General features: G+C 41.9%; 2 protein-coding genes, 1 non-coding gene and 2 pseudogenes across 7 annotated transcripts in view; 3 read left to right on the plus strand and 2 right to left on the minus strand.

Moving 5' to 3' along the window:
- The window catches only part of DNAJC8 (DnaJ heat shock protein family (Hsp40) member C8), a 20,590-nt gene extending 326 nt beyond the window's left edge, over positions 1 to 20,264 (plus strand). Inside the window, exons 2-9 of the mRNA XM_006924346.3 lie at positions 2,321 to 2,422; positions 9,736 to 9,792; positions 12,373 to 12,439; positions 12,950 to 13,044; positions 14,604 to 14,675; positions 17,071 to 17,162; positions 18,285 to 18,360; positions 19,437 to 20,264. Of these exons, the coding sequence (XP_006924408.1) occupies positions 2,321 to 2,422; positions 9,736 to 9,792; positions 12,373 to 12,439; positions 12,950 to 13,044; positions 14,604 to 14,675; positions 17,071 to 17,162; positions 18,285 to 18,360; positions 19,437 to 19,559 (684 nt within the window). The 3' untranslated portion in view covers positions 19,560 to 20,264. The remainder of the gene's footprint in view (positions 1 to 2,320; positions 2,423 to 9,735; positions 9,793 to 12,372; positions 12,440 to 12,949; positions 13,045 to 14,603; positions 14,676 to 17,070; positions 17,163 to 18,284; positions 18,361 to 19,436) is intronic.
- LOC112473045 lies at positions 2,036 to 2,154 on the plus strand. The gene has a single exon (XR_003043882.1). It is a non-coding gene; the product is annotated as a 5S ribosomal RNA (ribosomal RNA).
- Positions 20,265 to 24,422: 4,158 nt separating the features above from the next.
- On the plus strand, positions 24,423 to 57,586 carry PTAFR (platelet activating factor receptor). 5 transcript variants are annotated; one of them, XM_025041490.1, is made up of 3 exons: positions 24,423 to 24,599; positions 48,907 to 48,965; positions 52,917 to 57,586. In XM_025041490.1, exon 3 carries the CDS (start codon positions 52,961 to 52,963, stop codon positions 53,987 to 53,989), a length of 1,029 nt encoding a protein of 342 aa, XP_024897258.1. In that variant the 5' UTR covers positions 24,423 to 24,599; positions 48,907 to 48,965; positions 52,917 to 52,960; the 3' UTR covers positions 53,990 to 57,586. The 5 variants fall into 5 exon arrangements, with proteins under 5 accessions (XP_024897258.1, XP_006924409.1, XP_006924410.1 ...); XM_006924347.3 differs by lacking the exon at positions 48,907 to 48,965 and having other exon boundaries at positions 24,426 to 24,599; XM_006924348.3 differs by lacking the exons at positions 24,423 to 24,599; positions 48,907 to 48,965 and adding an exon at positions 34,964 to 35,446.
- LOC112473019 lies at positions 29,775 to 29,894 on the minus strand (annotated as a pseudogene).
- On the minus strand, positions 30,341 to 30,771 carry LOC112472944 (annotated as a pseudogene).
- Positions 57,587 to 65,990: the final 8,404 nt, after the last annotated feature.

The following is a 65,990-nucleotide window of genomic DNA, read 5'->3' on the forward strand; positions in this document are numbered from 1 at the left end:
AGCCCCTGGGCAACGAAAAGAGGCCGTGTGTGTGTGTGTGTGTGTGTGTGTGTGTATGTGTATGTATGTGTGTGTCTGATAGCTTCTGGGGGTATCCCCTGGGCGACGAAAAAGAGGCCGGGGTCCGACGTCTGCGGGTAGATGGCGAGTGTGGCCAACGAAGTACCTGGGCGCGCGCAGAGTTCCCCAAGTCCGCGGAGTCGAGGGCTGGCTTAGGCCGGCCTTCTTGGGCTCGACTTAACCGTCTTGGCCCCCGTTTATATTCTGAACGGAAGGACTTTCTACTTAGTCCTCTGTGATGAGTTGTATTAGTGGTTATTTCTGCCATTCGCGAATGCCAGGCACTGTGCATTATGCTAGGTAGGCATCATCTCCATATAAAGGTGACAAACCTTTATATGGAGGTTTAGCTGATGAAATAATTTGTTCTGCGTCTTACATCAGGTAATAGCTTGGTATTGTGTTAGGACGGGAATAAATTTGTTCAGAGCCTCGTTTACTATGGCATTTCCAGCTCCTACTACGTAGTGGTTAGTAAGTATTTGTTAAGTACATTAATGAATGAGTAAATGAAAGAAAAGCATGCCATTTGGAATCAGGACCTCAGATTGGATTAGCGCAAGGCAGTTAGTTAACTTGACTTGAATTATTTCAAGGCACTGATTTTGGAGATCTTCAGTTTCTATGTCTGTAAAACGAGAGTTAATAAAACGACTTTTTATGAAGGTTAATGAAGATAATGTATAAGAAAGGGTTTCATAAGCAGAAGCATTTCTCTAAGACGTAAAGCTGAAGATGGAGCTCTTAGGTTGGCATGGATTTGAGGACTGGAGTTGCTCTCCATCAGGCTGTGAGCTACTCAAAGGAAAGCATATCACTTTCATCTCTGGTATTTGTAGTTTCTTGTTACAAGTAGTGCCTGTTACATAGTAGTTTCTCCAAAGTATTGAATTTTAAAACAGAAATTAGCACATCCTTCATAGTATGTCCTTTTCAGATGTCTCACTTGGAAGTGTTGATACACTGGTACCAAAGTTTATTGGCTTCCAATGACTACTCAGCAATTATAGTGGAACTTATTTCACTTACCAACTATTATTAAAAAAAAAAAAAAAGCTATCCTGGTTTGTTTGAATTGGATGGGAAAAAGTACCTAAAGAAGGACTTTTCAATCATCCTTTCACCAATGTTTATTGAGTACCTGACATGTGCTAGTATACTGTTTAGGTGCTGGAGATATGGTAATGAACAGCAAAGAGAAAAATCCTGTCTTCATTTCATAGAGTTTGCATCCTATAGAGAAGGATAAACAATAAACAGATAGATGTACAATATAATATCAGGTAGTGATTTAAATGCTATGAGGAAAAATAAATCTGGTAAAGAAGATAGAAAGTATTGAGGGGGGAGTGGCATGTTATTTTAAAAAAGCAATGAGGGAACATGCTGAAAAGGAATGGCTTTTTCCTGAATGTTACTGAAATTCTTTCCAAACTTGTTTGGTGAGAGGAATAAAGATGGTAAATAACATACCAGGCATTCATTTCAACTAGCATTCCAACTTTGACAGTGGCACTAGGGAAGTCTTTGTGGGACTGCCTGGTGTCTGTTCTCCTTAGCCTTGTCTTCAAGTCTGGAATTTTTCTAACTCTTAGAGTTTGGTAGGCAGTTATTTGTGCCCTCCCACATACTTTTTAAATGCTGCTTTTAGTATATATTTCAGTGCAATTGTATTTTTCCTTAAAAAAAGTTGTAAATAAAATATGAACACACGTAAGTACATTTTAAATCATTAGAGTGGAAGCTCTTTGTAGGTGGTGGCTGTGACTTATTTTTTTTTGAGTCTTCTTGATACCTGCTCTGGAATCAATGTTCAGGTTAAAATTCTGGTTTACAAGTTGGGTAATTGGGAGCAAGTTAGTTAACGTCTCTAAGTCTCACCTTATCTGTGAAATGGGGAAAATAGTAGTATCTACTGTATAGGATCATTGAGGGGAATAAATCTGTGTAAAGTTTTTACAGTATTAAAATTCACGTCTATGGCCACGCCACCCTGAAAATGCCCGATCTCGTCTGATCTCGGAAGCTAAGCAGGGTCGGGCCTGGTTAGTACTTGGATGGGAGACCACCTAGGAAGACCAGGTGCTATAGGCATTAAAAAAATTCACTAAATGAATTTGTTCAAAGTGGTTAGCAAAAAAGCTTGCACACGTAGACTCACAAATGTTTGCCGAACATGTCAGTGAGTAACTTGTTAAAATGACAATTCAGAATTTATATTTGAGCTTTACTAATGAAGTTTCTATCCCTTTTATTTTAGGTGAAACAAATAGAGAAGAGAGATTCAGTTCTAACATCTAAAAATCAGATTGAAAGATTGACCCGTCCTGGTTCCTCCTACTTTAATTTGAACCCATTTGAGGTGAGCTGTCTGACATTGTGGCCTGCTGATGGGGAGTTTTGCATAGTTGAAAGTAGACTTACATCAGAACACACACCTAATTTGTATCATAGTTGGAGTTGAACTTGGGTGGGTTTATTGTGAACAGAGCTTGAGAGGCAGCATGTTATAGAAAGTGAGATGGTCTTTGCCCTATTAATTATTCCATCATCTTTTAGCAACCCAAATATATATGGATATATTTTTCAGATATGAAAGGATAAGCTAGCCTTGATAAATTTAGGCTTTTTAGTATAATTTGCTTGATAAAACTTTTGTATCATCACAATAAAAAATATGAAAAAAACTAACAACCAAAAAATGATCATAAGCTTATAGACAAGCAAATATATTTTTGAGGTTTCCTTAGTTTTATACACTTTTCCTGATTATAGTAAATCATACTATTAAAATTTGAAATATAAAGAAAGCAAGAATAAATAATCATGTATAATTCTACGTAAGAGAAATAACCACGTCTAACTATCTATACTTAGACTGTTTTTTAAAAAAGTTTTATTTAGAAACAGAGAAGATCATATTCTTCATGCTATTTTAAATGCTGCATTGTTATATAAAATATTTTTATACATTTTTTAAAGCCACTGTAATTATTATTTAAATAATTCCTTTATTGTAGGATATTTAAACTAGCTTCTAATTGTTCACAGTTATAGTTTAAAATGAATATTGTTACTGCTTATAAAAATAACATTTATTGAGCACTTATAAAAAACTTTTATTGTGGCATAAAATTAACCATTTAACCCATTGTAGGTGTAGAGTTCAGTAACATTAAGTACGTTCACAGTGTTGTACAACCATCACCACTATCTGTTTTTAGAATTTTTTTCATCATTCTAAATAGAAATTCCAATAACTCCCCATTCCTCTTCCTCGTTTCTCCAGCCCTTGGTAACCTCTATTCTGCTTTCTGTTTATGAATTTGTCTTTTCTAGGTGGTTCATATAAGTGGAATCATACATATTTGTCTTTTTGTGTCTGACTTATTTTACTTAGCCTAATATTTTTAAGGTTTATCTGTTTTTTGAAGAGTAATTTTTTTAAGAATTTTTTTCATTTAAAAATAATCTCAGATTTGTAAAAAGGTTGCAAGTACACTCTGAACACTTACATGAACTATTTGAGACTAAGTTGTCAATAATGATGCCCCATCACCCTGAAATACTCATGTTTTTCCTACAAATAACATTCTCCTACTGAACTATAATATAACCAACAAAATCAGGAAATGAATATCGATACAATATTACCATGTAATCCTCAGACCCCATTCAAATTTGCTAATTGTCTCAATAATAACCTTTATAATAAAAGGATCCAGTCCAGAATCTCCTGTTATATTAGTTTTCATGTCTCTTTAGTCTCCTTCAGTCTGGAACAGTTCCTCAGTCTGTCCTTGACTTTCATGACCTTGAAAACATTTCTGAAGGTTACAGGCTAGTTATTTTGTAGTGTATCTCTCAACTCGAGTTTATCTGATGATTCTTCATGTTAGGATTGGTTTATGCAATGTTGTCATGAATATCACAGAAGTCATATTGCATTGCATTCTTCTCTTTACAACCTATAAAGTGGTATGTGATTTTGATTTATTGCTTTACTAATGTTGTTAACTTGATTGTTTAAATAGGTGCCCGCTAGGTTTGCTCATAAAGTTCCTTTTTTTCCCTTTGTAATTAATAAGTTTTTTATGGGGAGGTACTTTGAGACTTTGTAAATATCTTGTCCTTATCAAAGTTTCAATTAATTCATTTATTTGTCAGTAAGGACTTGGGGTTTCCTAATTTATTCAATGGGTTATATTTAGAAATCATTTATTTTGATGCTCAAATTGTCCCAAATTTGGCCAGTGGGTTACCTTTCAAGCCAGCTCCTATCTTTTTTGATATGTCTTCATCATTCTTTGATTACTAAGCATTTGTGTACTTTTCCTGACCCAGCCTGGAATTAACAATCATCAAGGAGCCCTGGTTCCTTTTAGTGAAGAATGTCAGGGGTGGAGAGGAGAGAGACTATCTGTGTGTGTGCACACACACGCATTTACATTCAATTGTAATCCAACACCATAAGATTTACTCTAGCCCCTCCCCGCCCCCATGTTCATAGTTCTCTTTTCTAGTGAGAAATCTGGCTCCCACTACCTTTAATGTATATTTACTTAATTGATTCTACTGTATCAACTGATCTCTCGTTGCTAGTTCTCTCATTGCTAGTTTTCTCAAATGAATGCCCTTACCCTGCTTTCCTCTGACACCAACACCAGGCTGCCTCACTGTGCAAAAAAACCCTTCTCTCCACACCTGAGTTCAAAATTCCCATGCCAGGCCGCCCTTCCATGTGGGTATGTTTTTCACCTGGCTCTGGTTCCTTCCTTGCACCTGCCCTCCACCTGCTGGAGGCTCTTTTCATTCCTCTTGGGCTCCAGCATCCTCTCCACCAAGCAGGCACCCTTCCTGCCCTGCTGTGGCTTTGACACCCTGTGTCAGGCTACCTTCCTCTGGGAATACCCTCTTCATCTTACTTGGGCTTTGACTGCACACCCCCCTGCATGGAGGCCCTCTTCCCTCTGCTTAGATTTCAACTCTCTGTGCCAGCCATACTTCACACAAATGCTCTCTACACCCTGCTAGGGCTCCAGCACCTTGCATTGAGCTGTCCTTTTACATTGGATGCCTTTCTGCATGGGCACTCACTTCACTGTGCAGAAGCTTCCACTCCTTTTGGTGGAGATGTCCTTGCTTGGGCTCCTGTACCCTGTGTCAGGCCACCTCTCCTTCTGGACACTCTTGCCCTGCTTGGTCTCAAACACCCCATGTTGGGCTATATTTCCATGGAGATGCCTTCCCCATTCCTCTTGGGATCTCATACCCTGCATTGGGATACCCTCCCATGTTGCCAGTCTCACCCTGCATAGGTTCTAACACCTTTGCCAGGTTGCCTGTCTAACGCTCTATGCCAGGATGCCCTCTCAACCCACTTTGGCACTCCGTATTGGGCTACCCTTCTATGTGGATACTCTTCTCACTGTGTGACTGGCCACCATTCCCAGTGTGGTCACCGTCTTCTCTTCTTCATTCCAGGTGGGCTGTGACACCCTGCTCTTGGGTCATCTTGACTCCCCACCCAGAGCAGATGTGTACTTTGTCGGCTCTGCCTAATGTATTTGGATTACATTGCTCAGAAAGGAAAGGGGAAGATGAAAAACTTAAGGGTATTTTTAATAATGATTTGGAGAAGACATAAGGGAGATAATTTGAGAGGTAACAAAGAATTTGATGGTATGTTCTATTTAGTCGTACTTTTAATTGAGCATGAAAGGGGGACAAGTAATCATATAACTTAGCCATTTATTTGTTAAGGTAATTAGTGTTTCTGTGGAGATCTGATTGACAGGTTGTCAATCAGATTTCTGTGGAGATCTGATTGACAGAAGTGACAGATTGTTGGGACCAGTATGAGGGCTAGGATTTTAATGCCCTACTACATACCATGGTTTTGGAAGTGGAACTGCACTTCCATAACTCCTGTTCTGAGTATAGGAAGTATATTTGGATGTATAAAGATAGATGGTGAGGTTGGCACACTCAAGAATGTGTGAGATTGTGTTTGGGTGGGACTCCATGATTGTCCATTAAAATTTTATCTTTTCTGTTTCATACAAATGTGCTGGCCACTTTATAGAGTCGGTGTTATAAAGTTGCTTTTTGACTCGAGTCAGAATTAGGTGTTTCTAGCAATTTAGGAAATCAATGATGACTTTTCATGCAAGAACTACTGAGACATCTAAATGAATCAGATTTTTCTACAGAGGTAGACAGACTGATCTTTTTCTGATGAGTTGAAGTAATGCAGTAATAGTTGTCATCTCAGCTATCACTTGAAATGTGAATAATCTTCCTGTACACCACTTTACTGAGTAGCAGGTAGAAAAGGGAAAAATTAGACGGGGAATCCTTTTCCAGGGAGCAGATTATTTCCTTTCCTGCCATCTCGACAGCTGTCTATTTGGACACATTTCTAATCTTAAGCCGTTTTACAATCATCTTTTTTATGCATTCTACGATTATTTTGGGGTTAAGGGACCTTCCTGCTTCCTTCTATAAGCTTAGATGAACCTGTGCCCCTGATTGTACCCTTTTCATGTTCCTTCTTTTGATTTAACTTTAAGGCCCCAGCAGGCAGTACCACAGACTTTATTTTCTGTTTATCTTATTCAGCACCTTGAGAAAAAAGGTGTTTATCTCACAGGACTCTGAAACTTGCATATTATTACCATTTCAGAGAATTCAAGTGTGATCCAAGACTGGATTCCTCTTTTAAGTAGAAGATCCCGAAAAGAGGAGACTATTATAGTTTATTTGAGTTTGGGAACTTACATAAATACCACAGTCAAGTATTTTTATTGCTGTGATGATTAACTCTTTGTGTTCCAGGGCTGTGGGTTTCTCATTGCAGTATCCCTAAAGTGTGAGACACAGTAGGAATTTTGGAAAAACCTTCCAAGGATATGAATATTCTTTGTGCTTCCTCGGAGCTATATTGATATGGCATTTATAATTTTCATAAGAATTACTTGTTTATTCCTTCCCTGCTGGACCTTAAATTTGATGAAAACAGTAGTGAGCGCAGTTTCTAGCAACCTTTGTGTCCTAAAAGTTGGTACTGAATGTGTAAAGCTGGCTTCAAAGAGCTTTGGGCCTCAGGTGTAGGCCTATTGTCTTCACTGTGTTTCATGGCCATTGCCAACTCTTAAAGATAGAAAAGGAGTTGGATTAGCTTTGAAGGCACTCGGCGAATTTTATTGCTAGCGTACATGATGATATAATTCTTGGAAAAATAACTTTTGGGCGGTGTGTGTATATTTTTGTATGAATACATACCTTCTTTTGCCAAATCATCTGAAAGGAAGCTGCTGACATTGTGATGCTTCATGCCTAAATACTTTAGCATGCAGCTCTTCAAAAGCAAGGACACATTTCTTTTTTATTAATTAATTTTTTAAATGGTGACATTGGTTAACTAAATCCAATAAGTTTCAGCTGTACACTTTAGCAGTAAGGCATATATATATTTACACTGTGTGTTTACCTCCCATAGTTAGATTTCTTTCTGTCACCACATATTTGACCCCCTTTACCTCATCTACTTCCTCCCTCCCCCTTACCCCCCTACCCTTTGGTAACCACTAGTCTATTGTCCATGTCCGTGAGTCTCTGTCCTGTTCGTTTGTTCCTTTTAGGTTTATATCTCACATATAAGTGATATCATGTGATTTTCAACTTTTTCTGTCTGGCTTATTTTGCTTAGCATGATTATCTCGAGGTCCATCCATGTTGTTGCAAATGGCAGCAAGGACACATTTCCTCATAACCACAACACCATTGCCACACTTAAGAAAAACATTAATTCAGTATCATCCAGCATAGAGTCCACATGCAAATGGCCCCAATTGTCCCCGAAAACCTCAATTATAGCTTTTTTTTTTTTTTTAACTTGGGAACCAATCAAGGTTTATAAGTTATATTTAGCATGATTAATTCTAGGCTAGTTTTATTGGAGGCGCGCGCGCGCGTGCGTGCGTGTGTGCGTGAGAAAGAGAGAGGTTTTACAGCAGAGAGAGAGACAGAGCGCGCGCGCTTACACCTGGGGTTTGTTGATTTTGGTTTGCTCTAATACATTCCTTTTCACCAGAACCAAGGTATGTAAGGTTCTTCTCTGAGTATTTATGTACATATAGTTATCTCCCTTTATCTGTAAATCTTATATGGCTGCATTCTTCCTCTCGAGTGACTTTTTCCCAATGCCTTTCTTCCTTGGGAAGGTATGAAGGCGTGCACTGACTCCTGAAAATTTTTTGTTTTGAAGTTCTTCCTTCTCCTACATGCCCAGTTGTGTCCCTAGCATTTGAGAATGGGTATGCTCTCGTCATAACCTTAAAGTCTGTTGAATGCAATGGTGATTCAGCTTCATTGCCTACTGTTATAGGTGGACCGTTTGAATATTTTGAAAGCTTGCTATAAATCTTGACATTACTAAGACCCTGTAAACATCTGACTAAGCTTAGCAAATTACTTTTCAGTTTTAATTTCTCTGATATGCATTTTTCATTTCAAGATTTATTTTCATTTTTTTATCTTTACCCCCCTTAATAACTGATCCTCAGTTCTACTAGCTTCAAAGGCAGTTATTTCTAACTGTAATTATTATTTTGTATCAGTTCTGCTTAAACTTTTCATGTGATTCAAATCAACTGGGGATCTTATTAAAGTGTTGATTTAGGATGTAGTCACACTAAAGGGGGACCTGCTCTTCTGCATTTCTAATAAACCCTTCTAACTCTCTATCCTTTCAACACCTTTCTCTGGCCTTGAATATCAAGTAAACATAATAGGTGCTGTGTTGAGTCCATGGACTACACTGTGAAATCATCTGCTTTAATTGTATATCTTATAACATTCTCCTTCTAAAAAGGCATTTATTTTATGGTAACTAAAAATATGTTTCTCTTGCATGTTTATCTTTACATTTCTAGTATATGTGTGCAGCAGGCAGTAACTACTATGTAAATATTTGAATGAATGTCTGTATTTGTGTTGATAGGGTTAGCATCCTGGATGAGGAATGTCAACACCAGGATACCTAGGCTTGGAGAAGAATGATTAACATTATTTTTTAAGGCAGAGTTGCTCAAAAAAAAAATACAGATGTTTCTGCCATTTGGAATCAGACTTTTCTAGAGAGGGCCCCGGGAGGACGCACTGATCACAGGTTTCCACAGGTGATTCTGATGTTCACTCTGGGCTGAGAACTGTTGGGCCATGTAAATTATAGATGTAAAGTAGAGCCAAGTGGGCATTTTGGATTGAGGTGAAAATTAGGTAGCCAGCGTAACTTTTTCCCTGTTGAGTTCTGTGCTTTCTCCACACTTGCAAAGATAAGTAGGGGTTTAGCGGGTGGGTACTTAATGACTGAGGGAGAAATGCAACATTTTCTCATTGTCTGGAAACATGTCTCTGGGTATAGGGGAAATTATTTTTCTGATGGGGTAAAAGTAACTGCTGTATTAATTGAGAACCCTAAAACAGTATAGTTATTATTTTATTGATTTGCTGATTTATATTTCTTGATCATTTTTTAGAACTGTGCGCTAAGTACTGTTCCAGAATGCTGAGTACTATTATAGATGTTTATAATATGTATAATTATTGGGTACGTGTTAAATTTATAAATTCTTTTAATTTCTATTACAGTTTTGATTTTGATTCTTTCAGGTTCTTCAGATAGATCCTGAGGTGACAGATGAAGAAATAAAAAAGAGGTTTCGGCAGGTATGGTCCTAGTTCCCTGTGATGGATGCAGTTTGAACCTTTTGAAAGTGCGAGCACGTGATGATTCTCTTAGAAGTTGGCATACAATTTTTGGGCCAAAATATAACCTTTTTTTTTTTTTTTTTTTAAACGTAAAGCTATGTAACTTTTAGATAAAAAGCCTCATTGTGACATAAAATATTAAATAATGACCATAGCTTACCTCTGAATTGAATGAATTTTATTCCAAATAGAATCTTTCCAGCCCCTTAATTAAGAGGGAGAAGTGCAAAGTAGAATAGTAGAGCTTCACATGGAGTCATACTTAATCCTCTGGCTTCCAGGAGAGAACGTGTTAAATGATTTGTGCAGTTTTTTAATTCTTAAAACCCCATTCCTCATCAATTTTCTTTTGCAAATTTAAATGAATACCCAAGAGATAACTAGTTTAATATAAGGAGTGCTTTCTGGAAATTCTCTAGGAGAGGAGATCCACAACCTCTGATTCTTGTTCGTTCTAATGTTTAATAACTTGAGCTACAAAGTTTTATGGTAGCCTTTTTAAAGACCCTTCTAGTTTTGACACCTGAATAACTCTCCAGCCTTTCCTTCTGTGAGTTGAATAATCAGAGTTCCTGTAATCTGCCTTTGCAAATTGGGTTTTCTACATATTTCATGTCTTCTTTTTTTTTTGTACTTTCTCCAGTTTCTTTATATCTTTTATGTTCTACATATTCAAAAGGGCTTGATCAATGCTGAATATTCTCAGATCCTGCATGACATACTTGGTTTTATTTTTATTTTTATTTTTATTTTTTTTAAGTTTATTGGGGTAATTTTGGTTAATACAATTATATAATTTTCGGATATACATTATAATTTTACATCTATATATTCTATTTCTATTGTGTAATTACCACCCAGAGCATACTTGTTAACATCCAGTGTTATGCTTGCTTTTTCAATACAGTAATTGCCCCCATGTTGCTGATTCATAATCATCTAATGATGTACTATTAAACCAAGATTTTTTTATCTTTGCCTACTCAATCATTTCCCATTATATAACTATATTTTTTTCTTCCTGAGTTCTACTCTGCACTTATACTCAGCTTTTTTCCTTTTTCTAAAATTTCAAGTTTCCTAATGTTATGTATTAGCAGTCTTTTTCAATTTAATAAGCAAGCAGTCAAATCCATAGTCAAAACAATGTTTTACGTACTTATGCAAATAACTCAATAAGAATTCTTATTTAGCCATTATTATGACCTAATAGTTAACATAACCTGGAGCTATATGACTTGAATTTTGATCTTGGTTGTACCTCTTATAAGCAGCTTGAACTTGGGCTAATTTCTTTCAACCTTTCTGTGCCTCTTACTTCAATTGTGGAATGAACAGAATGATGATGTCTACTCCTGGGGTTGTTATAAGGACTTAAATGAGTTAATACAGAGAAAGCACGTACAATAGGGCTTGGCATATATTATTTCTCTTTATATGCTAACTGTTGTCTGTGTTAGACAGTATGCTAAGTTCTTTACTTGGGTTATTTCATTTTATCCTTAAAACAACCCAGTGAGATGTAGGTACTGAGTATTGTCCACCTTACTGAGGAGGATGCTAAGGCAGAGGCGGGTTAAGTGAATTGCTCAAGGTCTCACAGCTGGTAGTGAGTGAAGTTGGAATTAGACCCTGAGATTCTGTCTTCAGTAATGCAGGATTTAGCCTCCTGTGTTCTAGTTAGTTGGTTTCTGTCTGTTAATGACAGTAGGTCAGTAGTCCTTAACTGTGGCAGTCTGAAAGAATCACCTGTGGAGCTTTTTGTTTTTTAATTTTAACATAAAAAATATTTAGTTATATGCATCTTTAAAAGAAAGAGTAGAGCAGTCAACTCCCATGTACTCACCATCTATATGGAACAGTTTGCTTCGTTAACTATATGTTTTTGGTTGAATTGTTGAAAAATAAATTATAGACGCCACGGTACTTCACCCCTAAATACTTCAGGATGAATCCCCCCAAATAAAAAAGGACATTTTTTTGCATAACTTCTATCACACCTAACAAAATTAACACGAATTTCTTACTATTATCTGATTCCCAGTCTAGTAGAGATTTAACAAGTACAGATGCCAGAGACTGATTCAGAAGTTCTGAGGGTAGAAAGCACTCCTCTGTATTTTTTTTAAAATGTCACAGAATTGGAGCACAACTAGCAGTGAGAACCATGGCTTTATATTAGGAGTTCTTTTCGGAAATAGACTATGTTTCATACCTGTTTCATCCTCTTTAGTGCTCAGAATAAGGAACCTAACAGGAACTCAACTACTTTTAAATGTCCCTCTCAAGTCATCACAATATCTTCATAATTCTAGGCTTACATTTATTCTCTACTTTGTGATTAAAACCCTCAATATTTCCCAGTTGTGCATTTATCTTTTGGTGCTTGAATTTTGTATTTCTGGGCATATTAATTTTTAAAAAATGCCTCTGGCTAACAGTCTTTTTTGCCATAGTACCTTAGAGCTTTTGGTTGTAAAGAGTGCAGACAAAGAATAAATGTTCTTTTTATTGACAAACCTAACCTTTCTCTTATAGTTGTCCATACTGGTGCATCCTGACAAAAATCAAGATGATGCTGACAGAGCACAAAAGGCTTTTGAAGGTATTTGTAGATTTACCTGCTTCTGAATAACATACTGTCAATGTTAGGGACTAACTGTTCCTTGTCCTGGATCAAGAAAAGAATGTTATAGTTTTGTCTTCTGGTCATGAAGAAGTTGTGGTTTTCAGTAGAACAGTTGTCATTCCAAAGCAGAATACTACTGTTTAAGAAATAAACCTTAACTTTGTTAAAACTTATGTGCCAACAAAGACTGTTATTGCATAGGATCATTTTTTTTTTCTTAGAACATAAAAAAATAATTGGCAGTATTTTATCACTGAATTAAATCTAGATGTGGTATATTTAGCCTTGAGTGTATATTTAACTTTTTCCAAGGCTCTCAAGGAAAGTCATTGCTATAGTTGTATATTTTTAAATTAGTTTAACAACAGTAAATAATTTAACAAAGTAGGGAATGCTTTTAGACGGCACAAGTCCATTTACACTGAGTATAGTTCAGACTTGCAGAGGGTGTTTGCAGAAACAGTTAACTTCAATGTTTTGCATTAGCTGTGGACAAAGCTTACAAGTTGCTACTGGATCAGGAACAAAAGAAGAGGGCCCTGGATGTAATTCAGGCAGGAAAAGAATACGTGGAACACACTGTAAGTATTTATAGTGCCGCTGTGTTTATAGGAAGTATTAGCAAGCCTTGGGCACGTCGTAGGAGGGTAAATGCTGACATAGCAATGCCTGCTGGCATGATTGTGACTGCTTATGTGGTCTCCAGCACTTTGTTGTGGTGATCATGAATAGTGTGTGCCTAAAGCTATAATTCACCCCTAAAGCTCAAGATGAGGAGTGGCTAGGATACTGCTCCATCCTCTTTCCTTACCAGTCCTGTGTTGTGGAGAAAGGGCTTTTCTTGTCCTCTCTGTACATGTCACATTACCCCATTATGAGAGTGGAAAAATAGCCGTGGTGACACTTGGCCCTTGATTTTTACCTTGTCCCTGTGAAGGGGTTGGAACATGGGCTTGAAATAGTCTGGCAAGGGGATATGAGTAAGTGTTCTAGAAAAATAGGAGGAGCTACATGTCTGTGATAACAGGGAAGGACTCAATTGAAATAAATTTTAGTTAGAGCTGGTGTTATTTTTTGATTTGCATTACCTAAATCTGAGTGGTGGGAAATGTTAAGGTGGTTTGCTTGAGGTAAGAAAGGTTGTTGCTTTAATTTTTTCCTTGCTGGGGCAAGAATCTTGAGGCCATTTATAAGAGCAATGTTAATTGGAAATGAATATGGATGTGACCTTTCTTTAACTTTGGAATCTGAAACAGATTTTATAACCAATAATAATAATGAGTCCAATTTAGATGAGGAAAATGAGTACAAAGAGGAGATGGATGGCCATAACTGTGACCTGCTGGTCATGTGTTGGAAATGGCACCTGTAGGCCCAATTCTGGTAAAAATCAGAAAGCTACCTGACAATTTGTCCTTGAGTCATTGTGGTCGTGATAGTTACCCTTTCTGTGTATTTCATCTGTAAAGGAGCCATCCATCTTCAGTCTTTCTGACCACAAGGTGGCAGTGGGGCCTTTCTGAGCTTGGAAAGCTCTTGGCTTTTTGCAGCTGTAATACACCAAATGATTATGTAAATGGGTATATTTAATTTTTTTGGATCTCAATGGTTGCCAAAGTGATAAAAAAACCAAAAAACAAAACACCAATTAGCATGATGTGAAAATTATTGGTTTATAGGGGTTTCGCAGTGAAAATGATCAATAATACAGTTGTAGTAATGCCAGAAAAACAATACTTAACATATTCTGTAGCTTTTTCTAAAACATGACAAATGTATTTTCTTTGCTATAAACACGTAACTACAAGCTGTGAAAGATAAATGGCTTATGTGTTGAATTTATCAAAGGCTCTTTCTATCTGGCCTAGGATTTGGTGAGGTGGGGACAGCTTCCTCACTGGTCCCTTTTCATCCTTCCAGATAGACTGGATTTTTAGGTGAGGTTAGAGAAAGAACTCCAGTTCCCTGTTTTCCTTGATTGCATTGCTGTTTTGGATGGGAGGGCAGCGGCTCATCATTTTTCAATGCAGGCTTTTTGTTACACCCATACATAGAGAAAAGTGCACATGTCATGTGTGGTGCTTAATGGATAGTCTCAAAGTACAGGTGCTCATTTTCTGATGAAAAAAATTCTTTTTAGGTGAAAGAGCGAAAAAAGCAATTAAAGAAGGAAGGAAAACCTACAAATGTGGAGGAGGATGATCCAGAGCTGGTGAGTTAAATGTGGTAAAAGTCACCTTATCTTGTGTGTTTGGGTTCACTGATTGGTGGGTTAAAGAGAGGGAAGCCTAAAGAATGATGCATACATGCTACAAACATTTTATTTTAATTTGAAATATTAAATTACACTCATTCATTCTTTTTAAAAATTCATTCTTTTTTGACATAGGGCTGTGGCCTTTTGAGTATGTGTCAGCTGATTGGAGTTTATAGTTGACTTTATTTTATGAAACACACACACAAAGCATTATCCATAGTTTCTAGCACTTTTAACGTATGTTAAAAATTTAGGTACGCATGCAAACCCAGAGTAAAATCCTAGATACTTATAATTTTTTTCTAGTATTTTCCAGATGTCTCACCTGTACCTAATTCAACAGCAGTTAATTTTAGGGACTCAGTGTTCATTGACTCTTTTCTAAAGCATTCTATTTAGTTTTAAAAGAAACAACAAACATTTGTTTTCGTAACCACATTCATCAATTTCTGTGATATTCAGATTATGTAAGTACAGTGGTAATTGCAGCTGCCACCCGACAGCTGTGCGAGTGACCTCAAGTGGCTCTTAAACAGCTGCCTACCAGCATATGTTCTCATCGTGCCCCAGGTGATAATTTACAGAGCTGTGATGGAGAGCATTGGGTAATCTGGTGGGTTATTTAGTGGAGGCAGGTTAGGAGAGAGATTCTACTTCAATGTTTATGTCTGATTGCCTCACTAGCCTGAAAAATTTAAAGTCATAATCTCGCCTCAATTTAGGTAAGTATGTAACTTACCCGTGTGCCTGACTTGTTTTTAAAGATTTATAGGGGAGAGGCCTTCTTGCTAGGGAAACTTCTTGCAACTTCTCTAGCTTCAGTGATTTTGCTAACAGTGACCGATCTCATCTTCCATGTGGTGACATTGCTTAAGAACTGTTAGGCCATATTTTCCACTAGCAACCTGTTTTGGGTTTACTCTGTTTCAGTATTTTAGTTTTTTCTCCTCAGTCTTAATTATTCTCTCTAGTACTACTTTTCTGAAGACTTTCTTATTAATGCTCCTTGGTTCTTTTAAAGTTGTTAAGAATCCTAACTTTTTTTAGTTGGAAAAAGCAGAAAAATAAAACCAGTAAAATGCACCTGAGCCATCAAAAACCCAGAAAACTATAAAAAATTAAAAATCACCAATAACTTTTTATCTAGGAGAGTTTAGAGCTTTTAACGATACTCATTTTTTACTCCTTTGATATTTGTCTTATTAGAGACTGGAGTTTTGTCAGCATCGCTTTCATTGAGCAGTGCCTGGCAGGGTAACAGCATTAAAAGAAGTGAGAAAATTCGAGACTCCTTTACTTTCTTTTATCTTCACACATTATTCTCTGCTCCATTGTGTCTGATTTTAGGATATAGGCCCTATGAAATCTGCATGATGGGTAATTTTCTATATTTCTTTGTATATTTAAAATACTTTGGGGAAAAAGTTTTAAAGACGGAGTTCTGGTTTTTTTTTTATCTAATGTGTTATCTATTTCTGTCAGTGTACTAGTTAGAATATAAATTCAGCTGCATCATCTGAGACCCAAAATGTTGGTGGTTTGAACAAGATAGCAATTTTGTTTTCTCACCTATATAATAGTCTTTGGGAAGATGGCCATTGGTATGGCAGCTGTGGACCATGTATTGTCCAAGGACTCTGTCTTCTCATTCTTGTGACTCTGCCAATACGGATATTGCCTCCAGTCCAGAATAGAGAAAGGGGGCAAGGAGGGATAAGCCTGCTTCTTCTAAGAATATTCCAGGAAGTTGCTACATCACTTTTCCTAATACCCCGTTGGCTAAAACTTAAATTACATGGCCATATCTAGCTACAAGGAAGTCTAGGAAACACAGGCTTTTAAGGTAAGGAATTTTAGATGGAGGGAGAACAGATAATGAGGTGAGGTGGACCAGGCGACAACTAGTAGCCCTGCCAGTCAATAGACCCCTAAGAGTGGTCTGCTTGCTAATATCTTCCTATCTCTAGCACCTATTTCTATGCCTAGCACAGAATAATTATAAAATATTTGTGAAAAGAATGAAGGTTATTTTTGCAAGGTCCTTGGAGGAAAGGGCCCTCCAAAATCTCAAGTGGTTATTGTAAACAGGTAGAACTTTTTCCTTATTGGTGCCTTTTATGTGAGTAAATTTTCTACGTATCATCTGCATGGTGAAAGTGGCAGAAAGATCTCATAGGTGGATCTGTTATTTATCTCCCAAGAGAGCATCATTAAATGGTTCTCTTGAAGACTCTTTTTTCCTTGCTGAGTTCTAATCTGCTTGTATCTTGGGCTCCATCTAAAAGTACTTGATTTAAGTTGCTGGTAAAACATTTACTTTAATTTTCTTTCATTCTTTATTTTCTTGTAGTTTAAGCAAGCAGTATATAAACAGACTATGAAACTCTTTGCTGAGCTGGAAATTAAAAGGAAGGAGAGAGAAGCCAAAGAGATGCATGAAAGGTATATCTCAAATTATTTACTTAAACAATGTCTAAATACAATGTCTAGATACCAACATTGCTCTTTGGGTATTTTGAAGGAATTATGTGATATGTCATGTAAGACAGTGATCCCCAACCTTTTTGGCACCAGGGACCAGTGATCATATGAGAATCTAATGATGATCTGAAGTGGATCTGAGGTGGAGCTGAGGCGGTGATGCTAGCACTGGGAAGCAGCTGCAAATACAGATTAAGTTTTGCTCACTTGTTCACTGCTCATCTCCTGCTGTGTGGCCTGGTTCCTAACAGGCCACAGACTGATACCAGTCTACAGCTCCGGGTTTGGGGACCCCTGACGTAAGAGACTGTCTCACATAGTAATCCGAAACAGCCAAACTTTTGAATCACCAGGTTAAGAAATTCTGACTTTTGGGAAGTATTGACTAGACCTGTCCTTAGGCGATTTCTAATCAAGAGGTCTGTTTGTTTTTTTCCTGATATCCTTGAATGAAATAGGCAGTTATTGAGGCCATTTGTTACTGAGGCCAGACCTTTTTGTGTAACTAGTGGCTGCAGCTTTGGTGATATGTAGTTGTACAGTGTAATCACTTACACGATGTTTATTGTCCTAAAATGTGGTTTCCCTGGCTCATCAGAAGTCTTGAGGTTAATTTAGTTTATATATTTTGTGTTGTTGAGTGGTGTTTAGCAGTAACTAGGTTTTGTTAATTGAGGTTGTGTGACATGTTCTTATTTTGGGGTAGGGTTTTGTGTAGAGATCCTCTTGAGTAAGAACCTCTGCTACTGTAATAGTCATTCTACCGAAGTAAGTGGCTTGGGTTCTCGAGATGGCTTTGCCAGTGGCTGAGCCCAGAACCTCTTATTAGTGTCTACTGGACTTTGATGATTTTATCTGTCTATCTGTGTGACGGGAGTTTATCTCTTGCCCCACAGTCTCATCTGCATGTTTTAGAATGAGACGTTCATGAAAGTAATTTGAGCCCTTTCCAGACAGCCGTCTTTGGAGAACCCTAGGGAACTGGTTTACTTTATATGCTTGCTTGTGTGCGGAGATGCCTTAACTTGTATGGTTAACACAATCTCTTAAGTATAAAATACTATGGTCTCCTTTTCCTCCTAGGAAGCGACAGAGGGAAGAAGAGATTGAAGCTCAAGAAAAAGCCAAACGGGAAAGGGAATGGCAGAAAAACTTTGAGGTAAATTTCTAAGGTGGCTAGGGATTCTTATTCCAGAGTATGAAAACTTCCTAGCATAGAAACTTGGTGCTTGGGGCATTCCCAGGACTCACTGGGGCGGGCAGGGAAATGGGATATGTGGGGAAGAGCCGGAGCTTTGGAGAATGAGTCTGGTTCTGGCTCAGCCACCTCTAAGCTCTGTAGCCATCGCATGAAGATCCCTGAATGGTGTTTTAGAGGTTGTGGTGGGCATAGCTGCCAAGTGTGTTCAAGAAAAATGATTTGTGCATTTAATTTAAGGAGCAAACATGGAGTTGTGCCCTACTTAGAGATCTTTTAGTAGAAACTGAGGTTCTTGTGACCCCAGTGTCCTGCCTCCAGAGAGACTTATGACTTTTGAACTTGATTTTTCTATGACACCCTTGTTACATCCTTCAGGTGCTCAGCTAGTATTCTGAATTAAGTAATATTTGGTCTTTTCTTCTATAACTTTTAGGTCTCAGAGTAGGGATTGGCTACCCAGAGCTGATGACTTTGTTTCTGTCCCACTGCGTGTATGAAAAGAAAAGGAATAGGCCCCACGATAAGGAGGAAGAAATCTTAGTGGCCCTCTCAGCACAACTGCCTAAGCTTTGTGCTGGCTTCGAGCCTCCATCCAGGTTTTGGTGGGGAGAAAGAAAGCTGCAGTGGAAAGGGTGGGGTGCTGCTTACTAGCTGTGTGGCTTCAAGAACATGATTTAACCTCTCTGAACTTGGTGTTGTCATTTGTGACATGCTGTGGCGTGACACACACTGTCAGCTTTTTGCGAGAATGGGAAATGGCAAATGCTAAATGTCTAGCCCAGAAGTCCCATCAAATGGTGGCCTCATTGTTGTGACCGATATTACTCATTTTGTCCCCTTCCAACCTGCGCCTGGCTTATCCTGCCTTCTAGGACACTTTTCCTGGGTCCATGGGCGTGGAAGAAAAACTCTGCTCTGTTGTTCTTAGATTTTTCCATAGGGTTGAGCTGGGCTACAGGGGGAATGGCAGAGCATGTTCAGGCCCTTCCTCTCATTAACTAGTTTCCTACTCCTCAAACTTGTTTTGTGCTTAGGAAAGTCGAGATGGTCGTGTGGACAGCTGGCGAAACTTCCAAGCAAATACAAAGGGGAAGAAAGAGAAGAAAAACCGGACCTTCCTGAGACCACCGAAAGTAAAAATGGAGCAGCGTGAGTGACCACCTCGGGTCACGGCCACAGAACCTTCCCCCAACTGTCTCTCCTCTTGCTTTGAAGGACTCATTCTTTCCTTCCGTTTCCACCCCAACATAGAGTAGTATTTGCTTTTTAGTCCATTTTGTTTTCAATACAATTTAATATCAATCAGAGTAATTCTTTTGTACATTGAAATGAGGGGCTCGGTTTAAAAAGAAACCTTCCCCCACCCCCTACCCCTAGGCCAACCAGGATTGGAAGGTGCCACCATTGGTGCTGCCTTCTCTTCCCATAGCCTGTAACTTAATGTTTTGTACTTCACTGAATTGTGATGATTAGAAACTTCGTGTATAGCTTGTGGAAATCATCCATTTAAACATATTGCTTAAAATGGTGTTGCCGTGACTTCAGAGACAAGCCTGGGCCACCTTAGGAAGCCCCTTTGCTTCAGTGTCTTGCTTCTGGGTGTGGCATCCTTGGAAGCCCCAGATCAGACAGGGAAGGCGGTGGGTGCCAAGCAGTCGCTGGATGCCCTGATATCCTGTGGCGTTTGGCATGTGCTCTCCCATCTGACCAGTCCTTGTGGCATGAAGCTCTGAGCCACCCAAACCTCTTCACTTTCCAAAGAGCTAGCAGTCCTCCATCCCATCCCAGTACCATTGTGTCCTAGCCTGTCTGCGTTCATTAGTGGTAATATTCTGTATGTGTAATAAATTTTTATACCCTAACCATTGATGTAGTTTTCTTTAGATATTATCCCAAGGTAGGGTCCCTTGTCTGGTTGGGTCCCTTGTCTGGCTTTGTCTTACCCTGAAATGCTTTGGAGTTCCGGCTCCCTACCACCTATTTGCTAAACTTTAGTTTCTTTATCTACAAAATGGGAGTATAGGTTACTGTAGCAGTTTTTAGGGAGGAGAAGCCATGACATATATAAGGCAGTTCCACAGTGCTCAGTGGGTGTTGCTAATAATATTTCTGTGTTCAATGAAGATACTGATTATTTTGAAGATTAAACGAAATAATGCTTGAAAGTACACAGCTTATTGTATATACTCAGATGTCCTGCTGGCTGTGAGAGACTGGATTAGCCCTTGAGAGGGACATAAGGTGAGAAATAGAAAGATGACACTTAAAATGTGAAGATATAAGAAACTGGGTGACTTGAAACAAGACTTTTTATAGTGTCTTGTAGACAAGAGGAACAATAATCACATGGCACTATGTCTTTGTAGTATCAAGAGATACTGCAACTTCGATTTGCTTCCCTATGGGAGGGAAGCTTGAGGGTCTTACTGTCCAAGTGCAACTGAGTGTATCCAAACTACAGATGAATTAGAGCACAGCGGGTAGAAGCGGGTTGGCTCTAGTTAAAACTGGAACAAAGCAGAAAGAGGGAACTGTTTTGTTACCTTGCAGAGTGATACATGTCATGAGGTAATACAGACTGTCCTGTGCTGGGAGCAGCAGCTGTCTCTTCTAGCCAGACAGAGTGACACTGCCTCACTCCAGCATGTGTGTGTACACACCCACCTCTTCCTCAGAGGTCCTGTGATGGTTAGAACCCAGAGGTTGATGCATCTGTTAGAAATACCTAGCATAAACAAATAGGGGAGTATTTGCTCACGTAAGAAGTCTGGTGGCAGGTACTCTCCAGCATTGTTCATGGGCTCACTAGTACCACAGGGGAACCAGACTCTTAGTGTGCTGCCCCTCCAACCTCTCCGGAGGACTTGTCATCTCATAGTTGCGTAGTCTCAGAAGGTTGCGGCTGCATCACACTTCATACTGATTGCTAAGTAGAAAGAAGTCATCCAGAAAGTCAAAAATTTCCCCCAAAATGTTATTGGCCAGAAGATGGTTACATGGCCACCTCTAACTATAAATTTGGAAAATAGTGAATAAGAATGGGCAGGCCATAGACCAGGACTTGTCTCACGGAGCTGGGTACCTACTGTTTCCAGTTAAGTTTTGTTGGCAAAAGGAAGGGAATTGATTGCTGGGGATGACTAAGTGGCACAGGTGGGGTAGAACTTGAGGGAAAGATGTTCTAGTCAAAGGAAATAGCATGTACAAAGACTTGAAGATAAAAGCACAGCCCATTCATGGAACTGCACATCCTGTCATGCCTGGAGCATAGGATTGGGTTGAGGTGAAACCAGGGAGGTCAGAAAGTCACATTAAGGAGTTTGGGTTTCAGCCATGACATCCTAATTTCCCAGATGGATCGAAGCCTTCTCATTTCCTTTCCTGGCACATTTTTTAGCCACAGACCGACTCCAGAGATCAGCAGCAGCCCCAGCCCATTCCCAATGCTGCTCAGAGCAATCTTTCAGGGATGACTTGGCCAGAGAGAAGGGTGTGCGCTGGGCTTGGCATTGAGGCAGCATTAGTCAAGATGCCTCCAGGGTGGGGCTGTGGCTGTGTGTGTGGCAGCTTTTCCAGTCCCTTCATTTGTGAACAGGTTAAGAGACTTCCAGCAGGAAAGGCCCTCTGGAGGAGTGCCAGGGCCCAGAGGGACTAAAAGGCTGGAGGAGCCACTTCACACCTCTCCCTGTGGTTTGCTATGAATGATGGAGCAGAGAGCCAGCTCCCCTACACCTCTCATTGGGCATCCTACTGCTGCCTGTGGGACTACTGCAGGCAGAGGTGTAGTGGAAGGAGGCAGACAAGTAGGATTAGAATCCTGGCATTTGGGTCAGAGGCTTCAACTCAGCCTCTGCTTCCTTATATGTAAAGTGGAAATTAATCACTTAAAGCATCAGACAGTGCCTTTGGCAATCCAGTCACCCAAACCTCTTCACCCCTGTGGCTGTGGTGTGGCTGTGGTAACTCAGCGACTGCCTGGGGCAGCCACAGCCAGGCCCCTGGAGCCCCAGTGGAAGTGAGAATAAATGGAGGGAGGCTACAGATGAATCTGGGCCTGCCCTGAGGGTGGAACCTCAGTGAAGCAGAGTTTTCCCTTCTGCATTTTCCTCCCCCGTCCCCTAACCCCCATAGCCATCCTAGCACATCTGATTCATCTGCCCCCATGCTGGACATTATCAAGCGCTTATCATTATTGGAAATGGGAATCATGGGGACGTCTGACCCTGAGTATTGTGCAATAGGCAGGCACAGAAGGGGCTCGGAGTCACACCATCAAGAATCTGCTGCTCACTAGCTGTGTAATCCTGGCAAGTCATTTCTCCTCTCTCAGCTTTAGCTTCCTCCTCTTTGGTAAAAGTACCTCCTCCATTCTGGTTCTTAAACTCTAGTGAGATTCTGTTTATTGTGAAAAGAACAAACCTTGCAAATGGCGGCAACAGGCCTGCGTTTGAGGTCAGACAGACCGAAGTCTTGAAACTTCTCAGAGCCTCAGCTTCCTTATCAGGTGTTTCTCTGAGTATTAAAGAGATCAGGAAATCAGGTGCCTGGCACAGTGGAGTGCATGGTGGGTACTCCCCCCTCTTCTAGCATGGTAGCGTGGGGTTTGTAGGGTGTACGTGGTGGGGAGATAGACAGCTGGATCTTTAACAAGCTCCTGGGTTAACTCAGCCAGCGCTGAAACATTGGGCAGGGGATGGGTAGAGCCTGGGGTTCTGTCAGAGATGCCAGTATCCTCACTTCGTACCTTGTGGCTCAGTGGCTCAGTGGGCAGCCCTTATTTATGGTGGGGGTAGGTGAGCATAGCTAGAATTGTACTCTCCTTCCCCAGTCACCGGCTTCCTCTGGAGTCCCTCTAGTCCTGCTCTGCTCCATGGGCCACCTGCCTTGGCATCACCTGGGGGCTTGTTAAAAATTCATTTAACTGGTGGTCCCCATTATCAAGTGGAAGAGAAACTGCTTTTTTTAAACCTTCATTTTTAAGAAGGTCTCCAACTGGTGTGGAGAAAGGACTTGACGTCCCAATTCTGGGACACTAGGCAGGCACTTGGGTAAATAAAGTGATTTTTATTTACTGAGTTTCTCTTATGTCCTAGGCATCACAACAGGTGTAGCATTGGGAGTATATGAGGCTCAGAGATGTTCAGTGGAGGGCTTGGGCTGAAGACCAGAGGCTGCTGTCAAACCAGTGGACTCTTAGAGTTGATACAGGAGAACGTCCACCTATGCTAAGGTTCAGTTTGCTTTCCTCTGTGGTCTAACACCTTTGCTTCCTATTTTGGGCTGAGGGGTGGAGGGGAGATAAGGAGTAACTTTCAGCTCAGAATGTCCAAAGTTGGCGCTCTAGGTGCAGTCCAAGGTTTTGGACAGAGCTATGGTTCTCTGTCGCGGTCAGCACTGGGCCTCTCACTGCAGGGTTTTATCTTCTCCCTCAGACTGGGGCCCATGAAGGTAGGGGTGGTTACGTGCCCCCCTCAGACTGGGGTGGCTTCAGAAGGCAGAATTTTCTGTTTCTCAGTAGACTGGCATCCCTGAAGGCAGGGCTATCTCTTCCCTGGTTGGGGGCACCTGTGGACAGGTTATGTCACACCCATTGGAAGGTGGTCTCCTGTGGGCAAGACTGGCTGGGTATCTTCTTAAGCAGCTTTGGGTCTTTTCCATCAGCTGGGGGCTCACTGGAGTTGGGACTACACTCACTGAAGCTTGGGCTCCTGTGGGCAGGACTGAAACCTTCCCTAGGTCATCTGACCTAGGGACCCAGTTTCTCCTTCCTGTGCCAGCCTAGGCCCAGCCCTTCCTCCTAGGTGGGCTGTGCATTGGATGGGACCAACCCTGTGTTGTTGGTTGAGCTGATACGCAGAGAGACTCCCTGGCTGGAAGAGAGCATTACCAGTGGCCTTGGGGTTGGATCCCTGCCCAAGGAGCTGGCTTCCTGGACTTATGCCCTGCTCATCCAGCAGAGCTAGCAGGGTGGAGCTCCTTAATTTTTTATCCTGTCACAGCCGAGCTGGGATTGGAGCATAGAGGAAAGTGAGTCACGCACCTAGGTCCGGGCCTGCCTTCTGCCTCCTTCCCATTCCCTCCCTGCGCAGCTTCCCGAGTTCCCTGAGAAGCCTTCCAGGAAACATGCTCTCAGCAGCCCCCGCCATCTCCTCAGCTTCTTTGTCATCTACTAGACCTCTGTCTCTGCTGTTTCTCAGGTAAGAGGCTGGTGGCTTCGGTGAGAGGGTCAGGTTTGGCTGTTTTGTCTAGCTGCCCCTCAGAATCCTTGAGGCTGGTCAAGTTCTGGGTCTGAAGAACTGGATTATGTCTGACTTTTCTGCCATCGGCACCCGCTCATGGACACACAATCCCCTTTCATCACTCACAGACACAGCCCACCCTTTCACCCCTCAAAGACATTTAGCACATACAGTCACCAACAGATAATAGCATTCCTTCATATCACACAAAACACACCCTCATCACCTGTAGACACAGTTCATGGCCCTTCATAAACACACAACACACAACAGACCCTTGAAATCCACTGATACAACCCATGGCCCCTCACTACATCTAATATGCAAACTGTCACAACTGACACAATCCCCTCATGTGATGCATATCATTATCCGCAAGATGAAACACACATCATTATAGACATACAATGTGTACAATAGCACTGACGGACACAACAAGCCATGGAAGACCCTTTACTCACTTACTGCAAACAAACCTTACCGCCCTCCCCCCGCTCACACAATGCAACTAACTACCTGAACTATTACGGAAACTCCCCTCACTCCCAATCACGTCCCCAACATCCATAGGTGCTACTGCTCAGCTGAGGCAGGAACAGGGGCTGGGCCCAGTCAGCAACACCATCCCCACTTGTCACCCATCTCGGGCCCTGCTTGTGTACTGGGGGGCAGCCAGGAGCAGAGCCAGGGGTCCTGGCCACATCATGCAGCATGATAGGAGGGACGCTTATGCTGCTTCCTATGTCCTGGGGCTCAGCACAAGCTGATAATATGAAAAGCTAGCTGGCATTTATTAAATGACAACAGTGAGTCAGGCATTATGCCCAATGGTTTTAAAAGCATTCTCTTATTTAATTATATAATGCCTTTACGAAGTAGGTACTTAGCCTCATTTTATAACTAGGTTTTGACATAGGCTCACAGAAGTTAAGAAACCTGCCCAATATGCCATGGCTAGGAAGCAGCAATGGGATTTAGATATAGATAAGTCCGACACCAGACTTTTTTATTTTTAAATTTATTTTAAATTTTTAAAAAGAGGTAACAAATGCGCAAACTAAAAATTCAATAGATATAAAAGAATATGCAATAGAAAGACACCCTCTTATTCTTGTTCTCCAGACACCCAATTTCGCTCTCTGGAGGAAACCCGAGTTACCTCTTGGAGAACTCTCTTTTAACAACTGTTATAGTGCGTTTTGGCACAAGGCTTCCAAGAACGGTGCCCAGACTCTGGGGGCTTTCCCGTGCTCTCCGCTGTCCCCAGGCACACAGGCAGCTGCTTCTATCTGCCGGCGTGGGGAGCAGGGCCGGAAGCTCTAGGGCTCCTTCCAACCTAAGTCTTAAGTCCTCTCCTGCCAGAAGTCCTCAGGGAGCCCTTTGCCCTTGAGTCCCGTGGGCCTGGATCTTCTTCCCCTTATTTCACTCCTGAGGGCCCTGGCCACACCCGCACCAAGGTGACTCTTAGAAGCTAGGGGTTCCTTCTGTGGGCAGTTTTTGTTCTCACTTTGTTGTCGCAGGTGTGCATAGGTTGGAGAGGGAGAGCAAGTGGGACTCAGGCTGGCCAGAGGAGGGAAAGGATGAGGGAGAAGGATAGGAAGAGGGGAGAGGGGACTGAAGACTGGCTGTCAGGCACTGTCCCTTACAAGCCTAATCTCGTTGTGAGACTGGTGGTGCCATCCTCACTTTACAGATGAAGAATGTGAGGCTCGGGGGGCTCTGTTGTTAAGTAGCCAAGTTGGGATTCAAACTTCCAAAACTTTGAGAGAGGATGAGAAATGAGAGAGAGAGAGAGGGAGAGGATTGAGAGACAGGCTATGATAGTGAGGAAGACTTGAGAATTCAGGGCCGGCCATCCAGGAAAGGTGTCTCAGGTTTTGTAGTAATCCTCCTTCAGTGACTCTTTCTCTATTCTGTTCATTTGCACTATTTGTCTATCCTTGCACGTGTACCATCCTGTCTTATTTACTCTAACTTTATGGTAGTCTTGATAAATGATGTGGCATGTTTCTTGATTTCTCATGCTCCTAATTGTCTTGGCCACTGCTGAGTTAAGTAGAATATTGTAGATATAGTAGAAGCCTCCTGTGTACTTCACTAATTCTGCCTCCTCTCTCTCTCCAGTTATATCCTGAATTTGTCTTTATCTATTGATGCATATGTACTGTGTCCATGGCAGTAATAATGTTTTAAAGTTTTAAGAAATAGTCTCATACTATATTTGTCCTTCTGCAACTTGCTTTTTCAGTTTAGCATTATGTTTATTGTCCATGTTATTAAATGTACCTCTGTTCATTTTAACATATGTATAGGATTACACTATAGAAACATACAATATATGTTTCCTTGTACACAGGAAATATTAATATTGCCAGTGTACCTAGGAAGAATGTATATATTTTCAACTTTATTTTGAAATCAATTTCCAAAATGCTGGTGCCATTTGTACTTTTTTTTTTTTTTCAGCGGTATTATGAGAGTTTTCATTGTTCTGCATCCTCCCTAGTACTTGGAATTGGCAGACTTTTAATGTTTTCCAGTCTGGTGGTTGCTTGTTTTAATTTGGACTCCTGACTTCCTTGAAACATTGATCATATTTTTATCTTCCTTAGCCTTTAGGCTTTTTCTTCTATGAATTATCTACTCCTTCCTTGACCCATTTTTCTATTGGGCTTGCCCTTGTGTTATTAATTTGTAGGAATTTATATCATATTATGCCTGAAAAGTCTTTGATATGTGTGTTGCAAATATCTTCTCCTGGTCTGAGACTTGTCTCTTCACTATTTTGTAGTACCTTTTGAAATACAAAGTTTTAAACTTTATGTGACCAAATTGATTCAACTTTTCTTTGTTATTTGTAATTTCTATGTCTTAATTTAAGAAAAATTTCCCTACCCTTAGATCATAAATATATTCCCCACTATTTTCTTCCAAAACTTTTTATATTTTGCTTTTCATAGTTAGGTCTTTATTCCAGTTGGAATTTAATTCTGGATATGATGTGAGGTTGGGATCTAGTTTTGTTATTTTTTTTTTTCCCTAATGGATAGCTAATGATTTGTACCAATATCTACTCTTCTCTTATTGATTTGTAATGACAACTCTGTTTCCATGTGTGTGCTCTCTATTTCCAGGATCTCTATTCTGTTTCTTTGGATTATTTGTTTATCCTTTTGTTAATATAATCCTGTCTTAATACTATAACTTTATAATAAGACTTAATATACGATAAGGGAAGTCCTTATTGTTCATATGTCTTGTCGCTCTTCAAAAATGTATTGGTTAATTTTGGATCTTTGCTTTTTCATTTGGAATTTTAGGATCAGCTTGTAAAGTTCCTCGAAGAACTCTATTGGGAATTTTTTCAAGTGCTTTACTTAAGCGATTTTTGTTTTTCTCTAGCTTTATTAACACCTATTGGGATTTTGATCGGTCCGGCATTGACCTTGTAGATTAAATGGAGAAGAACTTATAGCTTTATGATATTGACAGTCTCATGCATGAATATGTTACATTTATCTGTTCATCTAGTTCTTGTTTAATTATTTTTCAATGGTTTTTATAATTTCCTCCACCAAGAGGAAATTGCACATCTTGGCTTCCAAAAAATAATTTGCCAAAATAGTTTTCTTGCTATTACTAATTGTGTCTTCTTAAAAATGATATTTTCTGTTTATTGCTTGTTTATAGGAACATCATTATTACATATTGATTTTATATCCAGAAATTTTGAAGTTTTTGTTGGTTCTAATAATTTGTGCATGGAATTGCTTTAAGTTTTCTATGTAAAACTGTGAAAATGACAGTTTTGCTTTTCTTTTCCAATCTTCATACACACCCTCCCCCCCCCTTTTTTTTGGTCTCATATTCTTCACAACAGAGCAAGGTGCTTATGATTATTCTCAATTTGCAGATTAAGAAACTGAAGCTCAAAGAGGTAAATTGTATTTTTCAAGTTGACACAGTTGGTGGCGGTCAAGATTTGAATTCAAGTCTCTGGTTCTCAAACCCATGCTCTTTTCCCTGTGGTAATCCTCCATCTATAGATGAGAAAAGGGCTGCTCACAGAAGTGAAGTGTCCACATTACTTTGAGTGAAGGATAGATTGAGAGAGCAGAAAAAAGTTAACAAAGCCTTTATAGCAGTTGTGCAGGACTGAACTAGGGTTTAGGGTATCTGGGTCTTAATTCTAGTTCCACCACCTATTAGCTGTGTTACCTTGGATGAGTCATTTTCTCTCTCTAACTTCATTCATTCGTTCAATAAACTTTATGGAGGAGCACCTGCAATGCTCTAGTCAGTGTTCTAGCTAATGGGCCACAGGAATAAACAAACAAAACCCTGTTCTCAAAGAACTTGTAATTCGTTTGGGGAGACAGACAATGAGCAAAGTAAAAAAGTAAAATATATGGTATGTTAGATGTGATAAGTGCTTTGGAGAAAAATAAAGCAGTGTAGGGGCCTAGGGCATGTCGGGGATGGTTGCAATTTATAAGGGTTATCAAGAATGTCCTCATTGAGAAGGAAGGTAGCATCTGAGTAAAGACCTGTGCAAGTAGAGTGGGGGGAGCAAGAAGTAGGAGATGAAGTCAGGTTTTGTGGGTATTTTAAAGGACTTGGGCTTCTGTGAGATGGAAGCCACTAGAGGGTTTTGAGTGGAAGAATGATGTGACTTGACTGATGTTTAATAGGCTTAACTGCATTGCTGTGTTGAGAACAGACTAAAAGGGGGTGCAAGGGTGGAAGCAGGGAGAGAAGCGAGGGGCCACATCCAGGTGAGAGGCGATGGTGGCTAACCCAGTGCCATAGAGTGGAATTGGTGAAAAGTGGCAGATTCCCTCCTCTCCCTCTCTCTCCCTCCCTCTCTCTCTCCCTGCTCCCTTTCTCCTTCCTCCCTCTCTCTCTCATCTATCTATCTATCTATCTATCTATCTATCTATCTATCTATCTATCTATCTATCTATCTATCTGTCATCTATCTATAATTAGAAGTTAAAAGTAAATTTATTTATTTAGTTTAAAATTAAAAAATAAGTTTATTTGATGAAGGAAACTTTAAAATATCTTACAAACCCAAACATAAAGCAACTCCTTAAATAAGCAATCCTCTCTCTCTCTCTTTTTTTTTATTAACACCTACGGCACCTGGTCTTCCTAGGTGGTCTCCTATCCAAGTACTAACCAGGCCCGACCCTGCTTAGCTTTTGATATCAGAGGAGATCCAGCACTGTTCAGGGGGGCATGGCCATAGTCTTTTATTTTTCTGATAAGATCCCAAAAAGGTTTTTTAGGCCAACTTGAATATATAAACTCTTAGGAATGTAGAGGATATAGTCCAGAGTTTCTCAATCTCAGCACCATTCACATTTAGAATCAAATAAATTTTTTCTGTAAAGACTGTTTTGTGCCTTATAGGAGGTTTAGCAGCTGGCCTCTACCGGCTGGTTGCCAGCTGCCCCAGACACCGCTCCCTTTCCTCACCAGTTGCAACAACCAAAAATATCTCCAGGAGGGCAAAATAGACCCTGTTGAGAACCACTGATCATAGTCAAATGCCTATTTATAGTACTTAATTTATTCTTTTATTTACCCATATACTTACATATTTTGGGCAATAATTTATTATTTTATATATAATGCCCACCCCCCTCCCCCCCGCCAGCCACAAGTTTATTCAACATAAAATAATTCCTCCAACTTTATTGAGGTGGTTGACCACATCCACAACCAAATCCGCCTCGAAACTGGAATTCAGTTGCTGACCCAGCCCGGGCCTGGGCTTTCTTGTCTGCACCAGGAGGCACAGTGCTCTGTCTGTGTTTCTGTCAGCTTCCCCTCTTGTGAGCCTCGCAAAGGGGCAGGCACAATCTCGGGGGGGCAGGTGGAGGTAATCATGGAGGTATTGGATTCCCTCGTTGGTAGGGTACCAGTAGAAATGTCTCCAGGCAAACTGTTTCTCTCCCTAGCCTCGTGATTTGAGAGACTACATGGCCTTCATGACGTGAAGATTAGGCACATTTTGGTCTGCCAGCTCCGGGTGTTTACTCATGTAACACCTTTTTGGCCACCATCACCCTCTCCTTGAAAAGGAGTTCGTAAATGGCAGTCCATTCTTCTTAGGCATCAACATTGCGACAGCTGCTGTGTCCTGGGGCTGGAGCTAGAAAAAAGCTATAATGCTTTTTTACACTCTCAAATTTCACGAAACAGATTTATTCCAACCCTTTATGTGCATCATGGATGTCAGCAACTTCATTGTTATTGTTCATTTAACAGAGTTTCCAGGTTATATCATTTTCGCTTCCATCTACCTTGTATGAGATACAGCACCTAACGTCATATATGCTGTTGTATAATAAAAGGCTATCACAGGAAAATGACATCCCAAGACACAATTATCTGTTATATAACATCAGGACATTTTTTCACCATTATTTCAATCTCTAAAGTCTAAATAAGTGCTGAATTACTTTAAAAAAATCACTTATAAAAAATTGAAAACACATACAAGAGTGCACTTAAGAGTATAATGGATCCCTATGTGCCATCAGACAACTTCGACAATTATTAACCCATTTTTTCAATTGAGGTATGTCCCATGTTATTTTGAAGCAAATCCTAAATATATAATTTTATCTGTAAATATTTTGTATGTATCCCTAAAAGAGAATTCTTTTTGAACATAACTGTTAAACCATTAACCTAACAATTAACATTAACTTCTTAATAAATTGAATATCCAATAAATGTTCAAATTTCTAATTATCTCCTAAGTCCCTCCTTCCCTCCCTCCCTTCTACCAACCTTCTCCCTCTACCCCCCTTTCTCTTTCTTCCTACAGTTTGTTTGAATCAGGATCCAAAAAAGGCTCATAGGTAGCAATTCACTGCTATGTCTCTTACTTCTCATTTAATCTATAGGTTCTCCCTTATCATTTATTTGTTGTTTGTTTGGCACATCCATTATTCACTATGTACTGAGTTTGCTGAGTACATTCCTATGATCTGTTCCTCTTCTATGTTTCCTGTAAACTTGCGGATTCTGTTTCTATTTCCTTGGCAAGACTGTTTCATAAGTAGGGTTGTGAATTGGGCATGCACAAACACTTTACTACAACTTTACTAGAAAAGTTTTCAAACATACACAAAAAGAGAGAAGAGTATAATAAATCCTTATATACCTGTATTAGTTTCTTATAGCTGCTGTAACAAATTACTACAGATTTGGTGCTTTAAAACAACACACATTCATTCTCTTACAGTTCTGGAGGCCAGAAGTCCAAAATCAGTATCAACGGACAAGGAGACAGCGGGGCCATGTTCCCTCCAGAGGCTCTAGGGCAGAATCCATTCCTTGCCTCTTCTAGATTCTGGTGGCTGCTGGTATTCCTGGCTTGTGGCCTTGTCACTCTGCCTTTGTGGCGATATCGCCTTCTCCATTTCTGTCTGTAATCAAATTTCCCTTGGCTTCTCTCTTATACAAATATTTGTGATTATTAAGTCTCATATAGGTAATCCAGAATAAACTCCCAATCTCAAGAGCATTAATTTAATCATACCTGCAAAATCTTTGCCATTAAGGTAACGTGTACAGGTTCTAGAGATCAGGACCTGATATCTTTGAGGGCCATTATTTGGCCTAGTACAATTCCCATATTTAATTTTTTGCCTCCCTTCCTCCCTCCCTCTCTCCTTCCCTCCCTTCCTTCCTTTCTTTCCTCTCTCTAAATTGTCTCTCTATATAGACATTTTCTTCTATAAACCACACACCATGATCACGTAATAAAACTAATAATGATTCCTTAGAATCATCTAAAATCTCACCCATATTAAATTCTCCCTAATTTTCTCAAATATGTCTATCCTGGTATCTTCTGTTTTCCTCTCCAGATCCACTCTCCACCCTTTTCTGCCCTATCTTGTGCCCCTGAAGGCTGATCTGTATGGAATACATTATCCATCTCCCATTGTTTCTAGTTGGGCTCAGCCAATGGGAGGCACTGGTAAGAAATCAGAAGTTGAAAGAAGAGAGAAGTTTGGGTATTTGTTTTCTGGTTCCCTCACTGCCAAGTCATTGAGGATCAGCTGCAACTTTCTACCCAAGGTCTCAGCTCCCATCAGGCAGCGCTCTCCAAATGGCTACTTTCTTTGGATCCCAGTAACGCTCCCTCTCCTCAGCCCTTCAGATGGTAAGGGCTTCCCACTCTTGGTAGCCTTGGAGTCCTGCACTATTCCTTTTGATTCTCCAGTCCTGCCTGCATCTCTTTGAGTAGTCCCTTCAGCCACAGATTGTCCACTTTAAGTGTGTTATCTCTTTCCAGGACCCTAACTGATATACTGGGGTTTTTTGTTTGTTTTTTTTTTGACATATTTGATTTAATTTAATTTTGACATAGTTGATTCGAATGATCTAGGTTCTAAACAAGAGTCACAAGTTGTATTTGATTTTTATATCCCTTAAGTCCCTTTCAATCTAGAACAGACTCTTCCCCATTTTTTCCCCATATGGTTGGCCTGTTGCAGGAACCAGATCAATTGTCGTGTAGAACGTCCTTGTCCCACATTCTGGATTTGGCTGATTGTTCCTTGCAAGGTCCTTTAATTTGCTCCTTTGTCCCCCATGTTTCCTACAAACTGAAAGTTAGATCTAAAGACTTGATTAGATTCAGAGTTGAATATATTTTAAAGTAGAACTGACAGAATTTGCTAACAGAATGGATGTGGGTATGAGAGCAAGGAGGAGTTAACCTCAGTTTGCTCATTTGTAAAATGTTGATAATAATCTCTGCCTACCTACTCTGCTTATTGATAATCTCAAAAGAGGTACTGCAGTGCAACTGCTACATGAACACACATAAGGGACTGTTAAAAAACAGGCTGAGCTGAACAGTTCTGCATTTGAGCCAGGTGTCCCAGAGACTATGGCCACTTGGAGGCTGGTTGACCTCAGAGGTCCCTCCTTGGTTTAAGGTTCTGCCTGGAGGACAGCTGAGAAGGTGAAGCCAGTTTTGGGAAAGAGGATCTGGGCTGGGGATCAGAGCAATGGTCTTGACTTTCGGGTAGACAATTTGCATGCAGGTTAACCACCACGAACAGACCATGTCCTCTTGTGTTTCAGTGCACTCAAGGCTCAAACGGCCTCTGAGGGAGATGAGGAGGGATGAGCACCGGGCCTTTTTGAAGTCTTTAACAAGAGTTCCGGGCCACATCTTGGGATTTAAGCAGAGTGTGGTTGGCGGGGGAGTGTAGAGCAGTGTGGTTGAGTGAGCATGAGGAAGGAAGTGACTTGGGCAGGTGTGAGGTGATGATAGATACGGGCACCTGAGTGTGCATGTGAATGGAGGGATGTCATTGTGAGGGGATTTCTTTGCATGATACTGTATATTGAAAGTACATGAGCCTGAAGGGGTAATATGCATAAGTGGTTTGAGAGTGTCTGCCTGTGGGTGATGGGGGCAGAGCTGGGGAGAGTTCTAGTTCTTAGGGCTGAGGCATATGTAAAGGTGGCTTGTCCTTTGGGATCTTTTTTTTTTTTTTTTGATAAGGGACATCAGTGAGGTCCCAATCAGTAGGAGGAGGCTAGCCCAGACACCAGGATGAAGCTGAGGCTGGACTCTCCGTGGAGAGTCAGGAGCCTGCACTCCTGGCTCTGCTTTGCACTCGCCTTGCTGTGGGACCTGGTCTTGTCTAAACCTGTTTCCCTCTCTGTGTAGAGAGTGCTGGATTGACTGATTTCTGAGGGACTTGCTTCTTAGTGTCCACTACAGTGTCTGGTGCCTGGGTTGCTCAATAAATGTTTGTTGAATAAACAAGTGTGTAAATGGACTAGAAACCGAAATAGGGAGCTCCGGCTCATCCCTTAGTTATGTACACACAAAGCCTCCACCTACCTGACTTTTACACACTCACACACACTCCCAAACTCACTTCTGTTCACCGTCCGAGTCTCCCACGCCTGTTTACTCTCACCCACTCCCACTGTCTTCCTTACTGCTAAACTTCTGTTCGGGGTCCTATGATACTTCCTCCCTCCCTTCAGCCCGCAGCGCCCTGTCCCCAGCAGTTCACTGTGCTCTGTGTCACCAGGGATGCCCTGCCCAGTTATGTCTCTGACCACAGCAGCTCTTCTGAGCTCCTCCCTTCTCAACCTTTTTATATTCTAGCTGTCTTTCCTTTTTCTCCTTCTCATCCCTTTCTTTCATTTTTTCTTTCATGCCCTCATGCCTGTACAGACACACAGATACGCGCGCGCACACACACACACACACACGCACGCACATACTCACTGTCTGTCTCATCTTTTTCTCTTTTAACTCTCTTAGCTTTTGTCCTTGTTTCTCCTCATTCCTCTCATGCGCTCTCTCGGTGTTTACATCCGTCTGTCTTTCTCCCCCATCTCCCATTTTATCCTGACTCCCTCTCTTACTCTGTTTTCTTGGTCACTCACTCACAGATGTGAGTGACCAGTTTCTCTCTCTTGAGTGCGTGCTCTCTCATCTTTTGCTTTCTCTTGCATTTTTTGTGTCTCGCCCCAGTTCCCTGGCATGGTGGCCACTGTCCCCACCCCATGCTGCCCCTTGCTCTGTGAGAAACCTCTGAGCAGTGCCCCGGGCCTGGGTGACCCAACTTGGAGGCTCCTGTGGTATCTATTGGAGGGGCCTTAGGGTCACAGCATTTCCTCCTGGGGGTGACTGGGCAGTGGCGTGTTTTGTTTCCTCACTTCTGCAATTTCCAGACAGCACAGAGGCTGGGTCTGCAGACAGAGATACTCATATCCTGCAGCTGCAGCTGCTACTCCTGGTACAGGTAAGTGGGGGTCCCAGCTCTGCTGGGCAAAGGGCAGGCATATAAACATGTGTTCGGGAGAGAGGTCATGCCCCTAGACTGCGCCTAAGCAAATGATGATTCTGTTTTTAAGGGACTCTTTTGTCATCTTCCTCAGGCCTCGAGTCTCACATTTACAAAGAATTCCTTGTGATCTAACTTTCCCAGAGAATCTAGCTCCCCTCTTTGATTCTCTGAGGCAAAGGTAGTGCTGGAGTGACCTCGCCAGGAGGTAACCATGGTGATGAGAGCGGGGCTACCTTGATATCAGGGAGCCGAATGCCATCTTCTTTACTAGCTGTGTGGCCTTGGCCAAGTTGCACCCCCTCTCTGCACTTCAGTTTCCTAAATTATCAAATGAGGATGATGCCATTTCTCTGGAACGATTGTTGGGAGAGGTAAAGGATCTGGTACAGGGCTGGGTACTTAGGAACTCTCCAGATGTTAGGTTTTCCTGGGGGATGATGAAGATAACCAGGCGACTGGTACGAAGAGCCTGACCCACAACCAGTTTCTCCCATTAGGTCCCAGGTGGTAAGGACAGGAACAGGCTGGGACCCCCCAATGTCCCCCATTTTTCTCTGGCCGATTAGATGGGCTTGGTGAACTGGGGCTGCTGTTCACATACTCGCTCACCTGGGAAGAATGGGGGAAGCAGCAATCTCTCACTGGATACACAGCTGTGTTCCGTGTGTGTGTGTGTGTGTGTGTGTGTGTGTGTGTGTGTGTGTGTGTGTGTGTGTGTGTGTGTCAGTGTCATGTCTGAAGGAGGTGCTGGGGAAGCAAATGAAAGAGATGTCCCAGCCTTTAGGTACTAAAAACTCAGCCAAGGACAGAAGTCCACTCTGGAGGAAAAGAAATGGCCCTGGGCCTGATCAAGGCACCAGGGTTTTGATTTCAGCTCCTGTTTACAAGTTGGGATCTTGGGCAATGCAGGAGCCTCATTTTCTTCTTTTGCCAATTGGTGTTTAAAGCACTGACCTTGTGTGTTTGTGAAGTAAGAGTTGGGTGGGAAAGTGCTTTGTTAATCGTAACATGATATACAAATGTGAACCAATGTGTTACTATTAATACTGACCCTGTACTTCTTACTGTAAATGCCTTAAGGATGGGGTATTTGTTTTGTTCATTGTTTTCTCCTTACCTTTAGCACGGAGTTGGGCATGTAGTCTAATCTTAGAGTATGAATTGAATGGATAAACAATAAAGTATGTTGCACTTGGAAGAGAACGGGCAGTGAACCAGAGGCCCAGCATTTGGTCCCAGCTCTGCCCCTGACATTGTTGTCATCTTGGGCAAATTCTTTCTCTTTTCTGGGCTTCAATTTCCCCATCTGTCCAAAGAAGGTTTGGGTAAAGGATTCACAGTCTATGGCATTAATGACGAAATGTGCCTCCAGGACTGGATTTCCCCTCCCGATTGGTATTGGGGTGGGGTAGGGGTTTGATGAGAGGCTGTATCCTGTTTTTTATAGGGAGACCTTTACAGAGAGACCTCCTCCTCTCCAGGCCTGTGAACAAGGCCTTGTTGAGGAGAAGGGGGTGGTCTTCTTTTTCTGTGGCAACTCTTCCTTTCTCACACTGGCTCCCCCTCTTTTCCTTATGGGTGGGCTGAGGAGGGTGCAGCAGTTCAGCCATAGCCTGGGACCACGTCCTGGGGGGAGTGTATCTGGTTAGGAGTGGAGCCAGTTCCCAGAAGGCAAATGCTGGGCTGCTAGCACAGCCACCTCTTTCATCAGCCACTATTAGGTTCCTTGGCAGCATGGTGGGATGGGAGAGAAGCTTCTGGTATACGCATGTGTGTCTGTGGTTGTATGGGATGCACTGGGAAGATGGCTCTGGCTATATCTACATGCGCCTGGAGCATGTTCAACCTACAGGTGGGCCTGGTACAGCCTAGCAGTTCCTAGAAGCAGGATCATCAACATAATCAGCTGAGAGGCTGATATACATCTATCTGTTCTTTCTTCTCTTGTGTCTTAGCTAAAGGGAATCCAGAGCCAGGGTGTGTGTGTGTGTGTGTGTGTGTGTGTGTGTGTGTGTGTGTGTGTGTGTGTGTGTGTAAAAGAGAGAGAGAGAATGGGGTGGGGAGGACTGCCACTCAGCAGCCTCTCTCCACCCCGCTAGTTCTACAGGAGGGGAAACTTCAGGTCCCGAGTTTGGAGTTGAGCTCAGCTGGCTAATGGGAGAAGCATGTCAAAGATTTGTTTGGATTCCTTTACAGTTTATGAAATCTATTTCAATTTACCAAGTGCTTTACTGTTTGCCAAACTCTTTTTCACTTCCCAAACCTTACTTCTTTTTCACAGCAATGCTTGCGGTGAGCGTAGCACCCTATTTTGCAGATAAAGGTCCCAAGGCTCAGAGCTTGAGTAAAGAGACTCACTCAAGATGGTAGGTGGCCCTGCCGAGGCCAGAGCCCAGATCCCCTGACTCTGATTCCTGTGGTTTCTCTTCAGTCACCCCTGGTGGCTGCTTCCAAAGGAGGTGACTTGGCTGGTTTGGTGCATGGCTGATTTGTTTGCTTATTTATTCACTCATTCATGCAACAAACATTTTTCTGAAGTTGGGGAAAGGGAGAGAAACCCACAGCTATTGAGTAATAACCACTATGTGCGTAAATTGTTTCATTCCGCTCTTACCACCTACCTACATGATGCAGAAGGTTTTATTATCACCATTTTGCAAATTAAGAAAGGGAGGCTTTTAGGACTCAAACATCGGCTAGGAAAGAGCAGAGCCAGGTGCAGGTCTGGACCTGGTGACCCTTCTTGGGCCAGGCCCCAGCTACCCACGAGGGTACTGGCAGGACTCAGGAGCTCCCAGGCTGGGAAGATGTCGGTGTGGTTCCTGGTATCACAGAGGGGTGTGCCCAGGGCTGAGGAAGCCCAGAGGAGGAAGGGCCACTCTTTCTTTCTTGCCCTGCCTAACTTCCAGGAAACAAGGAAGTGAGGAGGCTAACTCACAGACTGATACCATCTATGTAACTGGGAGCCAGGACAGACCTAGGCTAGGCTCTGGGGTCCCCCAACTCCCCAGGGATATCTTAGGCCTGCTGAGAAGATACTGAGGCTCATTAATGTAATACATATACCTGGGGTCAGGGTGGATCCAGTTAGAAGGAAAATTGGGAAACTCTGGTACCTAGGCTACCCCCATCTCTGGGGCCTTAGACCCCATCCCTGACCTCTCCCCAGACAAGGAGCTCCATTCATCCACCAATAAATGTACCCAGCATGATGCTAGACTCCTTGTACTGGAATCCGGGGAGCCTAGTGCAGAGTTCACCAGAGGTCAAGACACTTGCTCCCTTAACTTGCCCCTCAAATCTCTCTTCTTCTTGGAGAAATGGTAATAAAACCACTCCATGAGGGGAATCTTTCAACAGTGTGGGCAGCATGGCCAGGCCAGGGCACAAATGTCAAGCAACAGGGAAGGTCAGAATCAGAGGTAACTCATTAACTGAACACCTACTGTGTGTAAAGCACTTTAGAGTTTTATCTGCCTTCAACTTCAGAGCCATCCTATGAAGTTAATGTTGATATGATTCCCATTTTACTGATGAGAAAACTTGTGCTCACAGAAGGGAGATGATTAAACTGTGGTGTTTTAGTGTCCCCAGGGAATCTAAAGGCTGGGAGTGGCTGAGGCTGGCGTGCGAGTGTTTGGAAGTGAAAGACAGTGTGAGTGAAGATGAGGGACAGAGTAACTCTGTGTGTGCGTGTGTGCGTGTGTGTGTGTGTGAATATCTATTTAGTCATTATTTCTTGAGTGTTTCCTGTGGAGGAGGTCCTGCCATGCATATTGTTGAAATACCAGAAGCCTTACACCCAAGGAATTACTAACCCAGCAGGAAATAGCAATCAACTGCCATTTAATGCAGTGTGGTATGTTGTGTAACGGGAAGCAGAGGTGTCACCTTTGGCTCTGGGGTAAGAGAAGATTCAGTAGCTAACATTCACTAGGCTCTTATTATGGACCAGGCATTTTCTATTTAATCCTTATAATAACTATGAGGTAGGTAATATTATTACTATTACTTTTTTACAGATGTGTAAACAGAGGCTCATAGAGGTTAAATTAATTGTCTTGGGCAAGAATTGACTGGTAGCATTTTGCCAATTGTACCCAGCTGCCGTTAGAAACATGTGACTGGTTCCCAGAAGCTTTTAGGGTTAATGATATATCTGGAAGCCTGATATAGGTTGCTTCAAGCTGGGGTGAACTTAGTAAGAGCAGTGGCAGTGACAGTGACATACTATTTTGAGAAATGTTTCATCTGATCTAATCAGACGATTGGATTTCCTGTAGATACAGCTTTTTAGAGCTGTCGATGGTGAATTCCTTGAATTGTACTAAGCACTTTACACAGGTTAATCATTGAATCTCATACCACTCTGGGGAGGTACATGCTTGGAACATCATCAGCATCATTTATAGGGTAAGGGCTTGAGGCTCAGAGAGTGATGTCATTGATGGTGGTCATGAAGCTAGGACAGGACAGAGGCAGGATTTGAACTGAATCTAGAGTCTGTGGTCTTAACCATTGTCCTTTCCAAATACTTTATATCCTTTATCTCTCTGGATGCTCTTTAAGATAGATGTGTTATTGTCCCCATTTTAAGGATCAGGCCCAGAGAGAGGAAGCATTTTACCAAAAGTTGCACAGCTATTAAGTCGTTAAGCTGAACCATATGATTCCAAGGTAAAAATACACAATATACTTGCAAATCTGCCATCTCTTAGGCCCACTTTTAAAATTTATTATATTGTGGTAAAAAAAATACGTAAGGTAAATTTATTCTCATAACAATTTTTAAGTGTACATTACTGTATTGTTAACTCTATGCACATTGTTGTACGACAGGTCTCTAAAATGTTTTCACCTGGCATGACTGAAACTATGCCTGTTGAACAACTCCCTGTTTCTTCCTTTCTCCAGCCCCAGCAACCACCATTCTACTTTGTTTCTACGAGTTTGATTACTTTAGATACCTCATATAAGTGGGATCATTCAGTATTTGCCTCTTTGTAATTGGCTTATTTCACTTAATATCTTCAAGTTTCATCCATGTTATAGTATATCAAAAGATTTCCTTTCTTTTAAAGGCTGCATTGTATTCCATTATACATATATACCGCATGTTGTTTATCTATTCATCTGTTGAGAATATTTGAGTTGCTTCCACCTCTTGGATATTGTGTTATGCTGCTATGAACACGGGTGTGCAAATATCTCTTCAAGATCCTGTTTTCAATTTGTTTTAAAATTTACCCAGAAGTGAGATTTCTGGGTCATATGGTAGTTCTATTTTTAATTTTTTGAGGAACCTCCATAGTGTTTTCCATAACAGCTGTACCATTTTATATGTCCAACAGCAGTGCAGAGGTGTTCCAACTTCTCCACATCTTCATCAACACTTGTTATTTTCTGCCTTTTTGATAGTAGTCATCCTAATGGTTGTGAGGTGATATGTCATTGTGGTTTTGATTTGAATTTCTCTGATGATTAGTAATGTCGAGCATCTTTTTATATGCCTGTCGGCCACTTGTATATCTTCTTTGGGAAAATGTCTATTCAAGTCCTTTGCCTCTCTTTTAATCAGTTTTTATTTATTTATTGTTATTGAGTTGTAAGAGTTCTTTACATTTCTGTATATTAAACCCTTATCCAATATATGTTTTTCAAATATTTTCTCCCATTCTGTAGTTGGCCTTTTTACTCTGTTGATGATTTCCTTTGCTACACAGAAGTTTTTAAGTTTGATATAGTCCCATATGTCTATTTTTGCTTTTGTTACTTGTGCTTGTCATACCCAATTCCAACATCATATGTTTTCTTCAAGGAGTTGTATAGTTTTGGGTCTAATATTTGGGCCTTTAACTCATCTTGAGTTAATTTTTGTGTGTGGTATAAGATAAGGATTCATCTTCATTCCTTTGCATGGGGACATCCAGTTTTCTTATCACCATTTGTTGAAGAGACTGTCCTTTCCCCGTTGTGTAGTCTTGGTACCATTGCCAAAGATCATTTGACCATATATGTGAGCGTTTATTTCCGGGCTCTCTATTCTGCTCCATTGATCTACATGTCTGTCTTTATGCCAATACCATTCTGTTTTGGTTATTGTACTTCGTAGTATGTTTCAAAATCAGGAAGTGTGAGGCCTCTAGCTTTTCTTTCTCAAGATTGTTTTGGCTAGTTAGGGTTTTTGAAATAAGATTCCATATAAATTTTAGAATGTTTTTTTCTATTTCTGAAAAAAAGTGCCATTGAGATGTTGACAGAGCATTGAATCTATAGTGTGGACATTTCTAACAATATCAAGTCTTCCAATCCATCAACACAGCGTGCCTTTCCATTTATTTGTGTCTTTAATTCCTTTCTTCGGTGTTTAATAATTTCCAGAGTGTAAGAATTTTGCCTCTTTGGTTAAATTTGTTTCTAGGTATTTTATTATTTTTGGTGTTATTATAATTGGGATTGTTTTCATAATGTCCTTTTCTCTTAGGCCCATTTTTAAATCTTCATTTTACCAGTGAGAAAACAGAGACTCAGAGTCATGGGGTGAGTTTAATGTTTGAACTAGGGTTGATTCCAGCTCCAGTGCTGTCTGGCAGCAGTGAGATGGGAGCAAAGCAGATCCTCCTCTCCCTTTGCTCCATTCAACTCCTGACCTCGGAGAGCAAAGGTAAAAGCAGGGCCCCAGGTTAAAGGCGTCTCTTCCTGGGGCCTTGCAGCATCTGAAGCTCCTGTTCTTAGGCTGTAGGATAGGTCTGTGAGTGGCCAAGTTGGCCAAAGAGTGGTTTACTTCAAGCAGGGGCTACAATTTGGCCTAGGAGAAATAGAATGGGCCTTGGGGTTCAAAATCCCATCTGCCACTGTCCAGCTGTGTGACTGTGAACAAGTCTGTTTCCCTCTCTGACCTCACTTTCTGCCCTGAAAAAATGGGCATTTTGTACAGCTAACCTTGCAAGGCTGATCTGAGGGGGAAATGTGATCATGGGTAAGGATGCTTGTACATTTAACTAGTAAATGATGCCTAGTACCCCTAGCTTAGGTGGGCTAGCTCTGGCTCCCCTACAGTCACGCCCTCCCCACAGAGCAGGGAGTCCTTGGATTCACGTGGGACTACACAGTGGGAGCCTGTGTTCCTTCCACACCCCACTTCTCGCCCATGCTCTGCTGATGAATGCACCCCAAGCTTGCAGAGCTGTGAGGAGCTGCTAGTGCACAGGATGTGCATGAACTTGGATGTGGCTGATGTATAGCTCATAAATATTTAGACATTCATACTCTTGATCCTGTATGACCCCACAAATGTTAGGGGCCAGCCTGACTGGTAAACCCAACTTCCTAACCCACAGTCTGCAGTGGGGAAGTAACCAACACATATTTCTTTCTACCTAGATCCTGGTGGTCCCTCCCCTCTGCTAGGGGCTGGGAATGTTAGGATGGGAATGGTAGGCAGAGTGGGGGTTGGGGCTGAAAGCTCTGCAGGGCAGAGGGCGAGAGATCCAGATGGCAGAATTTTTCTTGTCTCTATGAATATTTATGGCCCTCCTAGCCCACTCACAGCTGAGTGCTGGGTCTGCGCCTGCTGCACAGCCTCGATCCATCAGGGAACCATGCCCATATGTTAAGTTGAGTGGTCTGAGCCACCTCCTCCTTCTTGCTCCAAATGGTCATTTCCTTCCTGAGCTGTTAAAAGCTTTGTTGGCATTAGTCTAAAGCTCTGTCTGGAGTGGCAGGAAAGCCAGTGGTGGGTAAAAGCCCCTGAGGTCAGTGGCGACCTATAGTCCCCTCCCTGGGCTTCAAGGAACTAGGCCAATGGGAGGAGGGAGGCCTGGCCATTTGTGATCACTTTACATGCTTATCTTTGAAATTATTGTTAGGAATGTAAGATTTTGCAGATGAAGAATCGAAGGCTCAGAGAGGTAAAGTCACTTGCCCAAGGTCACACAGCAAGAAAATGGCAGAGCCATATGTGAACCCAGGTCTTTCTGACCCCAGAGGCCTCGTTCTCCCCACCTTATTATGCTTCCCCTACTTTCCTCTGAATAGCCATCTGAGGCTTGGTCACTCATTCAGTCATTCGATCCCCAGTATCTGACACTGGGGACAAAAAAATGAAAAAGATTTATTCCCTGCCCTCAAAAGCTCCCAGCCTGGCGAGAAAACGACCACAGAAATCCATACTTACAACATATGTCAGGTGCTATACTGAAGAATGTGCCCAGTACCATGGTGACCCAGAGAGGGAGGCAACTCTTTCTGACTGAGGCAAGCAGGGAAGGCATTCCAAAGGAAGTGCTCTTTAGGTTAGGTCTTAAAGGATGAGTAAGGTGTTGCTGGGGAAAGCAATAGGCAAAAGGCCATAGCATGTGCAAAGGCACAGAGGTTTGAGGAGAAATGGAGTTTTCAAAGCAGCAGCAAGAAGTTCAATGTAGCTGGAGTAGAAGGCGAGTAGCAGCAGAGGCTGATGGGAGATGAAGTGGGAAAGGAGCTTGGACTTGATCCTGGGCAGTGGGGAGCCATGAAAGGTGTTAGATGAGGCAAGAATGTGGCTGGCAGCGTGTGGCGGCACAGCTCTTCTCAAACTTCAGTGTGCACATGAATCACCCAAGAATCTTGTTAAAATACACATTCTGGTGCGGCAGGTCTGGGGTGGACTCCGAGATTCTGCATATTAATGAGCTCACAGATGATGCTAATGCTGCTGGTCCAAGGACTACAATTTGAGTAGTGAGATTGTGGAGGGCTCACTCTGCCTTGTGTGGAGGCTGCTCAGTGGAGGGGCAACTGCTGATGCTATGATGTCACTGCATAGATCAAGCTTCTACCATCTTCTTGGGCCACAAAGGCATCAGTGTTGTCAGTTGCTGGATATTTGTTCACTCAACAAATGTTTACCAAGCTGCTGCTTGGGCTAAGCTTGTGCTGGGCACTGGGGATGAAGATAGCGATCAAAAGTGCCACTTTCTGGTCCATGTCATCACTAACTCTTGGCTCCAAAATGATCTCTCTGCTCCCTCACTTGTCATCCACCTATTTTTTGCCAGCAGCCAAAGCAAGTCAGATCATATTACTCACCTTTCTGACATACTCCAGTGGCTCTCTGATGCTTATAGAAGCAAATGTAAACTCTTCATTATGGCCTAGGGGTGATTTGGGGCCTGTTGCCCTCTGCTCTCATCCCGCTTTTCCCATTTCTCACATCTCTAGGGCCACACTGACTTTCCAGTTCCTTGAACGTGATAAATTTATTCGTATCTCAGAATATGATGGTATTATTATCACTGTAGGCCCTTTGCACATGATTCCCTTTGCCTGGAATAATTCTAGATTTTCTCTTGACTTGTTCCTTCTCACTTTTTAGATTTCAGCCAGGGGAAGATACAGGTTTTGCAGGACCCTAAAGGGGGACCCTCTTTGAAGAAAAAATACTAAATTACAAACACACAATTAGATACAAGGCCTAGGAGGGGGCCGTCAAGCTCAAGCTTCTTTGGCTTCATGGTAAATCTGCCTCTGGTTTTGTTTCTATGTCACCTCCTCCAAGAAGCCCTCCCTGGTCACTCTATTTAAAGCAGTGCCCTACCCAATCTTCATCATGTCACTATTTTTATTTCTTTTATTGAATTCATGACAATTTGAAATTATCTTGTTTTTGTTTTGTTTTTATCTCTCTACTTATTTCTGTCTCTTTTCCCTGACTAGAGTGTAAGCTCCTCAAGATCAGGAATTTGTTTCTTTTTATTCCTGCAGTATTCCCAACACGGTGCCAGGTACCTGGTGGAATGTCAATAACTGCCAGGTGAATGAGTGAACATGGTCTCTGCCCTCTAGAAGTTAAAGTCTAGTGTGGTAGGAGGACACACACAGGCGATTTCAGTGAAATAAAAAGCTATGAGCTATGGAAGCCCAGAGGATGGCCCTTAACCAGGCCCAGGGGCAGAGGGCAGCGTGTGAAAGAGGCAGGGAGGCTGGAAAAACTACTTTGGAGGAAAGGAGGCCTGAGCAGTCTTAAAGGATGATCAGTAGTTATCCAGACAGAGAGAGGGAGGGAAGCGTCAATAAAGGCACAGGGGTATGAGCCCCCAGACCCAGAGGAGACTTGGCTGGTTACATTTTGGGTGATCTCAAGGATTCTGTTGATTCAAAGAGACAACTGGGCCAAGGGGAGTGGGGGTCACATGGGGACCAGGACCTGCGACTGGACAGAAGGCAGCAGAAGTAGGAAGAGCTGGGGCGATGGGTACTAGAGCCACTAAAAGCAAGGCTTTAGGCAAAGGCAGGGGTTCCACTCAGGACTCCCCACACTGATTCTAGTCCTGTATCTGGAAGGAAGAGGCCCACCTCTGCTGGGCTTCTTGTGGGGGCCATGTGGACTGGGGAGGCTCTGGGGTCAGACAGACCTGAGTACTCATTGTCACAGGTTGCGTTCCTGAGATGGAAATTAGCATGCAGGCATGTTTTTCCTGGAAAATTTTAAAGCAAAACCTAGATATTATATAATTCCATCTAGAAATACTGTGGTCTATATATCTAATAGATAGGAATTTAGAAATACAAAAATATAAAAACATATCATCACACCTCACAAAATTAGCATTAATTTCATAATTTTGTTAATCTGTGTTCGAGTTTTACCAATTGCCTAACAGCTATATTTTTTTTTGGTTAGTCTGTTTGAATTGGGATATAGAAAAGGTCCACACACAGCGTGTAGTTGCTCAGCTAAGCTTCTTGAGCGAGAAGTTGACATTCTACTTCCTCGCTTCTCATTCACTCCAACTCATGCTTTGGAAAACTGCTCTCCTCTAGTCACGTGACATGGAGTTCCCTGTTGCCATACCTGATATTTCTTTTCTGTCTGCATTTTACTTGATCTTCCTATGACTTTTCACACTGCTGGCCACTGGCTTCTACGTTCTGGAAACTTCCTTCTCTTAGGTCTCCAGCATGGCACTTCTCTGGTTCTCCTTCTACCTCTCTGACCTTCCTGTCTTCGCCTCTTTCATAGGTTTCTCCTCCTCCTCTGACTTCTCTTTTAATGTTGGTCTCTTCAAGGCTTAACCTTGGATCCTCCTGCGTGTTTCACAGGGGCTCCAAATTACGATATGTCCCCAGCTGAATTCATCCTCTCCACCCCCATGCTGTTCCTCCTTAGTGTCAGTTCCACGAAGACAGATACCATGCCAGCCCCAATCATCTGGGCCAGAAGCCTGGCAGTCTTTGACTCCTTCCTTTCCAACAACCAGTATCCCACCCATCACCAAGTCCTGTCCATTCGATAACTCTCACAAGCGTTCTTTTCCCTCCATTTGCTCTGCCATGGTCCTACCTTCCTTTGGGCCTGCAGACAATTGCAGTTGTCTCTTTGCTGTTGTCTTTCTGCCTCTGGTCTGAAGCTCTTCCAGTTCATTCTGTACACAGCAGTCAAAGCCATCTTTGCCAAACCCAGATCCAGCCTTGTCCCTTCCATGGTCTGTATCCTTCAATGACCCCCCATTTTCTGTAGAATCAAGTACAAACTCCTTAGCCTAATATTCAAGACCCTTCTTTAGTTGACTGATGCTGACTTTGTAGGCCCTTTGTCTCTTTGTCTCTCCTTACCCCTCCACCCCTTAAATTGTAGCTAAACTGAATGTCACCAGTTCCTTGAGAACAAGGTACATCTTCTCCTATTGTTTTCAGATCTCTGCACATGCTGTTCCCCTCCGTGGGAGTCCTCATCAAGCTAACTCCTTCTTATCCTTCGGCATGGGTAGGAGGTCATTCCTGATCCTTAAGTCTGGGCTAGGGGCACCGTCTCAGAATTACTCTGACATTTGGAACATCCACCATCATAGCACTTTTCACTTGTCTATTTCTGAATCTCTCTATTGCAAAATGATCTCTGAGCCACTGAAGGGCAGAGACTGGGTCTGTTCTCTGAGGCCCCAGAACGCTGCCTAGGGCCTGGAGCAGTGAGTGATTTGTCCAATGGATGCATGCATGCATGCATGCCTGAATGAATGAATGAGTGAGTTAGGCTAACCTGTGTATGTGCCCCATTCACATGAGGAAAGACTTTTTATTTTTTATTTTATTTTTTTAGAAAGATTTTTTAAAAAGCAATTAATTTAGAAAAAGTCCCTAAACAAAATACCAATTTTTAAAAATTGAGGTAACATGGGTTAATAACATTAAATAAGTTTCAGGTGTACAACATTATAATAATTTGACAACTGTATACACTATAGCATGCTCATCACCAAAAGTCTAGTTTCCACCTGTCACCATACATTTGACCACCCTTTACCCATTTTGTCCTCCCCGACTCCATTCCCTTTTGCTAACCATCAATTTGTTGTTTGTATCTATGAGTTTGTCAAAATACCAAAATTTTAAATGAAGACAGGATCATAATAGTACCAGGCAGAGCCATATTAGAGCCTGAGGCAAAAGGAAGAATCAGTAATACTGACTTTGATATTTTAAAAATACAGTATTAAAATATTATTTATCTTAGTTACTGAAGTTTTCGGTGCCCGCTTTTATTTAGTACCTAAGTGAGCGAGCACCTCACAAGCCTTATCCTCCCTCGTCCTGGTCTTGGCAGGAAGACTTTCTCAACAGGCCTGTACAGGCATGGCACAGAGGGAAGGGCCCTGGAGGATGTCTTGGGTTGAGTCCTTTGGCCAGAGAGGGACAGTTTTCAGCGGAGAGTTGCCCCCACCCCCACTGAGCTGGAGCCTAAACCCAAGAAGAAGAAGGGACTGACTTAAGGGCGTGAGTGGGTGTGGGTGTGGGGAATGGTCAGAGATGTGACTTCCTCAAAGACCCAGAGTGAGGAGCATTATACACTCCCAGCTGTGGCCTGCCTCCTCACCCCTCTCAGGTCCCAGAAACAGGGTCCCCCAAGGCTGGGGGTCCAGGAGGAGAAAGAAACAAAGCCAGTTCCAGATGAATGGGCATCTTGGGCTCAAGGGAGAGAGAGGGGGCCTAGTTTTTTGAGCAGCAATTTTCAAATTTTCTAGTCTCAGGATTTTTTTAAATTCCTAAAAATATTTGAGGACCCCAGAAAACTTTTGTTTACATGGATTATATTCTATCAATATTTACCATATTCAAAATTAAAACTAAGACATTCTAAAAAGTTTTGGTTTTAAATATAAAAACCAATAACAAACTCACTCATTCCACGTTAACGTAAATAACATTTTTAGTAAAAAGTAGCTGAAATTTTCAAAACAAACAATCTAGGGAGAAGAGTGACATTGATTTACATTTTTTTGCAAATCTCTTTAATGTTGGGTTTGATAGAAGACAGCTGGATTCTCATATCTGCTTCTGCATTCAATCTGTGGTAATGTTTTGGTTGAAATAAATGAAGAAAATCTGCCCTCACAAAGATAGATATTTGTAAATGGAGGGATATTTTCCTGTCTTTTCAGATAATTGGTGATACTCTTTGACACTACATCACAGCTTCACAAATGGTAGTTTCTTAAAGGTTAGTTGCAACACAGAGCCTGCATCATATCGTCAACTTTTTGTAATCTGTTTCCTGTGATGCATTGGTCTAGCTTACCCTTTGAATCTTTTACCTACGTGTAATTTTGAAACTTCATGTCTTCCTCATTTGGACAGTATCAGTTCAGAGTTAGGCATGTCTTCCAGATATTGACTTTTCATTATAAGGTATAAAAAAAATTGCATTCATTAATATTATCACCAAGCTCATCAGAAAATTCTTTAAGTATTGGAAAGTTGTCAGGCTCCTCTTGGTAGATACGATTTTTCCAAAAATTCTAAATTCTAATTTTGGAATTTAAATTTTATCATTGGCAATAAATACTGTTTATTTTCCTTGAAGTGACAGGCTCACTCATTTATATCTGAGAAAATGTCTGCTGGATTCAAGTCTGAAAAACTATAGTCTGTCATTTTTTTCAAGTGATGGTGGTGATCCTCAAAAAAGTTCAGCTCGCAACTTAAACAATTACGTAAGTGCTTTCCCCTCAAGACTGCCATCGTACTTTAATTTGCAGCAGAGGGTGTTTCATGAGGATTTCTCATTTCGACACAGAATATTGGAAAAGATGTGTACTAAAGATTTAATAAAATTAATAATTTTCTTGCTTCATCAAGAACGTTTAGAAATGAATTGACTTTTTTGCGGGGCGGGGGTTCACTATTTATTCTTTTTTTTTTTTTTTATGCTGAGTACATGGATGTGGAGAATGTGACTCAGGCTACAGTTCAGTGCTGCTGCCTTGGTTTGTGCTAAGGAGCCAGCAGTTTTGCTCACTGTTTTATATCATCAGCACAAATATCAACATAGTAAAAAAGGCAGATAATGTCTTGGTATTATTATGACGATAGTTTTGACCTCATGGATTCCCTGAAAGGTCTCGGAGTATTCCTCTTTCCTCCCTCATTTCCATGCCCCCTTGCCCTTGGGAACTGTTAGCCTAGACCTTTGGAATCAGATGGCAGTGGAAAACGTCCCAGCAGAATAGAAGCTAGTGATTTCGCTGCTGGAGAGGCAGCATAAAATTTCGTAATTCAAATCAACTGTGTAATTCACAATGTGACTTGAGGGTGAGGTTTTTGTTTTTAAAGGAATCACAATGATTCATTAGAATAATGGAAGCCACAGTTATTGCATTTAACATAGACAAATCACCACTATGCTAAATGAAACAAAGCATAAAAATTTTCTCAATCAACGAAATTCCAGTTAGAGCCAGTGGTTTCTTTAAACTCACCTGTGAGTATCTATAGGCCTCTTCAAGTCTTTCCACTGCTCTAGGGCTCCCTAAGAGATGGGTGTAATTCAGGCTTAGTACCCTTTTCTTCATTATTGTTCATGGTGCTAGGAACAGCTGTTGACTAGACAGACAAGGTCCTTGTTTTCCTGGGGCTCGTAGTCAAGTGACAGAGTGTTAAACGATCACACAAATATGATTACAACTCTGCTAAGATTTATGAAGAAGTACAGGGAGCTTTGAAACAGGGCCTAATCTGGCCTGAGGCCAGTGAAGACATCCTGAAGAAGTGAAATTCAGCTAAGGTCTGAAGCAAGAGTTGGAATGGCTAGGTGGAAGTGGGGTGTGGGTGGGGAAGAACGTTCAAGGCAACGGCATGGGTATGTGTGGAAGTTTAGGTAGGAAAGGTCTGGGTGGGTTTGAAGACCCACCTGGGAAGTCCATTTTGGCTGGAGGCTGGTAGGAAGGTAGCACAAAATGAGGGTGAAATAGCAGCTGGAGGTCAGGGCAAGGGTCATTAGGTGGCCTTTTTTTTTTCAGTTATTAGAACCTATCAAGATCCTTCCTGCCTCAATCCTGGACCCATGCAGATCCCTCTGCCTGGAATGTTCTTTCTCTGCTCCTTTTTCAGGCCTCAACTGAAATGTCACTTTCTTTCTAAGTAGATCTCTTTTTTTATCTCTATGTCAGCACCCCGTTTTCTTTGAATAGCAACTATATTTGTTTACATTGCTTTTGTCTGTCTCCCCTGTGAGACTGTGAGTTCCCAGAGTGCAGAGGCCCTGTTGTTTGTGTTCACCTTGTATCTCCCGTGCTTAGCAGTGAGACTGACGTGCAATTGGTGCTCAGAAGTATTTGTTGGATGAAAGTGTGAACAAACAAATGAACACAGAGCTGGATTTGAGAGCCTGGCTGCATCCCTTAACAGCTGCGTGATCTTGGACAAGTCACACAACTACCCTATCCTCAGTTTCCTATTCTGTAAAATGGGGCTTTACGTGAGACTCAAGTGAAATAGTGCATGTGGACGTACCTGGCAGGATTCCTGGCTCAGAAAGAGGTGCTCCTAAGTGTTAAACGTCTTGTTTCTCACTCTCAGTTCTGTACCCTTTTCACTGCACTATGGTATGTGATGTGCCTCAGGCCTCACTTAATCCCAGCTGAGTCTCATGCCATCCTTTCTCCCTGAGCTGCTTTCCTGAGTCGGCCCACGGCAACAGACACCATCAGAGGGGCTTCCAGGCTTTTGTGATGGCAACAGAGTGGGAGGAACAAGATGGGAGGGGAGGGAGCAACTGGTTCTGATGGAGAGTAGATGGGGAGAGGGACTGTTGAAAATCGACCAGACTTTGGGTACTGGGATTATGACTAGTTTTAATCTTATTTAATATACTTTAAAAAACCCTGTGTTTTGTAATAATATTAGTCCTTCAAAAAAGTTGCAGAACAGTTGAAAGAGTTCATGAATGCCCTTCATCCAACATTCTCTAATGTTAAAAATTTACAAAACCATACTATAATGATCAAAACCAGAAAATGAACATTGATGCAATATTAGCTAAATTATAGATTTTATTTGAACTTCACCAGTTTTCTCCTTAATGACCTTTTCTGTTCCAGGATACAATCCAGGGTCCCACATTACATTTAGTTATCATGTCTCCTTAGACTTCCTCTGATCTTTGAAAGTTCCTCAGTCTTTCTTTGTCTTTCATGATCCTGACACTTTTGATCAGTACTGATCAGTCATTTTGTAGAACGTCTCACGATTTGGGTTTAAATGGTGTTTTCTCGTGACTAAATTATGATCATGCATTTCTGGCAAGAATACCACAGAAGCGATGTTGTGTCCTTTTCAATACATCATAGTAGGGGTCCATGATGTTGATATGTCCTATTGATGATGATGATGTTTATCTTGATCATTTGATTAAAATGTCATCTACTGTATACTTTTAAAGAAATTATATTTTTAAAAAATTTAATTATTAAAGTAATAAATTACCCTTAAAAGTTCAAGCAAATAAACTTCCCAGCAGACCTACCTCACCTTCCCAGAGGTGATTCCTTTTAGATCATTTTCTACTTGTATACACATATATAATGGCATCATACCAACTTTTTTTGGTTTTGTTTTACTTAACAATATTATCCAGGGACAACTTTCCATGTCAGGACAATTAGTTTTAACTTGTTCTTTCTAATGATTGGCTAGTATTTCATTCTCTGGGTGACCCTCGTATTATACTTTTCTGTATTTTCTAGATTTCTTATGAGCACATTAATGTTTTTTAATATAGAACATTTTACCATCACAATTTTTATTTGAAATTTCATCAAAAGAAAAATATTCATATCTTGTCAGAATATTAAAAATTTATATTATATGTTTTATCACCAGAAATAGATTATCTAAAACTTTAAGTCAAAATAAGCCAAAGAATAAAAAGGTACATTTTAAAATAGAACAAGTGAAAAGAAACTGAACTGCCATTAATTTTATTGACTCTCAGATGCCATTTATTCAAAAAATATACCTTTATTTTATGTAGAAAGAACAAAATGCCATGTAATTGGAAAATACCATTGATTTTAAAGTTTTAAAATGTGCAAAATGGGAGTCTTGGAAGTGATGAAATGAGATAGTCCCTTGTTGGCCTTTCATTAACCAGAATTCCTATGTGGTCTTTCAGGCTCAGACAGGACACTGACCAGCTGCCTCTTCCAGCCCAGAGTAATGGAGACAAATGATTCCTCCCGTGTGGACTCTGAATTCCGATACATCCTCTTCCCAATTATTTACAGTATTATCTTTGTGCTGGGGGTCGTTGCCAATAGCTATGTGCTGTGGGTCTTTGTCCACTTGTACCCTTCCAAGAAACTGAATGAGATAAAGATATTCATGGTGAACCTCACCATGGCCGACCTGCTCTTTTTGATCACTCTACCCCTGTGGATCATCTACTACTACCACCAGGGCGACTGGATTCTCCCTAAATTCCTGTGCAATCTGGCTGGCTGCTTCTTCTTCATCAACACCTACTGTTCCGTGGCCTTCCTGGCCGTCATCACTTATAACCGCTTCCAGGCAGTGACACGGCCCATCAAGACCGCTCAGGCCACTACCCGTAAGCGTGGCATCTCTTTGTCCCTGGTTATCTGGGTGGCCATTGTGGCTGCTGCATCCTACTTCTTTGTCCTAGATTCTACCAACGTAGAACCCAATAAGACCGGTTCAGGCAACATCACTCGCTGCTTTGAGCATTATGAGAAGGGCAGCATGCCAGTCCTCATCATCCACATCTTCCTTGTGTCTGGCTTCTTCCTTGTCTTCCTCATCATCCTCTTCTGCAACCTTATCATCATCCGCACGCTGCTCATGCAACCCACACAGCTGCAGCACAACGCAGAAGTCAAGCGCCGGGCGCTGTGGATGGTCTGCACAGTCTTAGCTGTGTTCATCATATGTTTTGTGCCTCACCACATTGTGCAGCTACCCTGGACCCTGGCTGAGCTGGGCTTCCAGGACAGCAACTTCCACCAGGCTATTAACGATGCGCATCAGGTCACCCTCTGCCTCCTTAGCACCAACTGTGTCTTAGACCCCATCATCTACTGTTTCCTGACCAAGAAGTTCCGCAAGCACCTCACGGAGAAGTTCCACAGCATGCGCAGCAGCCGGAAATGCCCCCTAGCCACCACGGAGACTGGCACCGAAGTAGTTTTGCCACTGAACAACAACCCTGTCAATTCCTTAAAAAATTAGTCTCTGATTGTTGAGGCTAAGCCCAGAGGTTTCTCCTTCATGGACATCACGACTGACTTGGGGAGAAGAGGGGTATCTGCTGTGGCCTGGGTACCTCCTTCCTGGGTACTGGGCTCATTAGGTATGGAGGCTACCTCCCCGAGGCAGGGACGATGGCAGAGCTAGACTGCTGGAAAATCTAGAACTTGAATGAGCCCCTTCAGCCACCTTTGGGCACATGCCATAGTAACCTTGACTGGTGACCTCATCCAGAGTGTTTGAATCTTATAGCTCTGGGAGGAAAGTCAAGGCCAGGGGCAGACCTTGGGGGCAGACTCTGAACCAGTCAGTTCACCCTACCAGGGCAGCAGGCCCAAGTGAGTATGGCCTAAAGTTTTGGGCAATCACTCTTTTTATTACTATAAAGACAGAAAAGGGGGTTTTGGAAAAAGGATACTCCCCTGGCAAAGTGGCAGTATCTTTGGGGCAGACTTTTGAGCTAAGATGGTGCTACCTTGTCTCTACTCACAGGCACAAGGTCTTTGTGACACTTCTTAGGGGAACGAGCTCAGTGGAAACTTCTCCTGACTCACCCAACAACCTCTCCTGAATGGTGACCACAGGAAATAAAACATATATAGATCCAGTGCTAGAATAGGGACTTGTTTCCAGAGGCAGACGTGTTTGCCTGCACAGGCCTCACCTCAGGCCTGGGTGAGCTCTAGGGAAGTGGGAGAGATACAACTGTAGTACCCACCTGTCTGTCTCAATAACAAACCCTGATGAAGTACTTTCTGTGAGGCAGCCACCCACTGTGGTGGGCAAACACCCCTCAAAGCCAGACTCCGGTGTCATGGTGCCCAGAGCCTTCCATGGGAAGAGGAGCTTAGGCTGGGAAGTGCCTGTGTGTGGAGAGGCCCCCAGAGTGGAAAGAGTCTGTCAGGTCTCCTCTCTACCTCTCTTTCTAGAGGCCCCCTCCTAATTTGACTTAAGGGAGGTAGGAGGAGCAATTATGGTCTTAAAGGCCAGCAGGCACTTTGACGTCTGGGTGCAGAAGATAAGTGTCAGCTTCTCAAGGATCTCTAGATACCTGCTTGTGATTTTCAGAAAATATATTCAAACAAGCCTCCTCTCATATTCTAAGCTAAGTTACCTGCAGTATGAACCTGGCAGCCCCAGACCCAAGACTTGGAGGAGACTTTTCTTGTTTCCAGAGCCCTGTGGACCTTCAAAGAAATCTTCTTGCCTTTCAGCTAGTGTCCCCATAAAGTTGGAATTCTTGTCCTCTGTCTACTGAGCAAGCACTGGATTGATGATTTTGATAACTGCCTCATAGTGAGCCGGTAACCTGCTTGGGCCCAGGATAGTAGCTGTGGGCTAGACTTAGCCGATAGTGACCAGGTAGATAGTGTAGTGTACTAGAGCTTTCGTGTCTCACAGACCTAGGTTCAAATTTTGGCTTTGTCACTTTCTGCTGAGGGACTCCGAGCTGAATTTCCTACCTCATAGGGTTGTTATAAGCAGTGAATGAAGTTGCCGATGCAGATACCTCTGGGTCAGGGTGACTGTTCATCCCAGATTCTGCTTTTTTTCTGAGAATTTTTTCCTCTCAATCTTCTTACGGGAGCTGAATGGATGAGAGGTGAGCATCTGGCTCTAGTTGGGCCAGTCAGGTGCTCTGTCTCAGGAAAAAGTAGCAAGATTCAGGGATGCTATTTCAGGCTCTGCAGGCCACTCACCTGAAGATATATAAACTCTGGGGCTGTGTGTGTGTGTGCATGCGTGTGTCTGTGTGTATATGAGGGGAGTTGGAACGGTAGTAGAGGCCGGCCACCTGCATGCGCATCCTAGAGAAGATAGCTTTGCTCAGAGAGAAGATGGAAATGTGCAAAGAGACCAGGGCAGACCCCAGCCTGGGGGTGAAGGGCTTCCAGGGGCCTGCTGTCTTTGTTCCTCCAGGCCAAGTCCTTCTTGAGGCACAACTGCACTTTGTCTTTTGGGGCCTGTGAGAGTCCCTTTTTAGGCTACATTCTCTTGCTTTGCTTAAGCTGATTTGAGTTATCTATGACTGGCAAGCAAAAGAGCTCTGAAAGAGATAAATACTTATATGGTAAACCACAGTTTTTCTCGAATTTCAATCATTCCTCTACCCACCCCTCAATTTTTGCAATATCTTTGTACCAGCTATATGTTTACTTAATAAATGTTTTTCTTTAAATTAAGTCACTTTTCAAAACCTAAATTTTTTAAAAAGGATACTTTGTAACTAAATTGTAAATGAAAACTAATGGCACCTGCCATACATAGAAGGTAGACATAAACATAAAACATAATTATTAAAATAAAAATGTTCTTGGTGTTCTGTCTAAAGTCACCTCATACACCCCAGGGACTTGCATATCACACTTCAGGAAACACTGCTGTGATATGTACAAGGTGAACAAGGTCTGCATTCAGTAAGTGCTCAATAAAGAGTAAGTTGGACAGTTCTGAGATGATAACTTGTGATCATCCCCTTGCTTCCCCCAGAATGTTGCCCCAACATACAGGCCAGGGTCTTACTCACACCCAGGGACCATGGGGGTGGGAGGAGTATTTCAGTTTGTAGCCCACGCTACGGCCCTGCTGATCCTCTCATCACTCTGAATACAGACACCTTCATTCCCTCTGTGACCTCTGACCTCTGACCTTCTCAGATGCTTTCTCTTCTCTTTGACCTAGCCAGAAAACCTTCTACATGCAGCCTTCCTGAAGTCTTCCAGATAGGGTCATTGGTTTCCTTCTTGAAATATGTTAGTCTGGGAGGGCCCAACTTTTTATACCTTAATTACTATGGTTATAGAAGTTTATCCATTTCGAGGTCTGTCTTCCCTATCCTGAGGTAGGAACTGAATCTTAATCATCAGTGATCTATAGTTTCTCACAGAAAACCTGGAACCGAGATCCGTCTGTCTCCAAAGCTTACTGCTTTCCCACGATGTAGCATAAACAGACACATTGACATAAACACGCACTTATTTTGATTCTTCAGGGACAGCTAGGGAAGGAATGTAATACATATCCTTCCAAAGTTCCATGTACACATTTTAAAGGGAGGTGGGGATTTTCAGAGGATCTGAACATTTTAGAGCTGCAAGGGTCCAATTCCTTTGTCTTATTAAGGGGAACATGGGACTCAGAGGGGTTAAAAGATTGCAGAAAGCACATGGCATAGAACTGCAGTGAACACAGAATTGGCTGCTGACCTGTGTCTCTTACTTCTTGTAGTGGTGACAGGGTCGATAGGAAACACTGAGTTGTAATTCTTTTGAAGAAACATTACCAGTTAGGGTTTCCAAGCCATCTTTTAAGTCAAAAGGCCTCACTCTGCATTTTCCCCTGATCTCAGCCTTCACCCCAAGGAAATTTCAGTGATCTCAGTTAGAGAATGTTAGTGCAGGCAAGACCTGGCCCCTCACCTCATCGAGATGAGTCAGTCATAGACACAAGAGTGTGGAAAGTGTAAGTCACAGCTGATTAGAACTGAGCATGTTTACGCCTGTTTTTACTCATCTATGTTTATCTGTGCTTGAGAGCTAAGGCCACAAATAGGTGTAATAAAACCCTCTTGCAAAACAACTGGTTTTTGTGCAGACTTGTATTTCTATAATACAAATTATGTTTCCCCTGACATCCTGCCAGGAAACCATTCTCCCACTACCCAGTCGTTCATCTATCCACCCATCGATTCATCCATGTGTTCATCTATCTAGGTATCCAACAAACACTTATGAAGTACATATTTTGGTCCAGTAAGTATGCTAAGCACAATTTTTATCTGTTGTCTCATGGAAACCTCACACTCTCCCTGAAAGGTAGGTGATTCCATCCCCATAGAAACGAATAAAATAAATAAGGACCAAGCTGACTGAATGACAGTGGCTGCCTCCCAGGTACTTGGTATAGAAGGAGAAGGGCCTACATTTTGTTGAGTCCCAGATATTTGCTACTTCACAAATCTTGTCTCATTGAGTCCTTACAACCACTGTACAAAATTTATGTTTCATACCCATTTTACAGACAGGGACATTGAGGCTTGGAGGGGGTGAGTGATTTGGAAAGATAAAAGAGCTACTAAGTGGCAGAATAATATTCAAACCCAGATCTGCCTTAGTAATATGGGTCCCTTTCCTTCTCTCCTTCCCCCATGTGACTGTACTCTCACTCAAGCCCCTCTAGGCACTGTCCTAGCTGGAGTGTGTGCTGGGGTAGGAGTCTCTTGAGGGGAATAGCAGCTGACGACAGCCCTCACCAGCTGTTTCTAGCTTCCTGTTTGAATGCTCTTGTGCTCCCTACGCAGGCTGAAGCCCCAGTAGCAGTGACTTCTTTCTGGGCTGAGGCTCCTAAGATCAGTTAGGGAGGACAGTCCTGCATGTGGATGGTGTATGTGAACATTGTCTCAAAGAACTTCAGAAGCCAGAGTGTCATTGTTGCTGAAGCTGGAAGGTGCATTAGGTGGTCACCCGGATCCTGACATCTATGTAAGAGGAGGGAAAGGGGTGAACACTCAACAGTTACTGACTGCTTATTTTGTCCCAGGCACTGTGAGAGGAATTCCCCTCTGCCCGAATTACTTTTTTCTCCAGATATCCATGTGGCTCACTCCCTCCCCTCCTCTTTCAAGGTTTTTCTCAATTGTCCCCTTCTCAGTAAGGCCTGTGTTGACCATCTCCTTTAAAATAAGCTTAGAGAGTGAAGCAATTCCCCAAGGCCATGCAGTGAATCTCTGGATCTGCCTGGCTCCTTGCACTTTCATTCTGCACTGACTTCCTGTCGACATCCTTCATGACACAGGTTATGAAGGCCCATATCTTCCATCTTCCAGACAAGAAAAATAAATACCAAAAGGTAAAATGACTTATCCAAGGTCACACAGCAATAACTTGATAGAACCGAGATGCATAGATCTTCTATTACCTTCATTTTCAAGACACTTCTCTTGTACACTTTTCTGTCTGAACACATGTTGTTTTCTTTCATCGCCATTGTCCAGTCTCAGCCCCCAGAACTGTTTTAGAGTGTTCAATAAACATCTTTGACTTCGTATGTATCCTTGGAAAATGTAGTGTTATTTTCTGTGTGTATTCATTTTAAATTTACATAAAAAGCAGGATTTATATATATTGGACTATGGACCTTATTTCATGTCTCATTTCCGCCCCCCATTCAGCATTGTTTTTACAATTTAACTATGTTAAAGTATATCATCCGGTTCACTGATGCAAATAGCTACCTGGTCCTCCACCACACACATCTACATTTTACTTACCTATTTCCCTGGCAATGGACACTTAGGTTGTCTTTAACTCCCTTTTCTATAAATAATGCTGTGAGGAGATCCTTCCTGATGTTTCCCTATGCAGCGATATAAGAATTTCCTGGGACGTATACCCAGAGGTGACATTCCTACGTCAGAGGCTACACTCATATTTACCTGGATGAAGAACTGCCAAATCACTTCTGGAATGGCCTCGCCAGTCTGCATTCCCACCCATAGTTACATGAGAGTTTATTTCCCCAATTCCCCACCCACCCTTGGCATTATCCAACATTCAGGTTGCTAGTAGGTGTGAAGTAAAATTTTATTTTTAGTTCAGATCTCTCTCAGATTACTAATGGGTTTGCAGTCAAGTACTATTAGTCATTTGAGTTTCAATTCAGATAATTCTGACTCCAAAGCCTGCGCAATGTCATGTAGTGATCAATAAAGTGGCCTCTGGGGCCATGTTGCCAGGATTCAGTTTCTAGTTCCATCTAGTCTGTGATTTTGAGAAGACTATTCAACCTCCCTGGGCTTCTGTTTCTTCATCTGTGAAATGAGAATAGTTTTACTGTTGACATAATAGCATAGTTTAGAAGATTTAAAATTGCTTAGTAAATGTTATGTTTTGTCCTGATAGATTGTGTCGTTCACTGTGCAGCCTCCCTTTTCACTCTAGCCCACACTCCATTTCCCCTGCCCCTTTCCAAAAAATCACACTGTGTAACTGTATTTTCCTTAGAAATGTGAAACTATAAAAGAGGAACAGAGTGTGACTAATCCGGGTTTCTCTTTATTTAACTTCCTAAGTCACTCTAAAATACATGCAGAGAGTGTTTTAAAAAGAATTGCGCATGCACGGGTCAGGGGATTTTGACCTTTGAAAGGAACTGATGAATTAGTTCCTTAAAAGAAAGGATGGGGCATCAAAGGACACTGTCAACAGACTGAAAAGGCACCCCAATGAATGGGAGAAATTATTTGCAAGTCATATATCTGATAAGGGATTGATATGTAGAACATATAAATAACTCCTACAACTCAACAATAAAAAACTCGATTAAAAAATGGGCAAAGGACTTGAATAGACATTTCTCCAAAGAAGATATACAAATGATTTAAAAGCACATGAAAATATACTCGATATCACAAATCATTAGGGAAATGCAAATCAAAATCATAATGAGATAAAACCAGAAAATGACAAGAGTTGGCAAGACTGTGGAGAAATGGAACATTTGTGCGTTGCTGGTGGGAATGTAAAGTGGTGTAGCTGCAGTAGAAAATAGTATGCAATTCCTCCAAAATTTAAACATAGAGTTACCATATGACCCAGGAATTCCACTTCTGAAATGCAAGAAAGCAGGGACTTGAATACCATGGTTTACAGAGGTCAAAGGTAGAAGTAACACAAGTCCATCAAGGGATGAATGGATAAACGAATGTAGTATATACCTACAATGGAATACTATGCATCCTTAAAAAGGAAGGAAATTCTGATACATGCTACAACATGGATGAACCTCGAAGACATTATGCTAAACAAAATAAGACAGACATGAAAGGAAAAAATATTGTATGATTCCACTTATATGAGGTGCCCGGAGCAGTCAAATTCGTAGAGACAGAAAATAGAACGGTGATTGCCAGGAGCTGGGGGAGAGAGAATGATGAATTATTGTTTAATGAATATGGAGTTTCAATTTAGAAAGACGAAAAAGTTCTAGAGATGGATGGTGGTAGTGGTTGTACGACAATGTGAATATACCTAATGCTGATGAACTGTACACTTAAAAATGGTTAAAATGGTAATTTTATGTTACTGCACACAAAAATACTCTTTTTAAAGAGGAAGGTTGGGGTAGGAAGAAGTGAGGTGAGGAGGGAGAAAATCAGGCTCCCGAGGGAGAAAATCAGGCTCCCAAAGGAGGCTTTCTCACAGTGGATCCATCAAGTTCAAGGTGGTGTTGCCTGCCATTGATTCAACAAATTCTGCTTGAGTTACTGTGTGTGAAAAAGCTTCATCAATAAACTTCTTTACTCATGATTTTCTCGGTATGTGTGGTTGTCTGAGGCAGCATGGCCTTGTGAAAGAGAACGGATGTCCTCTCATTGCACCAACATTTAATGATTGCCCATCACAGGTAGCACTCTGTTATGTGCTGTGGGGACAAAGAAAAAAAGACGAAAACTGCCTTTGCACTCTAGCAAGTGGCAGGCAAGTGTTAAAAACGCAATAGAGTGTTGTGTTTGCTATTCAATGATCTGCGTGTGCGAGCCCATTGTGAGCATTTCTTCCCAGCTCTGTTTTCGGAAATGTCATGTTAGTTCGTTTTAAATCAGCCGTGTTGGGAGTATTTGTGCCACAGGAATGAGCGAATGCTACAAATCTTTTGAATCTTGGCTGTGTCACCACTGGCTGTGTGATCCTGGGCAAATCACTTCACCTCCCCAGCCTCAGATTCCTTATTTATAAAATAGACATAATAAATGTCAGTTCCTTCCTCTTTCCTGTCTCAGGAAGAGGATGATTTGACACTTGAAGAGGGGCTTTGGTTGTTCTTGGATGATAGGGAGCCTGTCTCTCCTCAGATAACTGCTGATATTCACCGCCCGCCCCTCCCCCCCCATCTCCCCAGTTGGCACCAATGTTGCCCCGGGCTGAGGGCCGTTCAGATAGAGCAGTGGACCCAAAGTAACTCCACACACACTTTTTAGTACCCTCTGGGTACTGGGGAGAGGGAAAGGAGAACTAGAAAGGAAGAGATGATTATTGCTCTCCACGGTTCATTGTTTCATTGTTTATTTTTTATCTTATGGCCTGATAATGGCTTCTAACATTGTGGATGTTTCATAACAAAAGAATTTTAACTACAACAGCAGCCAAAATTAGTTCAGGAAGGCAAGACGGGGAATGGAGAAGAACTTGGACCTTGGAGTGAGATCTAGGTTTATCAGCCAGTTCTGTCATCACTAGTTGTTTGGTCTTAGTTGCCTATGAGCCTCGGTTTCCTCAGTTGTAAAATGGAGATAATGACAGCTACTGCACAGATGTTTAGAAGGTTCTGGAGAAGTAATAGAGAGGAAATCATTTTGTAATCTGTGAAGGATGATCACACGTGCCATCACATATCACATGTGCCATGGAATGTGAGCAGTTAACTATAGCAATATTGCTGGTTGCCTAATATCTATTCTCTCCCTCTTTGAGAATAGAAGAACCGTTATTTTATTTGGAATAACAGTGTGTTTTGTTTTGCTTTGTTTTGTTTTGGGAAGGCTGCAAAGTTATACTCAGAGACTGATTCTGTCTTTGCCAGCAATTTATTTAGTACAGGTTCACTATGGGAATTATAATCATTTCATAAGCTAATAGCATACAGGATGATATCTCTTAATAAGCCAAAGAAGGAAATAACATCCCCCAAACAAATGACAGATTAATCACACCATTGTTCTCATTTAAGGGGAGGTGATGAGAGATAAAGTCCAAATTTAATATAAAGTGTACCTTTTTATAGGAAGAGGCACTCAAGAGAGACTGCGACCAACCGAGAGGCCAGAGCATTAGTAAAAGTACCCCGTTGCCAGAGCATGTTACTAGACAACAGAGACCTTGCTGTCATAGCAAGCAAGCTGACTGACTTCCTTCATGGGGCCCCTGTATGGCTTTTTGACACTGCTGATAAGAAAGTAGCCTTTATCACAGCAGGAGCTAATGCCCCAAAGGTCTTTGGGGAGCTTTTAGGTTAGTGAAGAGTCTCCTTACCCAAACCGAAACTCTCAAATAGTCCTCACAAACTCTCAGTATTCATAGTCTGAATGTTCCTTTGCCATTGTTGCTTATCCACATGTTCTTATAGATAAGCCCCCAGGAGAGCCCCTTGACAGTTGGGCTGCTGACTGCTTATCAGCAATAATAGGTCAGGATTAATGACACCCTGACACGCTTCCTACTTAGATAGAAGGGAAGGGACGTTTTCTCCTTTTTTGTGTGTGTTTGTCATAAACAAGTGGATTTGAAACCATATTAAACCAATGTGTGCAGCTTAGGACTATATATATTTACTTACAGCTAAGGATAGCCTTGTGACTAAGTTCTGGCCAATGAGATTTAAGTGAAAGAGCTGCCAGTTCTGGAAATGCTACTTCAAGGGAGTTGACTCGGCTAAGTGAGACACTTCTACTTGTCCTTTATTCTTTTTTCTTGCCTGGAATTTGGTGCTTCAGCAGTTATCGTTGGCCTTGACGTGACCTTGAAAATGAAAGCTAAAACAGAATGATGCAAAGAGCCTGGGCTCATGATGTTGTCCTGGACAACTTTTATGTGAGAGAGAAATATAATTTTCTCATTTAAGTCTTTGTTAGTTTGGGTTTTCTGTTTTACATAGCTAAACCTAACCTATATTAATATTGGTTAATATTAATAAAAGACATAAGACGGGGGGAGCTCCCTTTTATTGAGCACCTGCTATGGGCTTATACGATTTATACCTTTACATGCTTTCAGCCTTCCGACTTGACTTCTCAGCCGCATTTGACTCTGTTGACCATTCTCTTCTTCTTAGAACCCTCTCATCTTCTGGCTTCTGTGACTTCCCATTTTCCTGTTTGTGGGGTCTCTTTGGATTATCATGTGACAGAAAAATTGACGTATACTGGCTTAAACAATAACAAAAAGAACTCAATAATAATCCAGGGTTAGACATTTGGACCCAGAATTGATAGGTTCAAATAATAGTATTAGGACAGGAGTAATATTCAAAAAATTTAGCAACTGGTATTGCGTTGTCATTCGCCCATCAGAACAGATGTCAGAGGAGTGACCTGAAAGTCCCCTGCTGGTCCTGGCATTAACTATTTAGTTACTAGATGATGGGAAGAAATCCAGTGATTCCAGAAGAAGGGTGTCTGGGAGACAGTGGGAGAATCACTCTTATTCCCAGGAGGTTCTGGGTTGCATTTATTTACCCACAGAAATATTTCAACAACAATCCAGTGTGTACCAAAATGAATAATAGCTTTGTGTTAGGATCTGGTTACTCCTTTTTTTCATCTCTCAGCTGTGCTATTCCATGTTGACTCCATTCTCAGTCTCTCTCCCATGGTTGCAAGATGGTTGCCAGTGACTCCCAGGGGTACATCCTTCCCCATTCACATTCAGCAAAGAGGAGTAAAGCCTTTTTCTCCAGCAGCCCTAGGATAAATCCAGAAATTTGTTATGATTGGGCTGGTTGAGATTTTATGCCCAATCCTGATTGGTCAATGTGGCTAGGAGTGGAATGGGGAGAGTGGCTTAGGCTAGGTCATGTATCCCGCCATGGGAGCCCCAGGTTGAGTTGGCTTCATTGGAATATATAGGCTTAGAGTGGGGCTGCTTTCCCCAAAGAAAACTGGGGTTCTATTGTCAAAAGAAGAGGGGGCATGTATAATTTCCTATTGCTGCTATAATAAATTACCACAAACATAGTGGCTTAAAACAGCACATTTTATTCTTTTATAGTTCTGGGGATCAGAAGTTTGAAATGAGTCTATGGGGCTAAAATCAAGGTGGTGGCAGAGTTGTGTTCCTTCAGAAGGTTATAAGGAAGAATCCATTCCTTTGCTTTTTCCAGCTTCTAGAGGCTACCTACTGTGCTGGCTGGATAATTACTGCTTGGCTATCGCCCATAGGAACATAGGCTATCGCCCATGGGAACATAGGTTATCACCCATGGGAACATAACATTCTAACAATAAGCTTTCTGCTTCTGTACCTCCGCTTGCACAACCGACCTGTGGGTTGACAGGTAGTGAATAGGAGAAAAATAGACCTTTGTGTTTAAGACAGAATGAGGAATGGGATTTAGGGCTTAAAAACTTTGTACCTCTACATTTCGGGGCTGCTTAATTTGGAGTCTGCATACCCCTGGCAGGCCCAGCTGGCTGAATAAAGAGCGTGTTTCCTATAACTCACTGATTTCTGGTGGTCCGTGTGTCTTTCGGGGGCTGGCAGCTACAACATTTGGAGGCCCCAGCAAGATCTCAGGGAGTGGCCCTGGGATCTAAGACCGGACCGGCCTCCGAAGTGGTTGCTGTCCCTGTTACAGATTCAAAGGGGTGGCCAACCTGAGACGTTCCAGGGCCCTTGAATGCTGTGACGGGTCAGTACAATCGTCAAGGACGCAAACTTTCAGGACATGCTCTTTGTTCCTGGTCCCGACGGAAATCTGGAATTTCCGAGACCTCGGTGTCTGGATAAAAGATACCTTCCTGTTTCTATTGACCGGTCAGTGGGGGTCCGTGGAGAGACTGGACGCAGTCATATCTCCTGGACCATGGCCAGGCCGCGGGACGCCGCCTCCTGTGCCCTGTTGTAGGATTCTGTTTATTGTCTCTGGTCTTGTCTAGGTTGTAGGTGGCGGACTTATCTAGGTCCTACACCACCAGTAATTGTTCTCGTCTGAGTGTCTGTTTTGTGTTTTGTGCACAAGCGATGGGGGAAGCCCGAGTTCACAAAAGACACCCTTGGGGAGTCTCCTGCGACATTTCAAAGAAGGGTTTGTAGAAGGAGCTAACTATGGTATAAAGTTTTCTCCAGGCCAGACTAAGAACATTGTGTAAAGTTGAGCGGCTGTCTTTTGATGTAAACTGGCCTCCTGAGGGTTCTTTTGACAGGGGTTTAATGAGAAATGTTTGGAAGATTGTCCAAACATTTGTCATGGGAGATCCGAGACATCCTGA

This window comes from Pteropus alecto, unplaced genomic scaffold, assembly GCF_000325575.1.
Source record: "Pteropus alecto unplaced genomic scaffold, ASM32557v1 scaffold39, whole genome shotgun sequence".
Classification (NCBI taxonomy): Eukaryota; Metazoa; Chordata; class Mammalia; order Chiroptera; family Pteropodidae; genus Pteropus; species Pteropus alecto.

What these genes read in the sequence shown, in the direction of transcription:
- PTAFR (XM_015598773.2), top strand. Translation starts at nt 39,341, where the DNA reads ATGCAGTGTGGTATGTTGTGTAACGGGAAGCAGAGGTGTCACCTTTGG. An exon ending in GTGTCACCTTTGGCTCTGGG is followed by an intron (nt 39,396 to 52,916) that starts GTAAGAGAAGAT and finishes GTGGTCTTTCAG; the next exon opens with GCTCAGACAGGACACTGACC.